The sequence below is a fragment of the Bactrocera dorsalis genome, chromosome 2 (assembly GCF_023373825.1).
Source record: "Bactrocera dorsalis isolate Fly_Bdor chromosome 2, ASM2337382v1, whole genome shotgun sequence".
Taxonomy (NCBI): domain Eukaryota; kingdom Metazoa; phylum Arthropoda; class Insecta; order Diptera; family Tephritidae; genus Bactrocera; species Bactrocera dorsalis.
In genome coordinates, this window is record NC_064304.1 from 20,425,327 (window position 1) to 20,497,415 (window position 72,089).

Genomic DNA, 72,089 nt, shown 5'->3' on the forward strand with positions numbered 1-72,089 from the left:
AAGTTCATCAACATCCAATATTTAAAATAAACTTAAAACAGTAGGTCTCCGGCAATTATTGAGGGTATTTTATTATCATATTTCAGTTGCAAATGTTTTGTCCGATACTGTTTATATGACATATGCTCTCTTTTCTAAGATTTAATTGTGGAGATAAGCGAAGTGAGATTTTGTTAATCAACTCGCATTGCATATAATATTATTATTTACTAGAAAACGCTCGAGTTTCACTGTTGCGATTGAATGTATATCAATATTAGAGAAGTATAGGTGAACAAAACTACAATACCTTATATCAATAGGTTTCAAGCGTATACAAATTCTGCATTTGCATTTATGAACAAAAAATTTATCCAATGCGATATTTGCCGTGGCCAACGCACAAAGGACCGTACATCTTTTGAAGAACTTTTCTTTCAAAATCTCGACTCATCAGATGTTGTCATCGTCCAGGCCCCTGCACCATTTAGCAGGAATGGAATAATGAGTGACTTATAGAGTTTTGATTTTGTTCGTCGAGAGTGGACTTTACTTCTCAATTGCCTACTTAGTCCGAAGTAGCACCTTTTGGCAAGAGATATCCTGCGTTGGATTTCGAGGCTGACGTTGTTGTTGGTGTTGATACTGGTTCCAAGATAGACAAAATTATCTAAAACTTTGAAATAATGACTATCAACAGTGACGTGGATGCCTAGTCGCGAGTGCAACGACTGTTTGTTTAATGAGATATTGGTCTTATCTATTCTGAAGAAAGCAGAACTAACGGCGCGGTTGTTAAGGCCAATGACATCAATGTCATCAGCATACACAAAAAGCTGTACACTCTTATAGAAGATTGTACTTTCTCGGTTTAGTTCTGCAGTTCAAATTGTAACTTACTTATAAATATATGTTAATCGGGAATACATAACAAATGTATATATATAAAACTATATATATAGAAATATGAACTCTGGTGTAAAACTTAAATCAATCAAATGTAGAATGAAAGAAACACCCGTTTACTAATGGAACTATTAATCACTTTACCAGAAGGCGTAACTTCTTTTAAATGGTTTTAGCTAAGATAGGAAGAACTTGAAATCCATCTCACCATACGGTCAATATTTTTAATCAATGGTTGTGTGGCAAGAATTGCATCAACTCTTCGGAGGCGGATTTAAACATGCTCGTTATATATAATATAGTATATGAGCTCATCACACTAAAAGGCGAAAACGACAGTATTTTTGATTATTTGGAATTAAAGTACAGCAAATTTTGTTAATTACACTGTACAATACCAGACCAGGTCATCCACAAATAATTAGTTTCTCCGCTTTTCGAAGTTAGCTTCCAAAATCGAATTGGCTTCGAATATCGAAATTGAAAATATTGAAAACTAATAAGTACTGATTACGGTGTGTACCATAAGTTCCTAAAGACTTAAAAAATCGATATCGATCACGTTTTCCTCCTATTCGAACAGGCTTATATGACTCCAAATCTCAAAAAAAAATTTTGGTGCACAACATCGCCGACTGTTGTACAGTGTTATTATAAATATAGTGATAAGGAGATTGTATACAAATATGTGTTGTATGTATGTTATATGCGTGTAAAGCATTCGAATTGCATATAAAAGACTAAATTGGCAAACGCTTCTTTTTTGCTATAAAATGTAGAACGACTTCGAACAAACTTTAGTAAACATTTGGAAATCTATTGGCAAAGTCGAAGCTTAATTTTTCTCTCAAAAAATAACAAAGTCAAAGAAAGTCTATAAAAATGAAATTCATGTACTTATTGATTATATTGTACATTAGCATAGCAGCTATAGATCCTCAACGGATAGATGTTCAAGACCCCAATTACCGTTACTATATTACAAGAGCAATACCAAACTGCCGGCGAAATCATCGCGGACAGTGCATTCGATATTATTACCGTGTGCAAGGATCATAGTCGAACAACCAGACACAACGAATTAAAATACACATAGGATTATGTCGCAATATTAAGTGTTATATCATTTGTGAAATAAAATTATAAAAAAAAATAAAAATAATTTAGTTTTTTAAAACTCAAGTGAATTCGCCTACTAAAATGTTGTTTGTCTCTCGAAAAACCAAAAGCAGAAAAACATTATAACAACCAAAAACATTAACTACGCAAGAAACCCCTTCAAAAATCAAAATGTTGATTTTTTTTGATATTTTAGTAATGCTTTCAATAATAATTTATTCAGTTTAAAAAGTTTTTCAAACATGAACTAAATTAGGTTCAAGTTGTATGGTAGCTAAAGACTATAGTGGTCTGATATCGACGGATCCGTCAAATGTGCAGCTTCTTAGTAAGAGAATGACGTGTGCAAAACATCGAAAGAATAGTTCGCCTATATAGAGACAGACGAATACGCTTAAATCAACTCAGTGGCCACGCAATATAAAAACTCTCCTTCCAGTCAGAAACACTTGAAATTTGGAAGAAGTTTTCTAAGAAAGATTACACGATAATTAGTAATTTAGCTACATACGGCACTGAAATTCTCATGAGAAGATTATGCTAATAAAAGTGTTATTTTCTAGGAACGAAAAGCTGAATTCGATCTCAGCTTCCGGTCAATATTTTTTAATCAAAGATAACGAATTTAATCTTGCTTATTCGAATTTCGAAATTGTGTTTATTGAAAATATGATTACATAGAAAAAAAAAATATTTTTTGCCCACGGGTTTTATTTACTACATTATGGATGTATAAGCAAATATATTTGGGAAGGGACGATTACAAACCGAAAATATTTAAAATTTATAATAGAATTAAAGCGTTTTCACTACTTTTGATTTTCTCGTCCATATAATGCCGGTTTCCGCCAAAAGCTAGGGAAGATCATGGGAAATAGTACCGCTTACGTCGCTCGGTCGCAAATTGCAGAAAACTGATGTGTTTCATAATTTTTGTTCCTGTAACATCTACTAGAAAATGTCTTCGAAAAGAAGTAAACTGAACGCTTACTGGTTTTACTTCGTTAGGCTTGTACTGAGCTGAAAAAATGGCACTGAGGAGAACAAGGTCTGGAACAGTTTTAAAGCAATAGTGGATGATTTCTGTGGAAATCATAGAGCTGACAGTTATGACGAGCTAATCACGGACATGATTATGAATTTCTTCATAATCGGATGAGCAATGTCTTTAAACATAAATGGGAGTTTATTCGGAAGAACAAGGAAAATGCTCCAAGCCAGTATAGAGCAGGGGACTATATTTCAGGGTTAAAAGTTTAACTGGAGATTTTTAAATATTGAAATGCCTGATGTAAAATGCCTGATGTAAGAATGAATCCCAAATGGATACCTTTTTGTATATTATTTATATGTACATATGTAAAATTTTTGTACATTAATGCGAATGCAAAATTTTTATCACGTTTTGGGCCGCTTAATTGACTACCAAGATCGTGTGATATCACAACGTTAGACTTTTTCTATGTGGATATGGCTAGTCAAAAGTCTATGCGAACAATTCCGCTTCGATTCAGGCTTTGGAGCAAAATATCCACATTTTCCAGTTACCAGTCGAAACGCTCGATCGAGACAGCAAAAATTGTACTCAATGGATGGATCATCTGAGACGTAACCGCGGCCAACATTTGGAAGAGATAATCTTCAAAACATAAATGCGGAAAAATGCTTTTTTGAATTATGATAAACATACCCCATTAAATTTTAAGTTTCTGTTTTTCTTCTTTAAAAAAGTATGAAACTTTAAAATAATTGAGAAGAATGTTCCGAGAATGGGGGTACTTTTGTATGTTCTGTGCTCTGTAGCACATTGCGAAGTTCGATGCACTTCTCTAATACTAGTATACATACATATATATAGTAAACTCTTCACATAACGCCTTCGTTGGCTCGATTATTTATTGCTGTTAATCAGATATTTTCATTTATTTTACGACAACAAATATTGTATTAAAGAACTATGCAATGCAAGTTGATTATAAAAATCTCACTTCGCTTTTCTCCACAATTAAATCGTCGGCAAGAGGTTGTATACGAAAGCATAAACCAAAACAAAAATGATGTCGACATACGTACAAATGTTCCCACGGTCATATTTATTTAAATGTTTATAAGCTTAACTGATAATGAATATAATCATAACAAAATTTAATCACGGAATAAAATCGTTTCGTTTCGAAGTTATTGCAGTTGCCATACTACGGTTTTGTTTTAATTAATTGTTTCGAAATAGTGTTTTAAGTAATTATCTCAGTGTGACAATATTGATTTAGTATCCAATAAGTTCAAAAAATTACTTTGAAGATTGAAGTCACATATAGAAGCTATATAGTAAAAGTCAGGGCATCGCTCTTCGTAGCCACGCGGGGTAGCAAAAAAGAACTCGGCATCAAATAATTTTCAAAGGGCTTTGAAAGTGATTTTTGTCTGCCAACCAGTTAATAACGAAGCCAAGTATGAGATTGCGCTCACACTATTACGACTTAATAATCTGGAAAACTAGGCTCGATCCCGAAACCACTTGAACAAGGAACAATAATTCATTGAGCCAAGATCTGAATATGTACAAATATTGATATATTCACTCAATCTCAAAATTTTCAAATGTATTTCGATTATTAAAATTTATAAAGATTAAATTTATATATTTTTGAATAAAATTTTATTTATTGTATCAAAATATTGGTAAATCTTTTCTATTTTAATAAAAATATTTGAAGATTATATCTATTTTTCTTTAAATTATTACACATAATTTTGTTTAGTACTTGTATTGTATATAGTATATTATATGGGTGAAAATAGGCCTCCGGGCCCAAAAAATATCGGTAACGTGCCTTTACTGCAACCTCTTTATTATTTTTAAGTCCTTTTATTTAAATCTCAGTGCTAAAAAATCAACTATTTCGATCAGATGATCTCAGCTGTTGACGACCATATGATTCTTTTGTTATTTGTACATTTCTACAATGATTTTGATCATCGCGGCCGGTGTGTTGATGAAGAAAACTTGGTAACTGGTAAAACTTTTACATTGATAAAACAAGTTTATGGCGATGATTGCCTATCCCGTAGCAGAGTGAATGAGTGGTTTCAACGTGTTCAAATTGGTCGTGAGGACATAAATGACGATCAACATGTGGACCAATCAAAATCGTGATCACCGAAACCATCGAAACTGTGCGTGAATTCATCAAAAATCAGCCGAAATCATCACTGAAATTCATGGAAATGGAATTGGACATCTCCAAACATCGATTTATCGCATTTTGTTTTTAAGAAAGGTGTGTGCACCGTTTGTTCCGCACAAATTGACTGACGACCAAAAATTGCTCAAAATCCAACATTCAATCGACGCTTGTGACCGACTATTTGACCAAAAATCACATTTTAACCATTAACCACTCCCCGTATTCACTTGATATGGCACCGTGCGACTTCTTCTTTTTGGGAGAAATGCATTTGCCCATCAAAGGAAAGCGTTATTCGGACCAAGAGGTCATTCAAAAGGCTTGCACTGCCATACTGGTGACCATACCAGACAACGAGTTAAGACACTCGTTCGACATGCTTTTGGACCGTAACAAAAACTGTATTGAAGCAGAAGTAGACTATTTTGAACAAAATAAATTGATTTTGCCGAAAAAAAAATTTGTTTGGTTTTTTATTAAGTCCTGTTTACTTTGGATAGCACCTTGTATATATAAAAATATATCAAGAAATAATATACTGTAATATAAAAGTTAAAGGAATTAAATATAGAATGAAATTAACATGCATTTACTAATGGAACTATTAATCACTTTACTAGAAAGCATAACTCATTTAAATGGTTTTGGGAAAGATGCGTAGAACTTGGAGTCGATCACACCATCCCATCAAAATTTTTAAGGCAGTGGTAAAGGGAATTATCAACAATCGCATCAGCTTTCGAGCTCGGATTTAGACTTGCTTGTTATATATAATATATGAGCTGTTCACACATAAGGCTAATTCGAAATTTTTCTAGGAACCAGTATTTTTGATTACTTGGAATTGGATTACACCAAATTTTTGTTATTACAAATATAGTGATAAGGAAATTGTATACAAATATGTATTGCATGTATGGTATATGCGTGTAAAGCATTCAATTTTCCTATAAAAAACTAATTTGACAAACGCTTCTATTTGGGTATAAAATGTAGAACGGCTTCGAACAAACTTTAGTAAACATTTGGAAATCTATTGGCAAAGTCGAGGCATAATTTTTCTCTCAAAAAATTACAAAGTCAAAAAATTCTATAAACAATGAGATTCGTGTATTTAATGATTATCGTGTATATTAGCATAGCAGCTATAAGTGCTCAATGGAATGAGGATCTAGAAAACAAAATAAAAGCAGCTATAAGTGCTCAATGGGATGAGAAACTAAGTGCTCTATATGATGAGGATCAAGAAAACAAAATACCAGCAGCTATAAGTGCTCGAAGTATAAATTGTGGAGACCGCGATACAATACCAATCTGCTTGCTAAAAGATCATCGCGGAAACTGCATACGTCGAGGATAGGATAGTAGTCCGAATCAAAAACAATGAATTATAATACTCATACGATTATCTCGCAATCTTAAATATAGTATCATTTGTGTAATAAAATTATAAAAAAAATAAAAAAATTGAAGTTTTTAAACTACTTTGGAAAATGTGGTATGGCCGAATTATAGGGCCTTATTTCGGTTGAAATGTGGCGGAAAAGTCTCTATCGTCAAAAACCAACATTATAACACGATGTTGAGCGATTTGTTCCCCAGATTTGGCGGCTGGTTAATGTCGAGAAATAGTGCAGTCAATATCTTGCGATTTAACGCCTCTATATAGATTTCTCTGGGCGTATAATAAATCTAAGGTTTACGCCAAACAATCAGCAAACGGTCGAGGAGCTCGCAAGCAACGCTGCACCGGGCCATCGAAAATTTACGTAAACGGGTGCAGATATGCAAACGTAACATTGGTGGCATTTGACCGATATTTTGTTAAAATCATAGATGCAATGAATTTATCTGCAATTAAAAAATAGAACCAATTTAGACTGAATTTGAGTGCTTCATTTCACTTTAACATGATGTCGTTCTTATTGATAGACCCTTTATATGAAATCATATATGAATATGTAGCTGCAACAAAAAAAACTAGATTTGTTTGAAAAATAAAATAATATACAATACTTGTCTAGTTAATGAGAGGACACCAACGTAAACAAAAATCATAACAAAGTTCGTATGTACCAGTGTTATCTCTGTAATGTAGAATCTCAAGTGAAGCAAATTTAGTTCAGACTTCAAAGCCTATGCGCGCAGTTAAAAAAAAAAGTCGCCGCTCATTTGGAAAAAACAAAAGACATGAAGCTTATATACTTATTAACCTTATGTATTTTTCTCGTAACGTCACCAGAAAGAATGGCACTAAATAACATTACCAAGATATCTAAGGCTGTTTTCATATCTAGACCAAATATCAAATGTCAAAGAGTTAATCATCGAGGCCAATGTATTGGAGGAAGCTGTAAATAAAACGAATACACAAAAAATGTATAGGAAAATTAAAACTTAATATAATGACATCATTATAATCGATAATGACTTTGTTGGAATTTTGATTTCGAACAAAAAGAATAGACATACATAAATATAAAACTGCAATGCTTATTAGATGTTCAGAAAAGTGTAAATGTAATATAATGGTACAATATACATATAAGTACAAGAGGTGAGCATTGTTATTATGTATGGTCTAGCTCGGCATCGTTTAATGGTCATGTATGACAAAAATGTATGTATTTGCCTTTAATTTTCGAAATTGAGTCTATTGAAAGCATAACTTCACAGGCTAACAAAAACAAATTTTGTTTTGCGCTTGGGTTTTATTTACTACTTTTGATTTTCTCGTCCATATAATGTCGGTTTCCGCGAGATGTTGCGCCAAAACAGCATTAAGAACACGGAAGAACAAATGTGTTTATTAATACAATACAACTAGTTCAGATAAAAGAAAGGACTAACAAGCAACTTGAATATGATTAAACGTATAATTACAAAACTACTAGGAGAATATTGGCTTATTTGAAGGATTGCTGTGCCTGAGGCGTTTGAGTCGTCTTGGTGGGCTATCTCTAGAAGTTAACATGGCTACTTCTTCGTTACAATGCTATAGCATTCTTGTAGTATGTGCTCCTGCAATTCTTCATAGTTCTGCGTTAACCGCTGGCAAAGCGCTTTGGCATTTAGTTTTGGTACTTTGTTTTGTAATTATTGGATGACTTTCTTATTATTTGCGTTAGTACATCCCCAGAGTTGTGCACCATAGCTCCATATCGGTCTGAGTATTTGTTTGTAGATAAGTAACCTTTTTTCGATGAATAACACTGATTTGTTACCAATTAACCAATTATATAATTCATTTGAGTCGCATGTCCAGCTCCTTCTGTTTGTTTTTTTTTCGTGAACTTTCCACCGTAGCTTAGAGTCAAGCGAGATTTCTAAGAATTTAGTAAAGTTAAAGTACGGTATTCGTGCACCGTCTATAAAAATTGGTAGGTGCTGTATCTTGTTGTATGTGTTGTCTACTGGCAGGTCACGCATGAATAAAAATATAAAAGAGAGGACTCAGCACACCACCTTGTGGAACTCCTGTTCTTATTTCCCTAAGAATAAAGAACTCGTCTCCTTGTTTAACGCGAAAGTAGCGACTTGATAAATACGATTTTATGTTCTAATGATGATGTTTGGGTAAAATCAGTTTCAGTTTCGAAAACAGTTCTTTGCGACAAGCTTTATCGAACGCTTTTCCAACATCCAAAAATACGGTAGAACAGAATTTTTTTCCTCAAACGCTTTTTCAATAATGTGTGTAATTCTAATGGTTCGCTCGAAATTCAGCGCATCAGTCTGGAATTATCTTTTTTCGTTATATGATTTTATTGAGACGTTTTATGAGAATTTTCTCAAAAAGCTTCGATATTATCGGTAGAAGTGATATGGGCCTGTAAGAAGATATATCATATCCAGGATTTCCTGGCTTTTGCATCAGGATAACTTCAGCAATTTCCCAATAAGTTGGGACGTATTTAAGATGAAAAGCCGCCATAATAATGTTGGTAATTTTTACTATTCTTATTAGGGGAAGCTATTTTTGGACCTCTGAAGTAATCAGGTCGTAACCGAGGTATTTTTTTGTTTTTCAGATTTTTGATTTCCTCACTTACCTTATTAAAGGTACAAGTATTCTCAATCTGTACGTTTATTGCACAAGGTCGCTGTTTTGTGTTTAAAGATGATGGTTTCACTGTAGGTTAAATTGATTGCAGAATGATCCGTGTTAAAGTCATAATCCTAATTTATTGACAAATAGTTCCGAGATATTTTACCGACAGTAAAAAAATCTATCAGGTTTGGAATCTTTTCGTTATCGGATGGCCGATATGATGGTAAGCTTGTCGAGAATGCAGAACTCCCGTGTAGTGCTTTATAGAGCTCTCTCTCCTTTATAATCCTTAATTTCGTTTTTATTCATATGTTTGGATATGTCTGGTATTAAAAAGATATTTTTCAAGCTTGCATAAGCGATTTTGTAAGGAGGTGTTGAATTCGTCTTGTTTGTTAAGCTTCTGTTAGATCTGTGATAAAATGCTGTTATTGGATATATTATCGTACCAGAGCATCCGCTCACGCGTTGCTGTGGTATACATTTTATACTTTTATTCATATAAGAAACTATTCAATACAGTGAAAATCTTATTTTATCCATCAATGGATGGACCATATCAGTCGCCATTTTTCAAAAAAAAAATTTTTCGTGTTCGCTGAGGTAGGAACTATAACAGCATCCTTACTGATTCAGAATTTCTTTTGAATTTTTTTTTGTCAGTCCACCAGGAGAGTCAGGATCAATGCCACCAGGATGCGCCATTTTTTTTACACCTGTCTCTACCCCCTCTAATTATTTTATTTTTAATATTTTTTTGTAAAATTTTTTTTCTGTATTCTTAAGATATCAATAAAAACACCATAAAAAATGGATACTAAAAACATTTTTGGTTTTTTTTAAATAAAATTCAAAAACCTGCCCAAAATTTAATTTCTAGAGTAGAATACCCCTTTAAGTTTAAGCTTCTGTGCTTTTTTTAAAAACTTAAGGAACCTCGAAATAACTGAGAAAAATCTCCCGACATTGGGGGTACTTTTGTATGTTCGGAGCTCCGTAGCGCTTTGCGAAGACCAATACACTTCCCAAGTACTGCATTTAATCGCAACTACTGAGATATTTGGGACTGGAATAAATTTTACACATAGCCAGTGAAACTCGAGTATTTTTTGCTATAGATCAAATATTGTCATTTATTTTGCAAGAACAAATAATATAGTTCTATACAATTCGAGTTGATTATAAAAATTTCACTTTGCTTATCTACAAAAATAAATCGTCGGCAAGAGAGCATAGGTCGTAAGTAAACATCTGCAAAAAACCCAAATCAAAAATGATGTCGGCATTCGTACCTACGATTATACATACTTGTTTATATTTCAATGTTTAAAAGCTTAACTGGTAATAAATGTAATCATAACGAAATTTAACCATGCGACTTAATCATATGTAACAATAATTCTTTGAGCTAGTGAAATCTCAGAAAAGCTAAAGACTTCAATCAACCAAGATTTGAATATTTACAAATATTGATATCGTTTTCACATTTGTTTCGAAGAAATACCTAATAAAAGGCAAGAGTAAGTGTATGGAATTAAAGAATCATACGGCAATAAAACTAAACTTACTTCGATATATATATATATAAATATATATAGTATAAATATATACAAATTGAGAATCTATAAGTAATATACTCGTATATAAAAGTAAGAACTCTGGTGTAAAAATGAAATCAATTAATTATAGAATGAAATAAACATGCTTTAACTAATGGAATTGTTAATCACTTTACTAGAAAGCTTAACTTCATTTAAGTGGTTTTGGGTAATATAACTTGAAATCGATCTCACCTTCTTATCAGCATTTTTAAGTCTACGGTAATGCGAATTTTAAACAATTATAGCAGCCTTTCGGAGTCGGATTTAATGAGCTTATTATTTATGGAACCAGTATTTTTGATGACTTTGAATTGGATCACACCAATTTTTTGTTATTATAAATATAGTGATAAGGAAATTGTATACAAATAGGTATTGTATGTATGGTATATGCGTGTAAAGCATCCAAATTGCACATAAAAGACTAAATTTGCAAACGCTTCTTTTTGATTATAAAATGTCGAACGACTTCGAACAAACTTTAGTAAAGATTTGGAAATCTATTGGCAAAGTTGAGGCACAATTTTTCTCTCAACAAATAACAAAGTCAAAAAAATTCTATAAAAATGAAATTCTTGTGCTATTTCTTGATTATCGTGTACATTAGCATAGTAACCACAGATCATCAACGTATAGATGTTCCAGACCCCAATTATCGTTCCTTTATTACAAAAACAATACCAATCTGCCTTACAAATCATCGCGGAGAGTGCGTTGAATATTATCACCGTGCAAGGAATAATCGAAGAACCACACTCAACCAATTAAAACACACATAGGATTATGTCGCAATATTAAGTGTTATATCATTTGTGTAACAAAATTATAAAAAAGAAAAAATAAAAATAAAAATAATTTGGCGTTTTTAAACTCAAGTGAATTCCTTTGTTAAAATTCCTGAAACTTTTTTAAAGACACCTCACAGAGATATTTTGTTATTTTCATTAAATGGGCTTATTAAAATTAAGGAAACAATGAGGTGATAGCTTTCTTGTTTTTTTTTTTTTCAACAATATACAACGGTGAAACATATTTGTATTTGAAAGCTTTGGTGCAGTTGAGTCAAAGTTTGTGTGTGTCTCTCGAAAAACCAAAAGCAAAAAAATATTTTCCATACCAGAATTTTATTTCTATCGTTCAGTTTGTATGGCAGAAATATGCTATAATGATCCGATTGGAAATTTTTTTGGGTTTTGTAATAATGCATTGAATAATAATTCATTTAGTTAAAATAGTTTTTCAAACAAAACTTAATTTCGATCGTTCGAGTTGTGAAGGAAGTGTGCAACAAATCGAAAGAAGAGTCATGGTTACATCAACTCAGCTGGTCACGCTGATCACTTATATAACATATCTATTTCATATGGTATCCTACCTTTCCCTCCGAGTGTTTCAAACTTGAGGGCAAACATAGTACAACCTGTTCATGGAATACAAAGTAGATTCGTGTCAGCTTGGGAGGAGGTTATTTTGACAACTTGTCGCGGCCATGTTTGTTTACGGATTTGTGTCAAATATTGTCAGTGGGTTCAGTAAGGTTTTCAGTTTCGTCATGTCACGTTTCATTTTGGTACATTGTTTGAACATTTTCGAAGATTACTACACAAGCTCACGTCCTTAGGTGCCTTTGATTTATTATTATCATTTAAAAATCATCTTCTCACATGAGGCTCATTTCTGGCATAATAGCTCCGTCAACAAACAAAATAGTCGCATTGAGGTGAGTCATATCCTTCTGTTGTCCAAGAAATGCAACTGCATTCCCAAAAATCTAACTTTTTTTGCGAAATGTGGTATGGCCGAATTATAGGGCCTTATTTTGGTTGAAATGTGGCGGAAATGTCTCTATCGTCAAAAACCAACATTATAACACGATGTTGAGCGATTTTTTCCCCAGATTTGGCGGCTGGTTAATGTCGAGAAATAGTTCAGTCAAAATCTTGCGATTTAACGCCTCTATATAAATTTCTCTGGGCGTATGTTAAATCTAAGGTTTACGCCAAACAATCAGCAACGGTCGAGGAGCTCGCAAGCAACGCTGCACCGGGCCATCGAAAATTTACGTAAACGGGTGCAGATATGCAAACGTAACATTGGTGGCATTTGACCGATATTTTGTAAAAATCGTAAATGTTATGAATTTATATGCAATTAAAAAGAAGAACCTATTTTCACCGAATTTAAGTGTTTTATTTCAGTTTAACATGACGTCGTTCTTGTTGATAGACCTTTTACATGAGATCAGATATGAATAACATATATAACTGCCACAAAAAAATAGATGTGTTTCAAAAAAATAATAATTAATGAGAGTACACCAACGTAAACAAAAATAATCACAAAGATCGTGTGTGCCAGTGTTATCTCTGTAATGTAGAACCTCAAGTGAAGCAAATTTAGTTCAGACTTGAAGGCCTCTGTGCACAGTTAAAATTTATTTTTCGCCGCTCATTTGGAAAAAAAACAACAGACATGAAGCTTATATACGTATTAATCTTATAGATTTATCTCATAATGGCAGCAGAAGGAAAGGTTCTAAATGCTCATAACACTACCTTGAGAAATTATGCTGTTTTTGTATCCACACCAAAATGTAAAAGTTATGATCATCGTGGACAATGTATTGGTGGAAGCTCGAAATAAAAGGATGTTTAAAAATGTATAGGAAAATTAAAATTAACACACATCTTTATAATCAATAATCACTTCGTTGGAATTTAGAACTACGAACAAAAATTATATATGTACATAAATATAAAATTACAATAGTTATTAGACGTTTTCAAATAAGGAAAAAATAAATGTAGTCCTTAATAAAATTGAGTGATGCTATAGTTATATTATTTAGATCTTTATTCAAACAATACATTCTAAACTTATCCTTTAATTATAAAATAATATCGTAGTCTACACGAAATTTTCATGGGCAAAACTGGAGGCGTTCTACATGATGCTGGACGAAAAATTGTCGATATTTCAAAGTGAGATAAATTTAATTTTTAATATAATTTGTGATAAAAATAACTTTTGGTTTAGACAAAGGATTACCTATATATTTATGAAATTACTGAAAAAGGAATGCAAGAGGTGAGCATGGTTATTATGGATATTCTAGCTCGACATCGTCTAATGGCCATAAGTGACAAATATTCTCCTTTAACTCAGAGATACTTTAAGTTTGGAAGAAGATTTCTAATAAGAGATTCCACGATGATTAGCAATTTAAATACATACGACACAGAAATTCTCATAAGAAGATTATGCTAGTTAAAGCGATATTTTCTAGGAACGAAAACTTGAAACTGCTCTCAGCTTCCGGTCAACATTTTTTAATTAAAGATGACGCACTTTCTCAACAAATTCTTTATACCTACTCAAAGACGAATTTAATCTTGCTTATTATGTACATACATATATATAATAGTATATGAATTTATCTTCGAATTTCGAAGTTGAGTCTATTGAAAGCATAATTACGCAGGAGTTCCATTTAATACATTATGGATGTTTAAGCAAATATATATGGGAAATTACGATTTCAAATCGAAAATATTTATAATATAATAATATTATAGCATTTTCATCACTTTTGATTTACTCGCCGCGGGAATTAAGAACCTCTACAGAAAACTGGTTTGTATTATGTAATGACAAGAAAGCTGTGAATGATGTATGTATGTATATAAAGACTTTTTGAAATATATTAATTATTATAAAAGTAAAATAAATAGGTAAAAATATAAAAAGTAAACAAGTAAAAATTAGTGTAGGAATTTATGTATTCCAAAGATAGCCGAAAATATTCATGGTATAGGGAAAGGGGAATCATTTCACTCCAAATGTAACGCGTGTGGGTCGCGGGCAGTAATGAAAAAATCAAAATCACTGGATCGATTTTAATAACTTTTTCGGTGAGTGACATAGGCAATATATTTTATACCGGCCGAGGCCGGACGAGTAGCGGGCCGCAAGTTTTTACGAGGGCTGTCCGATAAATAACCGACCTCAACGTGAAACTAGCGGCACATCTGAAAAAAAAAAGTTTCTACTTCAAATTGCGCATATTATAATAGCTACTCGCCAAAATTTCAGAAATTTATCTTGCGCAATTATCTGTTGACAGTCGTTTTTGTGAGTCTATTTCGGTGATTTCCCCAAAATGGAAAAAATTGAATATCGAGCTGTAATTAAATTTTTGTTTTTGAATGGCAATACGCCTTCACAAATCAAAGATGAGTTGGACTCTGTGTATGGTGACTCGCAACATCGTTTACCACCGTAAAATTTTGGACAGCTGAATTTAAACGTGGTCGCAGGAGCTTAGAAGATGATGAACGTCCTGGGCGTCCAAAAACTGTAACCACTAACGATAACATCGCCAAAGTTCATCAATTTGTACTAGACGACCGCCGAATTAAAGTTAGGGAAATAGCTGAGATTATGAAGATGTCAAAAGAAACTGTTTGTCACATATTAAATCAAGATTTGGGCATGAGAAAGCTGTCCGCGCGTTGGGTGCCGCGTTTGCTTACGCTAGACCACAAACGTGCGCGCATGAACATTTCCAGCGCTCTGTTGGCTCAGTTTGGAGGCAATAAGACCGAGTTTTGGCGCCGATTGATAACTGTAGACGAAACTTGGATTCATCATTATACGCCCGAAACAAAAAACCAAGCCCCAAAAAAAAACCTAAAGCTGTGTATTCGGCTGGGAAAGTGATGGCGAGTGTTTTTTGGGACAGCCACGAATTGCGGTTCGAACTGCTTGACCATCCACCTTATTCACCGGATCTAGCACCAAGCGACTTTTTTTTGTTTCCTCAACTTAAAACTGCGCTCGGCGGCCAGAGATTTTCGTCAAATGAGGAGGCAATCTCTTTCGTGAACTCTTATTTTGCAGACAAAGACGCCAAGTACTATTTGGAAGGGTTGCAGAGATGGAAGCATCGCTGGGAGAAGTGTGTGGAGTTACAAGGAGACTATGTAGAAAAATAAAAAAAAAAATTTTGAAAAAGTCGCGTGCATCATGGTTAGGTCGGTTATTTATCGGACAGCCCTCGTATATACAACGTTCACATTTTTTCTGTAGTGTATTCAGTATCAGCATTGCACACATGCGAAGCCGGAGCTGGTCGCCAGTACAAAATAAAAAACTGTCTTCAGTTTTGGATATAATAAATAATGCTAAGATTCCAATCCAATAATTCTGTAACTGAAAGTGCTTAATCTGAAGCGACGCTGCATTCACCTCCATCTGTGATCTGCTATATTGATACATTCTCCGCGGTTTATCTTCCAAGTTTCCACAACGAAGTTAGTAACTGGAGAAATAAGGAAACCGCGGGAAAAGCAACGATACTCCTCTCAGCCCTGTGCGAATTTAAATTTACAATTTGGAGCTTTTTGTGTGAGTCTTTAGAGAGAATCGATCGATCTGACAAATGCATCAAATATGATAGATACGCTGCTTGTAACGTTTCGAAATCGAAGACAAAACGTTGAGAAACATTTTCGATCTATTTATTCATGGCGGCAGAACAAAAAGTTGACGAAGAAAAACAAAAAATCCGCTTTTTTAGAGAAGTATTGGATGGATTTCAACTAAGTTTGCTGCTTTCAGAAAAAGTATGTGTTTTGAAAACCAAAGAAACGGAAATTCTTTTTGACTACTCGATAGTTAGATTCAAAGGCCTTTTGGATAATGATAACGTCTTGTGACGTTTGAAGTTCAAAGGTGTACTTGATCAGTGGCAGTGCCATTGGAGGCAAAAGCAAAAGTCGAAAGACAACAAGTGACCGGCTACTGAATTGGAATTGAAGAACTGTGGTGCAAACCGATACCCCAAAGTTCATAGTTTTCCACGTATGTTCTATACACTTCCTGTGACGAATGCGAGCTCTGAACGCTCTTTTTCGACACTTCGCCTTCTCTTAAATGGCTTGGAAATGTTATTTAGCACCATCCTTCTGCTGCCGTTACTAGATAAATATATAAGATTAAAAAGTATATAAGCTTCATGTCTGATGTTTTTTCCAAATCAGCGGAGAAAAATAAATTTTAACGGTGCACACAGGCTTTCAAGTCTGAACGAAATTTGCTTCACTTGAGGTTCTACATTATAGAGATAACACTGGTACACACGAACTTTGTCTGATAATTTTTGTTTATATTTGTGTCCTCCCATTAACTACGTATTATTATTATTATTATTTTATTTTTCAAACACATTTAGTTACATATTCATATATGATTAAGGGTCCTCCAACAAGAACGACGTAATGGTAAAGTAAAGTAAAACGCTTTAATTCGGTCTTAATAGGTTCTGTTTTTTAAATGCAGATTATTTGTGATTTGAAAAAAATGTCGACCAAATGGCCACCAATGTTCCGTTTGCAGATCTCCCCAGCGAAACTAATACAGAGGGGTTAAATCGCAAGATCTTGACTGGACCATTTCTCGACATTAAAGAAACGCCAAATCTGGGAAAAAAAATCGGTCAACATCGTGTTATAAGGTTATCTATTGACGACAATGACATATCCGCCTCATTTCCTTCGAAATAAGGGCTTATAATTCTGCCATACTACAATCCACAACAAACGGTAGATCCTTAGAGATGCCAGTACGTTTCCTGGACCACTTGTGGATATGACTCACCTCAAAGCGACAGTTTTGCTTGTTGACGATGCCATTATGCCAGAAATGGGCCTCATCTGAGAAGATGATTTTTAAATGAAAATAATAAACCAAAGCCAACAGAGAACGTGAGCTTGTGTAATAATCTTCGAAAATTTCCAAGCATTGTACCAAAATGAAACGTGACATAACAAAATGGAAAACCTATCTGAAAGCACTTACAATATTTGACACAAATCCGTAAACAAATATGGCCACCACAAGCTTTCAAAATCACCTCCTCCCAAACGGACACGAATCTAATTTGTATTCCATGAACAGGTTGTACTAAGTTTGCCCCCAAGTTTGAAACACTCGGAGGGAAAGGTAGGATACCATATGAAATAAATATGTTATATAAGTGATCAGCGTGACCAGCTGAGTTGATGTAACCATGACTCTTCTTTCGACTTGTTGCACACTTCCTTCACAACTTGAACGATCGAAATCAAGTTTTGTTTGAAAAACTTTTCTAACTAAATGAATTATTATTCAAAGCATTACAACAATACCCAAAAAATTTACAATCGGCTCATTATAGCATATTTCTGCCATACAGACTGAACGATAGAAATAAAATTCTGGTATGGAAAATATTTTTATACTCTCGCAGCAAAGTTGCTAAGGAGTTTTGTTCACATAACGGTTGTTTGTAAGTCCTAAAACTAAAAGAGTGAGTATAGGGTTATATATACCAAAGTGATCAGGGTGACGAGTAGAGTTGAAATCCGGGTGTCTGTCTGTCCGTCCGTCCGTCCGTGCAAGCTGTAACTTGAGTAAAAATTGAGATATCGGCCCACTGCCACGCCCACAAAATGGCGGAAACCGAAAACCTATAAAGTGTCATAACTAAGCCATAAATAAAGATATTAAAGTGAAATTTGGCACAAAGGATCGCATTAGGGAGGGGCATATTTGGACCTAATTTTTTTGGAAAGTGGGCGTGGCCCCGCCCCCTACTAAGTTTTTTGTACATATCTCGGAAACGACTATAGCTATGTCAACCAAACTCTACAGAGCTGTTTCCTTCAGGCATTTCCACATACAGTTCAAAAATGAAAAATGAGAAATCGGATAATAACCACGCCCACCTCCCATACAAAGGTTATGTTGAAAATCACTAAAAGTGCGTTAACCGACTAACGAAAAACGTCAGAAACACTAAATTTTACGGAAGAGATGGCAGAAGGAAGCTGTACCCAGGCTTTTTTTAAAAATTGAAAATGGGCGTGGCGTCGCCCACTTATGGACCAAAAACCATATCTCAGGAACTACTCTACCGATTTCAATGAAATTCGGTATATAATATTTTCTTAACACCCTGGTAACATGTACAAAATAGGGACGAAATCGGTTACCAACCACGTCTTCTTCCAATATAACGCTATTTTGAATTCCATCTGATGCCTTCTCTGTATAATATATACATTAGGAACCAATGATGATAGCGGAATAAAACTTTACATAAATACGGTATTTGAGCTGAGGTATCCCTTGTGGAAAAATTGTCGTGATAGGACTATAACTTTTCAAGGTCCCTGATATAGAACACGAAGAACTCAGTGCCTAACCTAACCTAACCTAATTTTTCACCGAAAATATCGGTAAATCTCTCAGAATTTAATTCTAATTAATTTTACAGCAAAATAAAAAAATATGTAAATGACGGATAATGAAATCTCGATTATCACTTTATCATGCGAGAGTATAAAATGTTCGGTGACACCTGAACTTAGCCCTTTCTTACTTGTTTTTCTTTCGGTTTTTCGAGAGACACACACAAAATTTGACTCGAATACACCAAAAGCTTTCAAATGCATACTTAATTTGTTTTACCGTTGTATATTGTTGAAAAAAAACCAAGGAAGCTATCACCTCGTTGTTTCCTTAATTTTAAAAAGCTCATTTAATGAAGACACTAAAACAGCTCTGTGAGGTTTCTTCAAAAAAATTTCAGAAATTTTACCAGGTGACTTCACTTGAGTTTAAAAATGCCAAATTATTTTTATTTTTGGTTTTTCTTTTTATAATTTTTTTACATAAATGATATAACACTTAATATTGCAACATAATCCTGTATTTGTGTATTTTAATTCGTTGTGTTTGGTTCTTCGGCTATTATCTTCGCACACGGATATAATATCCAACGCACTCTCCGCGATGATTTATAATGCAGTTAGGTCTTGTTTTGCAAATAGCACACCTAACTATTTTGTAGTATAAACCACATCGTCCACATTGAGCACTAATAGCTGCTATGCTAATGTACAATATAATCAATAAGTACATGAATTTCATTTTTATAGAATTTTTTTGACTTTGTTATTTTTTGAGAGAAAAATTAAGCTTCGACTTTGCCAATAGATTTCCAAATGTTTACTAAAATTTTTTAGACGTTATACATTTTATAGTAAATTTGTCAATTTAGTTGATTTACACGCATATACCATCCATGCAATACATATGTGTATACAATTTCCTTATCACTATATTTATAATAACAAAAAATTGGTGTGATATGAAGCTAAAATCGATTTCAAGTTCTGCCTAACTTAGCTAAACCCCCTTAAATGAAGTTACGCCTTCTAGTAAAGTGATTAATAGTTCCATTATTACACCAGAGTTCATATTTTTAAATATATTCTTATACTTATATATTTCTTATATACTCTCTATTTGCATATATTTAAACATATATATATGTATATATCGAAGTAAGTTTGGTTCGTTCGCCGTATGATTTTTTAATTCCATAAAGTTACCCTTGCCTTTTATTAGTTATTTCTTCGAAACAAATTTGGTCTAGCTTCCTCATCGATACACCGTCCGCGATGATCAAAATGTTGGCATCCCAACCGAGGTCTACTTGCTATCGCCATATTATCCGTATGCATGAGGTAATTTAATGATATTTGCAACTGTGGCGAAGCCCTAGATTTGTTTGTCTTATAATGCCTTTTTTTCTTCGATTCCTTTTTGTTTCTTTTCTCTTTTCCTAATAAATTCGGTGAAGCACTGCGAGCACATGTTATTAAGAAATTTCTATAAAGCAAATGAAAAAACTGACAGCTCAATTGTAAGAGAGGTAAAAAAATGTCCATTTAAAAAGGCTCCGCAGTTGATAAAGGATCTTGGGTTACCAATCTGCTTAAGAATGATCGCTCGTCGCCTGAATGACGCTGATTTATGCAGTTACCGACCAGCGAAGAAATCGCTATTAGCAAAAGTAACCAACTTAAACAATTGCATTTCGATTAAAATCATATAGAATAGCCGATAAGCAAGTGGAAAACCGTGCTTTTTAGTGATGAGTACAAGTTTAATTTAGATGGAGTGTGTTACGTGCAACGCTAGTCAAACATATTTGTTATGTTATGATCTGAGGAAACTTTTCTCCTTCTTGTTTGGGGCCGCTTCATCGTATTAATGATACCATGGATCGGTACGTTTACACAGACATTATGAAATCCATAATGTTGCCCCATGCTGAATGAGAAATGGCACTTAATTGGGTCTACCAACAGGACAATGACCAGAAGCTTCCGGCAAAGAGTAGTATTTTATTATCACATTTCAGTTGCAAATGTTTTGTCCAATACTTTTTATATGACACATGCCCTCTTGCCGACGATTTAATTGTGGAGATAAGCGAAGGGAGATTTTTATAATCAACTCGCATTGCATATAATTTTACTATTCACTCTTGTGAAACAAATGAAAATATCTAGTCAATTAATTCAATAAAATGTACAAAAACTTCACATATGTACATATAAATAATTTACAAAAAGATATCCATTTAGAATTTATTCTTACAAGAGACATTTTATAGTAGGCTTTCAATATTTAAAAATCTCCAGTTAAAATTTTCCTCATGTTTTTTGAATTTGCTTATTAACACTGAAATATAGTCCCCAATACTGTATAATGGCCTTGAAAATATTTTCCTTGTTCTTCCGAATAAACTCCCATGCAATCTTTAAATTTATGTTTAGAGACATTGCTAATTCGATGATGAAGTAATTGTCCGTGTTCAGCACGTCATAACTGTCAGGTTTTTCTATTATAACGTTTTAAATTTGAATTATCTATATTTCGACATTGGAAACATCAAATACCATTCGGAAAGTGAAGCTTCATGTCTGTGTTTTTTTTTGTCAAATAAGCGGAGAAAAACAAATTTTAACTGTGCACTGAGGTTTTGAATAAATTTGCTTATTTAAATATGCTCTGTTTTTTAATTGCAAATAATTTCTGATTTATACCAAATGTCCACCAAAATTCCGTTTGCATATCTCCACCCGCTTACGCCAATTTTCGAAGGATGCAACTGCGATTCCTGAACCACACTTTTTGCATTGTGAAGGGTGACGAGAGACAAACAAAATTTTAGCAGGTAAATTCACTTGAGTTTAAAAACCAAATAATATTTATTTTTTCTTTTTATAATTTTGTTACATAAATGATGAAACACTTAATATTGCGACATATTCCTATGTGCATTTGGGTTGGGGTTGATTATCCTTCCACGATATCCAATGCACTCTCCGCGATGATTTGTGAAGCAGTTTGATTTTATGTTTGCAACTATTAACCGTATAGGTTCTATAGCTGCTACGCTAATGCACAGGATAATCAATAAATAGCACATGAATTTCATTTTTATAGAATTTTTTTGACTTTGTTATTTATTAGAGAAAAATTGTGCCTCAACTTTGCAAATAGATTTTCAAATGTTTACTAAAGTTTGTTCAAAGTCGTTCTACATTTTATAGTCAAAAAGAAGCGTTTGTTAATTTAGTCTTTTATATGCAATTTAAATTCTTTACACACATATACCGTACATACAATACATATTTGTATACAATTTCCTTATCACTTTATTTATAATAACATAAATTTGGTGTGATCCAATTCCAAGAAATCAAAAATACTGCTTCCCAGAAAAATGTTGATATCGCCTTATGTGTGATGAGCTCATATATTATACATATGTATATAACAAGCAAAATTAAATCCGACTACGAAGAGTTGCTGCAATTGTTGAGAATTCGCATTACCATTGACTTACTCGTAGAAATGTTGATAGGAAGGTCAGATCGATTTCAAGTTATATTACCCAAAACCACTTAAATGAGTTACGGTTTCTAGTAAAATGATTAACAATTCCATTAGTTAACGCATGTTTATTTCATTCTATATTTAATTGATTTCATTTTTACACCAGAGTTCTTACTTTTATATACGAGTATATTATTATAGATTCTCAATTTGTATATATTTATACTATATATATTTATATATATATATATCGAAGTAAGCTTAGTTTTATTGCCGTATGATTCTTTAATTCCATACACTTACCCTTGCCTTTTATTAGGTATTTCTTCGAAACAAATGTGAAAACGATATCAATATTTGTAAATATTCAGATCTTGGTTGATTGAAGTCTTTAGCTTTTCTGAGATTTCACTAGCTCAAAGAATTATTGTTACATATGATTAAGTCGCATGGTTAAATTTTGTTATGATTACATTTATTACCAGTTAAGCTTTTAAACATTGAAATATAAACAAGTATAATCGTAGGTACGAATGTTGACATCATTTTTGATTTGGGTTTTTTGCAGATGTTTACTTACGACCTATGCTCTCTTGCCGACGATTTATTTTTGTAGATAAGCAAAGTGAAATTTTTATAATCAACTTGAATTGCATAGAACTATATTATTTGTTTTTGCAAAATAAATGACAATATTTGATCTATAGCAAAAAATACTCGAGTTTCACTGGCTATGTGTAAAATTTATTCCAGTCCAAAATATCTCAGTAGTTGCGATTAAATGCAGTACTTGGGAAGTGTATTGGTCTTCGCAAAGCGCTACGGAGCTCCGAACATACAAAAGTACCCCCAATGTCGGAAGATTTTTCTCAATTATTTCGAGGTTCCTTACGTTTTTAAAGAAAAAAGCACAGAAGCTTAAAATTTAATGGAAAATGTTTATCATCATTCGAAAGACCATTTTTTCGTATTTACTTTTTGAAGCTTATTGAATGTTGGCCGCGGCTACGTCTCATATGGTCCATCCATTGATGGATAAAATAAGATTTTCACTGTATTGAATAGTTTCTTATATGAATAAATGTATAAAATGTATACCACAGCAACGCGTGAGCGGATGCTCTGGTACGATAATATATCCAATAACAGCATTTTATCACAGATCTAACAGAAGCTTAACAAACAAGACGAATTCAACACCTCCTTACAAAATCGCTTATGCAAGCTTGAAAAATATCTTTTTAATACCAGACATATCCAAACATATGAATAAAAACGAAATTAAGGATTATAAAGGCGAGAGAGCTCTATAAAGCACTACACGGGAGTTCTGCATTCTCGACAAGCTTACCATCATATCGGCCATCAGATAACGAAAAGATTCCAAACCTGATAGATTTTTTTACTGTCGGTAAAATATCTCGGAACTATTTGTCAATAAATTAGGATTATGACTTTAACACGGATCATTCTGCAATCAATTTAACCTACAGTGAAACCATCATCTTTAAACACAAAACAGCGACCTTGTGCAATAAACGTACAGATTGAGAATACTTGTACCTTTAATGAGGTACATAAGTGAGGAAATCTATAATCTGAAAAACAAAAAAATCCCTCGGTTACGACCTGATTACTGCAGAGGTCCAAAAATAGCTTCCCCCAATAAGAATAGTAAAAATTACCAACATTATTATGGCGGCTTTTCATCTTAATTACGTGCCAACTTATTGGAAAATTGCTGAAGTTATCCTGATTCAAAAGCCAGGAAAACCTGGATATGATATATCTTCTTACAGGCCCATATCACTTCTACCGATAATATCGAAGCTTTTTGAGAAAATTCTCATTAAACGTCTCAATAAAATCATATAACGAAAAAAGATAATTCCAGACTGATGCGCTGAATTTCGAGCTAACCATTCTACGTTTGATCAAAACCATAGAATTACACACATTATTGAAAAAGCGTTTGAGGAAAAAAATTCTTTTCTACCGTATTTTTGGATGTTGCAAAAGCGTTCGATAAAGCTTGTCACAAAGAACTGTTTTTGAAACTGAAACTGATTTTACCCAAACAGCATCATGAGAACATAAAATCGTATTTATCGTCGCTACTTTCGCGTTAAACAAGGAGACGAGTACTTTATTCTTAGGGAAATAAGAGCAGGAGTTCCACAAGGTGGTGTGCTGGGTCCTCTCTTTTATATTTTTATTCACGCGTGACCTGCCAGTAGACAATACATACAACAAGATACAGCACCTACCAATTTTCATAGACGGTGCACGACTACCGTACTTTAACTTTACTAAATTCTTAGAAATCTCGCTTGACTCTAAGCTACGGTGGAAAGTTCACGAAAAAAAAAACAAACAGAAGGAGCTGGACATGCGACTCAAATGAATTATATAATTGGTTAATTGGTAACAAATCAGTGTTATTCATCGAAAAAAGGTTACTTATCTACAAACAAATACTCAGACCGATATGGAGCTATGGTGCACAACTCTGGGGATGTACTAACGCAAATAATAAGAAAGTCATCCAATAATTACAAAACAAAGTACCAAAACTAAATGCCAAAGCGCTTTGCCAGCGGTTAACGCAGAACTATGAAGAATTGCAGGAGCACATACTACAAGAATGCTATAGCATTGTAACGAAGAAGTAGCCATGTTAACTTCTATAGATAGCCCACCAAGACGACTCAAACGCCTCAGGCACAGCAATCCTTCAAATAAGCCAATATTCTCCTAGTAGTTTTGTAATTATACGTTTAATCATATTCAAGTTGCTTGTTAGTCCTTTCTTTTATCTGAACTAGTTGTATTGTATTAATAAACACATTTGTTCTTCCGTGTTCTTAATGCTGTTTTGGCGCAACATCTCGCGGGAACCGACATTATATGGACGAGAAAATCAAAAGTAGTAAATAAAACCCAAGCGCAAAACAAAATTTGTTTTTGTTAGTCTGTGTAATTATGCTTTCAATAGACTCAATTTCGAAAATTAAAGGCAAATACATACAGTCATTTTTGTCATACATGACCATTAAACGATGCCGAGCTAGATCATCCATTATAACAATGCTCACCTCTTGTACTTATGTATATGTATATTGTACCATTATTTTACATTTACACTTTTCTGAACATTTAATAATCATTGCAGTTTTATATTTATGTCTATTCTTTTCGTTCGAAATAAAAATTCCAACAAAGTCATTATCGATTATAATGATGCCATCATATTAAGTCTTAATTTTCCTATAAATTTTTTGTATTTGTTTTATTTAGAGCTTCCACCAATACATTGGCCACGATGGTTAACTCTTTGACATCTGATACTTGGTCTAGATATAAAAACAGCCTTAGATGTCTTGGTAATGTTATTTAGTACAATATTTTCTTTTGCCGTTACGAGACAAATACATAAGATTAATAAGTATATAAGCTTCATGTCTTTTGTTTTTTCCAAATGAGCGGCGACTTTTTTTTTAACTGCGCGCAGAGGCTTTGAAGTCTGAACAAAATTTGCTTCACTTGAGATTCTACATTACAGAGATAACACTGGTACACACGAACTTTGTGATGATTTTTGTTTACGTTGTTCAATAGACAAGTATTGTACATTATTTTATTTTTCAAACAAATCTAGTTTTTTTTTGTTGCAGCTACATATTCATATCTGATCTCATGTAAAAGGTCTATCAACAAGAACAACGTCATGTTAAAGTGAAATAAAACACTAAAATTCGGTGAAAATAGGTTCTTCTTTTTAATTGCATATAAATTCATAACATTTACGATTTTAACAAAATATCTGTCAAATGCCATCAATGTTACGTTTGCATATCTGCACCCGTTTACGTAAATTTTCGATGGCCCGGTGCAGCGTTGCTTGCGATCTCCTCGACCGTTGCTGATTGTTTGGCGTAAACCTTAGATTTAACATACGCCCAGAGAAATTTACATGGAGGCGGTAAATCGCAAGATTTTGACTGGACTATTTCTCGGCATCAACCAGCTGCCAAATCTGGGGAAAAACTCGGTCAACATCGTGTTATAACGTTATCTATTGACGATAATAATATTTCCGCCTCATTTCAAGATAAATAAGGCCCCATAATACCGTCATACCAAATTCCGCTACACACGGTAGATGCTTAGGGATGCCATTACGTTTCCTGGACCACATGTGGATATGACTCACCTCAAAGCGGCTATTTTGTTTGTTGACGGAGCTATTATGCCGGAAATGAGCCTCATCTGATAAAATGATTTTTAAATGAAAATAATAAATCAATGCCAGCAGAGAACGTGAGCTTACCTAATAATCTTCGAAAATTTCCAAGCATTGTACCAAAATAAAACGTGGCATGACGAAATGGAAAACTTTACTGAACACACTGACAATATTTGACACAAATCCGTACAAAAACATGGCCACGAAAAGTTGACAAAAGCACCTTATCTCAATTGGTAGACGCGTATATCTTTATAAAAAAAACTTTTCAGATCGGATGACTACAGCATATATCTGCCATCCAAACTGAACGATAAATATATAATTTCTGGTATGGAAATCATTTTGATTTGTGAAGGGTGTTCCAAAGTAGTTTAAAAACTTCAAATTTTTTTATTTTTTTTTTTATAATTTTATTACGCAAATGATACAATATTTAAGATTGCGAGATAATCGTATAAGTATTATAATTCATTGTTTTTGATTCGGACTACTATCCTATCCACGACGTATGCAGTTTCCGCGATGATCTTTTAGCAAGCAGATTGGTATTGTATCGCAAATAATTCTAAATATTAGATAGTAATGGTAATCGTAATCGCGGTCTCCACAATCTATACTTCGAGCTGATATTTCGTTTTCTTGATCCTCATCATATTGAGCACTTATATCTGCCAGAATTTCGTATTCTTGATCCTCATCACATTGAGCACTAATAGCTGCTATGCTAATGTACACGATAATCAATAAATACATGAATCTCATTGTTTATAAAATTTATTGTTTTTGGTAGTTTTTGAGAAAAAAATTGTGCCTCCACTTTGCCAATAGATTTCCAAATGTTTACTAAAGTTTGTTCGAAGCCGTTCTACATTTTTTAGTCAAAAAGAAGCGTTTGTCAATTTAGTCTTCTATATGTAATTTGAATGCTTTACACGCATATAACATACATACATACATACAATACATAATTGTATACAAGTCCCTTATCACTATATTTATAATAACATAAATTTGGTGTGATCTAATTCAAAGTCATCAAAAATACTGCTTCCCAGAAAAATGTTGATATCGCCTTATGTGTGAGGAGTTCATACTTGTAGTTATATTATGTATAACAAGCAAGATTAAATCCGACTACGAAGAGTTGCTGCAATTGTTGAGAATTCGCATTACCATTGACTTACTCGTAGAAATGTTGATAGGAAGGTGAGATCGCTTTCAAGTTCTGTCCATCTTTCCCAAAACCACTTAAATGAGTTACGCTTTCTAGTAAAGTGATTAACAATTCCATTAGTTAACGCATGTTTACGTATTTCATTCTATATTAAATTGATTTCTTTTTTACACCAGAGTTCTTATTTGTATATATATTATTTACATATTCTCAATTTGCATATATTTATACTATATGTAAGTATAACGAATTCAATTTCATTTCCATAAAGTTACCCTTGCCTTTTATTAGTTATTTCTTCGAAACAAATTTGGTCTAGCTTCCTCATCGATACACCGGCCGCGATGAACAAAATTGCTAAGACCACATTATCCGTATGCACGAGGTAATTTGTTTGAAAATTCCCATCCGTGGCTACCAGAGATACGCAAAAAATCAGTAAATATAATGATGCCACTTAATTTATCGTTTTTGTTGTTGTTGTGAGATTCAGAAAATAATAAATATAATATAACAATCGTGCTGATCGAATGCTCATTAAATTAAATATCTGCATAACTAAGCTTGTAAGCTTTGTAATTTATTTTTGAAAACGGGATTAAGTGAGTATATCAACATTTTTAATTTCGAGATTATGGTTCATGCAAGCATTTGGCTTGAAATTTCACTAACTAAAAGAATTATTGTTTCGTATTCAAAGTGGTTTCGGGTTCGAATCTAGCTTAATCTCATACTTGGCTTCGTTATTAACTGGGTGACAGACAAAAACCACCTTCAAAGCCCTTTGGAAACTATTTCATGCTGAGGTCTTTCCTGCTACCCCTCGTGGTCATGAAGAGCGATGCTTCAATATGCAAGTGAGTTTTGTCTTTTAAGTCAATATTATCGCACTGAGATCATTATTTTACTTAAACTACTATTTTCAACCAATTAATATTCAAAAACTGGAGTGTGCCAACCACAATAATTTCTAAGAGAAACGATTAAATCGCATGGTTAAATTTTGTTATGATTATATTCATTATCAGTTAAGCTTATAAACATTTAAATATATATAATCCATTTATACGTATGTCGACATCATTTTTGCTTTGGGTTTATTTGTATATGTTTACAGTAGCAGACAAAACTTTTTCAACTGGAGCGAAGTCCTAGATTTGTTTGTCTTATAATGCCTTTTTTTCTTCGAATTCCTTTTTGTTTCTTTTCTCTTTTGTTCGTTTCTTTTTCTAACAATATTGAGGATGAATTGGCCAGAACATTTACTGAGCATAATTTCTGCCCTGACTTTTTTGCGAAAATACGTTTTTATTTAAAATTTTTTACAAAAAAATAATGGGTCCTAATAAATTCGGTGAAGCACTGCGAGCACGAGTTATTAGTGATTATTATAACGGAACTTCTCAAAAATAAATTTCTATATAGCATGTCCATTTAAAAAGGCTCCGCAGTTGATAAAGGATCTTGGGTTACCAATCTGCTCAAGAATGATCGGTCGTCGCCTGAATGACGCTGATTTATGCAGTTACCGACCTGCGAAGAAACCGCTTATTAGGAAACGTAACCAACTAAAACGATTGCAGTCCGATAAAAAAGTAGAATGGCCAATAAGCAAGAGGAAAACCGTTCTTTTTAGTGATAAGTCCAAACTTAATTTAGTTGGGGTGTGTTAAGTTCGACGCCCACGAAACAAGAGTCTTAAAAACTCATATTGTCTAAAAACGCTCAAACATATTTGTTATGATGGTATGGAAATATTTATCTGCTTCTGGTTTAGGGCCGCTTCATCGTATTAATGATACCAAGGATCGGTACGTTTACCGAGGCATTATGGAATCATGCAGAATGGGGGAAATGGCACTTAAGGGGGTCTTCCAACGGGACAATGATCCGAAGCATACAAGGTCCTCAAATCATGATGAATGAAGTGGATGTAATGGAATGGCCTCCACAGTCCCCAGACCCCATAGAAAATTTAGTGGAAATTGTAAAAAAAAAAAATTATCGCAGTAATGTGGCAAATACTGATCAATTTTTTCAAAGACCTTGGAGGTATGGATATTAAAGCATACTGCAAACCAGATACTGAGAGTTACGAGTATGCTACAAAATGCTTAGTTTTTCTTTTATTTTTTTAAAAACAATATACCGTTTTCTTTGAGTTGCAATTGTTTCGTCTTACTGAATATAGATGTTATATCGTTTTTTATATACTTTAAACAGAGGAACTGAAAAATTTTAATAAATTTGCTGTGCCTAAGTTCATCAACATCCAATATTTAAAATAAACTTAAAACAGCAGGTCTCCGGCAATTATTGAAAGTATTTTACTATCATATTTCAGTTGCAAATGTTTTGTCCGATACTGTTGATATGACATATGCTCTCTTGTCGACGACTTACTTGTGGAGATAAGCGAAGTGAGATTTTGTTAATCAACTCGCATTGCATATAATTTTATTATTTACTAGAAAACGCTCGAGTTTCACTGTTGCGATTGAATGTATATCAGTATTAGGGAAGTGTATCGATTTTTGCAATGAGCTACGGAGCGCCGAACATGCAAAAGTACCCTGTCGGAACATTCTTCTTAGTTACTTCGAAGTTCCCCACTTTTTTAAAGAAGCGAGCTTGTCCGCATAGATTTTAGACTTTACATATACCCACAGGAAAAAGTCTAACGGTGTGACATCATACGATCTTGGTGGCCAAGCGACCGGCCCAAATCGTGATACGTACAACCGTTAGGTGAACAAAACTATAATACCTTATAGCAATAGGTTTCAAGGGTATACAAATTCTGCATTTGCATTTATGAACAAAAAATGTATCGAATGCCATATTCGCCGTGGCCAAAGCGCAAAGGGCCATAAATCTTTCGAAGAACTTTTCTTTCACAATCTCGCAACGTCGACTCATCAGATGTTGTCATCGTCCAGGCCCCTGCACCATTTAGCAGGACGGGAATAATGAGTGACTTATAGAGTTTTGATTTTGTTCGTCGAGAGTGGACTTTACTTCTCAATTGCCTACTTATTTCGAAGTAGCACCTTTTGTCAAGGTATATACTGCGTTGGATTTCGAGGCTGACGTTATAGTTGGTGTTGATACTGGTTCCAAGATAGACAAAATTATCTACAACTTCGAAACAATGACTATCAGTAGTTGTTTAATGAGATATTGGTCTTATCTATTCTGAAGAAAGCAGAACTAACGGCGCGGTTGCTAAGGCCAATGAGATCAATGTCATCAGCATACACCATCAGCTGTACACTCTTATAGAAGATTGTATCTTCTCGGTTTAGTTCTGCAGTTGAAATTGTAACTTACTTATAAATATATGCAAATCGGGAATACATAAGAAATATATATAAAACTATACATATAGAAATATGAACTCTGGTGTAAAACTTAAATCAGTCAAATATAGAATGAAAAAACCACACGTTTACTAATGGAACTATTATTCACTTTACCAGAAGGCGTAACTTCTTTTAAATGGATTTAGCTAAGATAGGCAGAACTTGAAATCGATCTCACCTTCCTATCAACATTTTTAAGTCAATGGTAATGTCAATTCTAAACAATTGCAGCAGCTCTTCGGAGTCGGATTTAATGCGCTCATTTTCTATGGAAGCATCATTTTTGATTACTTGGAATTGGATCACACCAAATGTTTGTTATTATAAATATAGTGATAAGGAGATTGTATACAAATATGCGTTGTATGTATGTTATATGCGGGTAAAGCATTCAAATTGCACATAAAAGACTAAAATGGCAAACGCTGCTTTTTTGCTATAAAATGTAGATCGGCTAAAAACTTTAGTAAACATTTGGAAATCTATTGGCAAAGTTGAGGCATAATTTTTCTCTTAAAAACTAGCAAAATCAAAAATTTCTATAAACAATGAAATTCATGTATTTATTGATTATCGTGTACATTAGCATAGCAGCTATAAGTGCTCAATGTGGACGATGTCGTTACAAATACATATACTACAAAATAGTTAGGTGTGCTATTTGCAAAACAAGACCAAACTGCATTGTAAATCATCGCGGACAGTGCGTTGGATATTATTACCGTGTGCGAGGATAATAGTCGAAGAATCAAAGACAACGAATAATAATACACATAGGATTATGCCGCAATATTAAGTGTTATATCATTTGTGTAACAAAATTATAAAAAAGAAAAAATAAAAATAGTTTGGTGTTTTTAAACTCAAGTGAATTCACCTGTTAAAATTTCTGAAATTTTTTAGAATAAACATCACAGATATATTTGTTGTTTTCATAAAATGAGTTTATTAAATTTAATTGGGTGACAGCTTGCTTGTTTTTTCAACAATATACAATGGTAAACGAAATTAAGTAAGGATTTGAAACTCTTCAGATGAAGTTGAGTCAAAGTTTGTGATTCTCTCTCAAAAAAACCAAAAGCAAAAAATATAATATAGTAAAAAAAATCGTTAACTACGCTAGAACAGCCCCCACAATTCAAAATATTTTCCAAACCAGAATTCTATATTTATCGTTCAGTTTGTATGGAAGAAATATGCTATAGTGATCCGATATAAAACTTTTTTGGATAGTGTAATAATGCTTTGAATAATATAATTCATTCAATAAAAAAAGTTTTCCAAACCAAAACTTAATTTGTTTAAAGTTAAATGACAGCTATAAGCTATAGTGGTCTGATATCAGCAGACCCAAGAAATGAGCAGTTTTTTGGGAGAAGAAGGACGTGTGCAAAAAATTGAGAGACTAGTTCGCATATATAGAGACAGACGGATATGGTTAAATCAACTCAGCTCGTCACGCTGATCACTTATTTATCATTTTTGTTTCATTTGGAATCCGATGTTTCCTTCAGGATGTTTCAAACTATAGGGAAAACTTAGTACAACCTGTTCATGAAATAAAAATAAAGAAAATAAAAATTAGATTAGATCTACCAATTGGGTTGACGTTACTTTGACAGCTTGTGGCGGCCATATTTGCTTACGAATTTGTGTCAAATATTGTCAGTTTGTTCAGTAAGGTTTGCCATTTCATCATGTCATGTTTCATTTTGGTACAATATTGTTTCTTTTTTATGATTTAGAAATCATCTCCTCAGATGACGCTCATTTCTGGCTTAATGGCTTCGTCAGCAAACAAATTTTGTCTCTATTGAGGAGAGTCATATCCACGTGTGGTCCTAAGCATCTACCGTGTGTAGCGGAATGTGGTATGCCGGTATTGTGGGGCCTTATTTATCTCGAAATGAGGCGGAAATATTATTATCGTCAATAGATAACGTTATAACACGATGTTCACCGATTTTTTCCCCAGATTTGGCGGCATGAAAATATCGAGAAATGGTTCTGTCAAAATATTGGGAATTTACGCCTCTGTGTTAATTTCTCTGGGCGTATGTTAAATCTAAGGTTTACGCCAAACAACCAGCAAAGGTTGAGGAGCTCGCAAGCAACGCTGCACCGGTGTTTTATTTCACTTTAACATGATGTCGTTCTTGTTGATAGACCCTTTATGAAATTATATATGAATATGTAGCTGCAACAAACAAACTAAATGTGTTTGAAAAATAAAATACTAATACAATACTTGTATAGTTAATGAGAGTACACCAACGTAAACAAAAATAATCACAAAGTTCGTGTGTACCAGTGTTATCACTGCATTGTGGAACCTCAAGTGAAGTAAATTTAGTTCAGATTTGAAAGCCTCTGTGCACAGTCAAAATTTGTTTTTCGCCGCTCATTTGAAAAAAAAACGACATGAAGCTTACATACATATTAATCTTATGTATTTGTCTCGTAACGTCAGCAGAAAGAATGATGCTAAATAACATTACCAAGACACATAAGGCGGTTTTTATATCTAGACCAAGTATCAGATGTCAAAGAGTTAATCATCGTGGCCAATGTATTGGTGGAAGCCCTAAATAAAACGAATACAGAAAATTTATCGGAAAATTAAGACTTGATATGATGACATCATTATAATCGATAATCACTTCGTTGGAATTTTGACTTCGAACAAACAAAATAGACAAAAATATGAAATCGTTATCGTTATTAGACGTTCAGAAAAGAATAAATTTATAATGGAATTGAGTGATTCTGCAGTTATATTATTTATGTTTAACTTAAGCTTTAACTTATAATGTAATATAATGATTTTGTGGGGCAAACACAGGAACTGAATATTGTACTGGACGAAGAATTATCGATAAAATTTTAAATATAATTTGTGATTAAAATAACTTTTCATTTAGAGAAAAGAAATATATAATATATACTCGAAAAAAAATGTTTTGCTCCAATAGCCTGCCGAAGCTTGTACAGTGTTATTTTAAATATAGTGATAACGAATATGTAAATAAGTGATAAGATCAACGAGTGAACCGTTGGGACGCCAACAAACTATAATCACTTAGAATATGGTAGACTTCTTAGTTACACTTTACTTGCAATGGGAAAATATGAGTGAATGCATGATTATCAATTATCATGGAAAGTGCATTGGAGCGCAATGGAGTAACCAGAACACAAATAATTTTAATTGAGTAAAACATAATAAGAAAATATTTTTAAATATTCTATATTAAACGAAGATTATTTTACGTTTTGTAAATATTTAATCAGTTCTGTCAACAATGATTATGCCACAATAAAATTTCTACAAAGTCTTAAAAGGGTCTCATCTATGCATACTTGTTTATTACAGCCATATATATTTCTTAAAATAGCTCCAATGAGCGAAAGTTGAGAATTGTTTAATTACCACTGCAATATGTAATCTCAATTGGAGTCAGTTCAGTGAAGACTTGAAGGCCTCTCTGCACAGTTAAAATTTATTTTTCTCCGTTCGTTTGGAAAAGAATCAACAAACATGAAACTCATATACTTATTAATCTTGTGTATTGGTCTCGTAGCGGCAGAAGAAAGTATGGTACTAAATAACAAGACCAAGACATTAAAGGCCGTTTTTGTATCTAGACCAAGTGCCAGGTGTCAAAGGATTAGTCATAGTGGTCAATGCATTGGTGGAAACCCGAAATAAAACGAACATAAATACACATGTGCGGGAAAAATTAAACTTTACATGATGACATACATACACCATGATAAATTTTGTTGGATTTGTTGACTACGAACAAAAATGATATAAATATGAAAATGAAATAAAAATTGCATTGGAAATTGCTTGCCAATTATATTTAAATAAGTAATTCGGTATTGTCAAAATGTAATTAAATCAAGACTTTAATAAAATCCTGCAATTCTGTAGTTATATTATTTGAATTTTGAATAATAACAATATTTGAATTTATTTTGAGATATTCGTGTTTAATTTATAATACATTTTTATTATCCACAGAAATGTAATTTCGTTCGTTCTCACAACGAATAGGCAATGACAGAAACTTAGAAGGCTTAGACTGCTGATCACTGAATAGGCTTGGAACGAGAATAACAATGAAATGGCTGAAAAATAATATTAAGATAAATATTTAATTATAGTAAATATAAATATATAAGTTGGGCGTGATTGTAATGAAAATTTTAGCTAGATATATAATGGCAAACATGATCGTATCAAAAATTCTTCTTAAAAGTCTTTAAAAGTTACATATATGGCTTGTCAAACGTGTCAAAAGAACATACTTTCCTAGCCACGGTCTGATATCCCGATTGCCGTAAAATTTTCGGATTTTTAAGCAAACGAAAAGGCCAAGGAACTGCCGGACGGCTAACAAGATCTCGCGAAATCAGTTGGACTTTTTGGAATACATTCACAAGTAAGGGGTGATCCATTTCGAGAAACACTTAAACATAAGAAAAAACACAGAAACTTCAAATTTAATGAGAAATGTTTATTATCATTCGAAAGAACATTTTTTGGCATTTATTTCTTGAAGATTATCTCTTTCAAAAGTTGGCCGCGTCTATGTCTCAGATGGGCCATTCGTTGAGTCTAATTTTCTATGACTCGTTCGAGCATTTCGACTGGTTTCAGGCGAACGAAATACTTGTACGCGTTGTCTTGCTCCAAGTTCTTCATCGAAGCGGGATTGTCTGCGTGGACTTTAGACTTTATCTATTCCCTCAGGAAATAATTTAGCGGTGTGATGTCACACAATTTGGTGGCCAATCAACCGGCCCATGACGTGAAATTATCTGCTCACCATCTTCTCAATAAATCCATTAATTGATGCGATGTGTGTGAAGTGGTCTTGTTCAAACCAAATCTCGCCGAGATCACGAGTTTTAATTTCAGGCAGTTGTCAGTGAATTAAAATAAAAAAATGAAATAAAAAAACCGAACAATTGAACAATTTAAACTCTTAGTGTGCAATATTCTTGAAAATCTTTAGTGGTCCACATTGCACTTTTATACAAATACTTGCCGACATACTTGACAACATGTGGTTTCAACAAGATGGCGCTACATGCCACACAGCTCGCGATTCTATGGCCATTTTGAGGGAAAACTTCGGACAACAATTCATCTCAAGAAATGGACCCGTAAGTTGGCCACCAAGATCATGCGATTTAACGCCTTTAGACTATTTTTTGTGGGGCTACGTCAAGTCTAAAGTCTACAGAAATAAGCCAGCAACTATTTCAGCTTTGGAAGACAACATTTCCGAAGAAATTCGGGCTATTCCGGCCGAAATGCTCGAAAAAGTTGCCCAAAATTGGACTTTCCGAATGGACCACCTAAGAAGCAGCCGCGGTCAACATTTAAATGAAATTATCTTCAAAAAGTAAATGTCATGAACCAATCTAACGTTTCAAATAAAGAACCGATGAGATTTTGCAAATTTTATACGTTTTTTTTTTTAAAAAAGTTATCAAGCTCTTAAAAAATCACCCTTTATTTACGCTTGGAGATTTCACTTTTTGCAAACACCCTTCGAATAATCACGCCGATTTGTACAAACACACGCGCCCATATTTATTTAACAATTTTACTTAACTTTCTTCTTTTCATATATTTTATCGAAATAATAGCAAATAACGAAGGGAATTCGATACGACTGAAATTCTGGCAATACATACATATTTAATGTGTTAAAGTGGGTAACCAGTATCCAGAGTGACGGCCATTTGATTTACCCCCTTTCCCGCAAATGTACTTACGATTTCCTCTAAGTACAGCAACGCTGCGGCTTTCCGGTGGATTTCAGGCCAAGCGCGTTCGGCTTTTTAATAAAATATTCATTGACTTTTAACAAAAGAACTATTAACCGACGACTACTTGTACATGTGTACATACCTTCTTTTGTGTGTCTGCAGTTAGTTTGTAGCCATTAAGATAGGTATGTACGAGTGTAGTTATAGACGAAGAAGTGAGCACTTCAGTAGCGTCCAGCAGGCGGTCGGTCAGGAGAACAATTGTTGTACGAAGGGATAAACGGTGCGAACCAGCAATTAGGAATCACAATGTTGAAAAATCACAAAACCCATATAAGTGAGTGGCATAGATATGTGTGTAGTTCCATTGAAAATACGTAGTAACGGTAGCTTGTTTATGTACATATTGTCACACTTGGTTGCACATGAGCGACTAAGAGCAACGGGGAAGCTGGGGCACTGTTGAAAACACCACCAACAAAAAACTATACATTTGCGCCGTTTCCACGAGTTTCAAGGTTGTACAAGGGCTGTCCGATAAATAACCGACCTCAACGTGAAGCTAGCGGCACATCTGAAAAAAAAGTTTCTACTTCAAATTGTGCATACTATAATAGCTACTCGCTAAAATTTCAGAAATTTATTTTGGGCAATTATCTGTTGACAGTCGTTTTTGTGAGTCTATTTCGGTGATTTCCCAAAAATGGAAAAAATTGAATATCGAGCTGTAATTAAATTTTTATTTTTGAAAGGCAATACGCCTTCACAAATCAAAGATGAGTTGGACTCTGTGTATGGTGACTCTGCACCATCGTTTACCACCGTAAAATTTTGGGCAGTTGAATTTAAACGTGGTCGCAGGAGCTTGGAAGATGATGAACGTCCTGGGCGTCCAAAAACTGTAACCACTAACGATAACATCGCTAAAGTTCATCAATTGGTACTAGACGACCGCCGGATTAAAGTTAGGGAAATAGCTGAGATTATGAAGATGTCAAAAGAAACTGTTTGTCACATATTAAACCAAGATTTGGGCATGAGAAAGCTGTCCGCGCCATAAACGTGCGCGCATGAACATTTCCAGCGCTCTGTTGGCTCAGTTTAGAGGCAATAAGACCGAGTTTTGGCGCCGATTGATAACTGTAGACGAAACTTGGATTCATCATTATACGCCCGAAACAAAAAACCAATCTAAACAGTGGATTGAAAAGGGGGAACCAGCCCCAAAAAAAGCCTAAAGCTGTGTATTCGGCTGGGAAAGTGATGGGGAGTGTTTTTTGGGACAGCCATGGAATTATTTTTATCGACTATCTTGAAAAAGGAAAAACTATAACAGGAGCATACTACGCATCATTATTGGACAAGCTAAAGGAAGAAATTTCGAAAAATCGGCCACATTTGCAAAAAAAAGAAAGTCTTGTTCCACCAAGACAACGCACCATCTCACACCTCAACAGTCGCCATGGCGAAAATCCACGAATTGCGGTTCGAACTACTTGACCATCCACCTTATTCACCGGATCTAGCACCAAGCGACTTTTTTTTGTTTCCTCAACTTAAAACTGCGCTCGGCGGCCAGAGATTTTCGTCAAATGAGGAGGCAATCTCTTTCGTGAACTCGTATTTTGCAGACAAAGACGCCAAGTACTATTTGGAAGGGTTGCAGAGATGGGAGCATCGCTGGGAGAAGTGTGTGGAGTTACAAGGAGACTATGTAGAAAAATAAAAAAAAAAAAATTGAAAAAGTCGCGTGCATCATGGTTAGGTCGGTTATTTATCGGACAGCCCTCGTATACGTTAGTGACATACATACATATAATGCGATATACCCTTAAGATATCGTCTGAAATTTATGTATTTTATTCCATTGCCAGATCCGTTCTCATAATGCAAATATGTGTAACTACGGAGAAATGAACCAACTCTTTGAGTCAGAAATATCCATTAAAATCAGTTATAAGGGCACTACTCCGTTTGATAACTGTGACATATATCTTCTCAAGGGTATACAATTAAAAAAAAAAAAATACCGCCACTCTTAACATAACAAGGTCCTCCTCTTAACCAGGCGCATTTCATTTGTTTCCAAAGGTGTGCTTTATGTATATGGAAGTTCACACATACACACACGTGTGCCACCGGTTTGCGAATCGCGCCATCAACCAAGCGAGTAAACGTTCAAACGAACAGTACACAACGAATCTACTCAAGTGTAGGATAAACGTGTAAATTGATGCGACATCGAAGACGAATGGAATGCAATTCATTTTCAAGTGGTTTTTAACGAAAACACCAACCGATGCACGAACAACGCCTGACTGGCTGCGGACAACACCGTGACACCACGCCGAGCGTGGCCATAACTAGGGAGCAGCGTGGAGGGAGGGCGTATGTGTGAATAATACCAATGCACCATACATGCATACCGATAATGGAATTGGTGGTGGCCGATACTGGCGTTCCGGATAATGGAATTGGTGGCAGGCGATGCTGAGATCCCGGTTGAGTATAGTTAAACGATTGCATACAATTTCACCTTTAAGTGGAGCAGGCATTTACCAGAGCATAGCACGGCGAAAGGCGAATTGGCCGGTGCATTTCATTAAAAATACCACTTTTATTCCGCTGCTCGAACGGTGGGTGATACCAGGTGATATTGGGTTAAATTGCTGACAAATGTGTGCAATGCTTGAGGACATATCCTCTGTGTTTTTGTATGTGTAGTTAGCACTTATATATGTGTGGTATGTACATAGTTGGTTGCATATATTAAAGGGAATGTAATTTAATATTTAGTTTTTTATATCCTGAAAAGAATATATTAAGTTTGCCACGAAGTTTGTAACACCGAAAAGGAAATCTCAGAGAGCCTATAGAGTATATACATATGTATATAAATGTTCGTATGTCGATTAGGTGCCATTGCAGTAACTCTGGTTCAGATATGGAACGACTTAGCGCATTTTACGTCGATATCTTAAACTAAAAGCCTACAAAAGACAGCTAGTGCAAGAACTGAAGCCGTTCGATCTTCCTAAGCGAATTCGCTTCGATCTATGGGCTCCTAAAAAGTTCCAAGAAGATCCGACATTTTCGAGCCAAATTTTATTTAGCGATGAGGCCAATTTATGGCTCAATGGGTAGGTAAGCAAGCAAAATTGCCGCATTTAGAACAGAGAATAGCTTGAAAAGATTCAAGAGCTGATATTTCATAAAAAAACAACAATTTGGTGTTGTTTGTGGGCCAGTGGAATCATCGGTCCATATTTCTTCAAAAATTATGCTCATGAGAAGGTAAACGTCAATGACGACCGTTATCGCGTCGACTTATTGATATTTGAAATTGAAGCTCGCGACATTTGCTTTCAGCAAGATAGCTCCACTCCCCACACATCGCATCAAATAATTGATATATTGAGAGAACACTTCGGTGAGCAGTTAATTTCAGCTTTTAGGTCGGTCGGCCACCAAAATCGTCACACATCACAAGATGGTGATATCGCAACGTTAGACTTTTTCCTGTGAGGATATGTGAAGTCTAAAGTCCATGCGGACAATCGTGCTTCGATTCAGATCTTTGATCTAAGCATCACGCGTGTCATTGGCCAGTTACCAGTCGAAATGTTCGAACAAGTCTTCTAAAATTGGATTCAACGGATGGACCACCTGAGACGTAGCTACGACCAATATTTGAAAGAGATAATCTTTAAAAAATAAATGCCAAAGAATGTTTTTTCGGATGATTATAAACATTCTCTATTAAATTCGTTGTTTCTGTGTTTTTTTTTTCCTTAAATGTAGGAACCAACAAATTATATTTGAATACTACAGCGAAGGTGTTTAAATTTTATGTGCTCACGCAAACTGATCCCAACGCACTGCAGATAGTTAGACATACAAACATTATTCAGCAGAATAGGATCTTAAGGTGTACCTTAAGCCAAAAAATAATTTTTTTTTTCGAAAATTCTGGACTGTCCAAACCAGGCAGGAGCAAAATACTTTCATGATAATGCATTTGCCCGCAGACTTCCCTTACTTTCAATTATTTTTTTCTTCCTCGATCCTGCCAAACAACCACAATCTGGTCACTCTTGACTCAGCTATAAATAGCCATGAGCAATTACACTATTTATCAGCTCAAAATACCGTCTTCAAACTACCATAATCGACAACTTTTGCGGTGTAACCTGTAAATGTGATTGTTCAGATGATTATTGTTGCTATTCCAACAACAAGCATGCCTATTATGTATATGCATTACATGGTTTGTGCATGTTTTAACCGGAAACTGCGTTGCTCTGCCAAATAATTCACTGTCCGCACTCAGTCAATTCCCCCCTCAGCAAACGCACAACTTTTGCATTGCATTTACGTAGAATTCTGTAAATTTGCAAATTATCAACATAAGTAATGATGTATTTGGATAAATGTCGATTGCGGCGCAGCAACTTATTATACAAACATAGAATACACGCACAAACGCTGCATATGTGAAGTATATGTATTTATGAGCATACAAATTGTAATGATTACTACTGATTAGCTGTGTCGAGTGCTAGGGTGTAGTGCTTCTTTGAGGTTTCTCCAAGTATAATTTTATTATCGCATAGCTTTTTGATATACTAAAAGCTTTGCGTGATTGATTGATCGATCCATTTGCGAAATATTGCGCATTACACCGAAATATGCTGATGTGTTAGTGTGTGCTTTCTAATATACGAGGAATGTGAGCTGGAGGGCTATGAAATTTGCATATTTAATATACTTATCTATACATAGTAAATATACGTATATACATGTATAATATTAGAGAAACGTTCAAGGTGCTTATCCATGCACGTGTTTCGCTTCAAGGTATCTTGATGAAATGTGCTTATGGTATATACATATACAATATAGTATAGTGTATGTATATAAAGTTGTTACAGATAACATGAATGGAATTAATTTTCTATTATTTTCTATAAATAATACCGTTATGGCTATAATTCATGTTTCTTTAATGAAGTTTATGTATCTCTTCTGTGATTTTGTATTATTGAACTGGAAAAGGTCAAAGCCGAAAGCGCTTTTATGGCGGTCAATATTTAAGCATATTTGTTGTACGGTTAATAAAGAAATGAGAAATTATGCATAAATAATGATTTTAAACACGTGATAAAAGTATATATGTATATATTATATAAAAGTATATGATTGTATATGTAGAATTAGGGGAACATCACGAAAGTGAAATTCCTCTGATTGTGTCTTCAAAATTGAATACGAGAGTTGCGTTCTATATTTCGTGATTGGATAACCAAAATAAATACTAATCATTGAAAATCGTTTTCTAACATATTCTCAATTAGGATCTATACACTTTTACACGCCAAAAGTGCTTCGCCATTAACCGCCATTTCTGGTGTCGAACAAAACGTTCACCTCTTATTATATGTATATTTTACGTACGGTAATAAAAAGAAATCATTCGGTGGTAAACCAGGACTAAACAGTGGATGACTCGTCAAATTGAGAATTGAGCGGTCAAAAATGCAGCTGTTTCTGTCAGTGTGTGAGAGCCAAAAAAACAAAAAAATAGTCATATGCTTGGATGCTTCGTGCGTGAAAAACTTTTGTTGGATTCAACTCATCTGGTAACAGCCATTCAATCGGATGCTGTTAACTTTTTTTTCGGGTTCATACGCATAAATCCTGTCGTGATGTCATATACGTCTTTCGAAGCGCCACTAACCTATTTTGTTAACATTTGTAAAAAACAATCCTTTTCAACAATTTTTTTACAAAAAAATAAATATTTTATTAGAATTTTTTATTGTTACAAACATACTACACTATTAACAAAGAAATTCTGAAATTTTTGGAAAAAAATATTTTAAACTCGTCCATTTCAACGCCATTTCCGCGCCTGCGTTGGTAGGCTAACTCCTTACAGGAGTTTCCTAAGGTGAAAAATACATGTTTTTGTTAAAACCGTAATTTAGAACTTTGACGAAGGAAAAAAACTGAAAATTGAATTTTTGGTAGAAATTTTTATAACAAAATTGAAAATTTCCGACATTTTTTTTTAAATTGTTGTAATCGAAAAAAATCCTTCGTCCAAGTGTTTAAAAATTGTATCTCAAAGACCTGAGTAAAATTTCATGAAGGTCGGTTGAGTACTTCTCGAGAAATCTTTCCAACCGATTTTAAAAACTTTATGATAAAGTTGTGAGTGGCCAGATTGCAACACTAGCATTGCTAAATGCCAAAATATAAAATTTAATCTACGTATTACAAGAATATCGAGAGTATATGTCGAGAACTCAACACATTTCGAAAATATGTTTCATTAACATTAAAAATATAATCTTTAAATATTAAAAAATATTTTACTCATAATATCTATTATCTATTCGCAAAAGAAACAGGACTGTTAAAAGAAAACAACAAAAAATTAATATTTTTCAAAAGTTATATTTTTTTATTCAAAGTAGTTTCCTTGTGCTTCGATACAGCGTTTAGCCCGGTCAAATAGCATTTCAAATGAGTGTTTAAGGTCATTTTTCGGAATGCTCTTGAGAATATCGGTCATCGCCCTTTGGATAGCTGAAATGTCCTGAAACCAGTGTCCTTTCATGGGCAAATGAAGTTTTCCAAATAGGTAAAAATCACAGGGTGCCAGATCAGGTGAGTAGGGTGAGTAATTAATGGTTAATATGGAGTTTTTTGTCAAAAATCAGTGACAAGCGTCGATCGATGACTTGGCGCATTATCGTGCAACAGGCGCCAGGACCCTGCCTCACGGTATTGTGGTCGAGCACGACGAATGCGTGACAAAAGACGCTTCATAACATCAAGATAAATACAGCATGTTTGGCTATGTGGGACGAACTCTCGGTGTAGAATACCCTCGGAATCGTAAAAACGAATCAGCATTGTCTTTATTTTTGACTTCTGAAGACGACTTTTTTTCGGTGATGGCTCTCGTACTAACGACCTTCTTGGAATCGCTTAAACTACTCATGCACATTACTACGGGATAGGCTGATTATCACAAACTTTTTTTCATCATTTCAAATATTTTAGTAAACGTTTTCCCAAGTTTAAAACAAAATTTAATATTTGCTCTTTGTTCAAAATGCATTTTACGACCGATGACCAAAAGCTGCTGTCACTTTTTGATCGATAACATCAATTATAGTTATCCAATTGTCTCAAAATTTTTACGTAATGTCAACAAGAGATCAAACTTTTTATTTCATGTACCCACCAATAGGTGGCGCTACAAAAAACAGTTATATTTAAAAAGTTGTATATGCAACAACAATACTTCTCTTCGATATAACTTGGGATTTCTTATCTTTCTTATTTATTTGCATAAAAAGTTTCAAACTGCTGACAGCACTTCAAACAAAATATTTAGAATGAAATATGTTCTAATCCTTTTTAAATTAGGTGTCAAAAATCTTTAATGTCATTTTTTTTTCAAACAGGTGGCAACCCTTCAAATATATAGACAAAAATATTTCCTAATCCTTTAAAATTTGATGTCAAATGTAATTTGTTCACTTTCTTTCGATTAAATGTTTTCAAGCAGGTGGCAACCCTTCAAAAATACTTAACAGTAATTTATCATTAATCCGTCTGGTTAATAATAATACCCAACGATTACCCTCCTCCCGCTCAACCGACACGAGGGGCGCAATCCGCAAACGAGCGGAATTAGCCGTGTCATAAAAGGCAAGAGAGTTTTAAGAGCTGCGATCTTAAGCTGCTCAGCTACAGAAACAATAATTTCAACAGCCAAAATTAAGAATTAAATTAAAGTTTATAATATTTAAATGTTACTTGTTAAGAGTTCTAGAAAATTTTAAAAGTAAGGGTCTAAACTGCCTGGTAAAGCGAGCGGGAACGTTAAAATTAATATCAGATAAGAGAGATGGACTACAGACTGACCCATTTATGAGTTTTACAAGAAATATTATACCAAACATCTTCCTACGACTAGCGAGTGTCGGGAGATTTATAAGTTTTAAACGGTTAGTGTAAGGGGGAAGATTTACACTGGAATTCCATTGCAAATTATTTAAAGCAAAAAGTAAAAATTGTTTTTGAAAGGACTCTAACTTATCCGAATGGACTTGGTAAGTATGGTTCCAAACCACAGATGCATACTCTAATATAGGCCTCACTAGAGATGTAAAAAGAATTTTTTTGGTAAGCAGATCTCTAAATTCTTTAGATCAACATTAAACAAATCTAAGAGCGCCTTTAGCTTTAAAAACCGTGGAAGATGTGTGAAGATTAAAATTAAGTTTGGGGTTCATAGTTACTCCCAGATCAACGAAACTGCTTACTTGCTCCAACCTAAAGTTTTGTATTGCGTATGAAGTAGGGTCTACAGATCTACGTGAAAAGCACATCGTTTTACATTTTTTAAGGTTCAATGGCATATCATTTCTATCACACCAAGAAACTAGGTTGTTTAAGTCTGTTTGCAGCTGACATCTTTCGCTGTTTGAAGTATACGTTTTAAAAAGTTTTACATCGTCAGCATATAATAAAACTTTTGAAAACTTAACAACAGATGATATGTCATTAATAAATAACAAGAACAGAATTGGACCAAGATGGCTACCTTGTTGAACGCCTGAAGGAACATTGATTATGTCAGAAATAGTATCGTTAAATATGACTTGTTGAATTCTATTACTAAGATAAGAAGCAACCCATTTTATAAATATTGGTTGAAAACCAAGAAGATCAAGTTTATTCAAAAGAATTCAATGGGATACTTTATCAAAAGCTTTGCTAAAATCTGTGTATATAACATCAGTATTCTTATTTTCCCTAAAGCCCGTTGATACATGTGATACAAATTCAAGCAAATTGGTTATTGTAGATTTGCCTTTACGAAAACCGTGCTGAGAACAAGAAATTAGTGGAGAGATCCGGAAGGTTATGTCGTCAGTTATAATTGATTCAAAAAGTTTAGGTATTGCAGACAACTTTGCTATTCCCCTATAGTTTTTCAATAGATGACCTAAATCCACTCTTATGTAAAGAAATTATAATGACTTTTTTCCATATGGATGGATGGATGATTAAGTTACATATGTATTTTCAAAAATAAAAATTTTTTTTTACTAATTTAACAAAATACAAGCTAGCAACTTTTTTTAAAGTTAATGTAAAGTACTTAGATTATCGTCTAAGAGAATTTTCAGATAAGTAACAATATTCTTCAAAATCCGACAACTTCTCGAAAATTTAAAACTAATTGAATCCTCAGTTTTTCAGACAACGCCAAGGATACCCCACTCAGCCACATTAGACAAAAGTGTAAACGTCTAAAATCACAAATTTTCTCTACTAACAAGTTTTCAAGACCTTAGGATCCTTAAGATTTACATATATACAGACGTAATACAAATATGTAGCTTTCCCGTTTCTCATGCCCAACTTACTAGAAATAAAGCAAGCACTGCCTCTTTTTCAAAAAATAATAAAAAGACTACGAAGATCACATACAATTCTATTTATAAAGAATATATACGAGTATCTAATTTTCTTCTGATTCCATGAATTTCGGAGAAAAATTTCTAGTTGTAAACTAATATATACTCAGACTTGTTTGATGTGTCTCAGTGGCATATATACAGTATCATATACATGCTATGCTTCCACGAATTCAACGTAGCCATTTTGTTTGAGACTAAGCTCAAAATATTTCCACCGTAACTATACCAACAACCGAAATTACTCAACAACAATTGCACACACGCACACAATATAACGGTGGGAATTTGTGCAGAACAAATATGCGCTTTGAAGCATTGCATTGTAGCTTAGAAAATGCGTTATACATATCTAAGTATATAATTACAGGCATAAATATTCACATTTGTGAAATGCAACCTGGAAGGCAAAATGGAAGCATATTATTAACATTCGGCATAAAATTATTCAACTGCGGGTATGAATTTAATGGGAAACCAACATTAATGCAGCCCAACTAGTTGTGGCTAACGGGCGCCGTGCACATATAACTGAAATAATTACTAATATAAAGTTTAAATTAATTTGATTTGCGGTATTTTATTTTTATTATAAAATAAATATGAGAAATGTGGATTTAAAGTGAAGCTAAGGCAGTTAAAATATAACATTAATAAATATTATTGAGATTTATTAGCTTTAGAGATTTGTTTCGCAAATATATGCGCCAACAGAAATTTCGTTGAAAATTTGAAATAACCAGCGCGCAGAAATGTATGCTACATTGATTTCGGAGTTTGAAATATAGGCACGTAAAGGTTGATCCATTTCGTAATGCTCTACTTTTTAAAGAAAAAACACAGAAACATCAAATTTAATGAAAAATGTTTATTATCATTGGAAAGAACATTTTTTGGCATTTAATTTTTGAAGATTATCTCTTTCAAATGTAGGCCGCCTCAGATGTCTCAGATGGTCTATACGTTGAGTCCACTTTTCGCTGACTCGTTTGAGCATTTCGACTGGTAATTGGCGAATGACATGAGTGATGTTTTGATCCAAAGCCTGAATCGAAGCGCGATTGTCCGCATAGACTTTAGACCTTACATATCCCCACAGGAAAGTCTAACAGTGTGATATTACACGATCTTGATGGCTTATCGATTGACCCAAAACGTGAAGTTATCTGCTCATCTAAGTGTTCTCTCAGAAAATCCATTGATTCAGGTTATGTGTGGAAAGTTGAGGTTAAGTTGTTAAAACTGCTTTAATATTCCACTACAGAAGATGCGACTGTATTCCTCCTTCTACGTTCGATAGTCATCGACAAAATTTTAAAATGTAATTAAAAATCCGTTAGCAATTCATTTGTATTCCTACAAATGTTTTGTATTTGAAATTAAAAAAAGACAATAGTAATGGAAAATAACACGACCAGCGAACCTGAGGCGGGAAGCTGCTTTCGTGCCACATGAACCGTTACCTACACACATATGTGGAGGCATAAATATTCGATGGCAATCTTCAAATGACGCACATTGCAACCGCAAACTACCAACAATAACAACAGCAAGCCGTAATTCTGGTAAGTACTCAACCCCACTCCCTAGAGCCTTCACACACACACACACTGGCACACTTCGCAGCTACACACTCCGGTCGTTAATGACTGCAAATCGACAATTGCGACTGCGACGGAAGTGAACATTTTGAATACTTTGATGGCTGCCAACTGATGAATAATGCCTTCTTGCCAGTGACGAGAGTTTTCCGAGATACCACTACCTAGTTGAAGTGCATATATGATATTACTAGTTGTTGATGCCAAAGACGTTGGCGGCCGTAAATCAGGTCTAACCAAGTGCGTTAGAAGCGGTGCTAGTGTTGGTGCATATGCTGCAGCGATGTGTGTGTGTGCTTGTGAGCTGAAAAAGGCGTTGGCATTCCGCTTTGGTTGCTATCAATGCCATACAAGTTGCTGCTGTGGCTTACAACAACAATGCGTTGTTGTAATTGATAACGCCAACAACTGTGCAAACATGGACCATTCGCCAAAGAACAATGACTAGTGCAAAGGGACCAGCAAGTAGGAATGTTGTTGTTTGCGCGTCGGCAACAACACGCTTACCATTGCTTGCTCCGCAGCAATATGGTGCTGTATTCGATGAATAATTCCTTGGAATTGAAATTCTCCATTTACTCATTTCATTATTTTCCCGAACGAGCATACCGAGCGCTACACAGAATTTTAAGGTATTTTTGTGTAGAAAATGTTAAACGGAAATTTAAAAAAATATAGTCTAACTAAAAATTGCCCTTTACTTTAATTAGGAAAATTAAAAAAATTAGATTTGGATCTTTTGAGCAGAAAGTTTTTATTCTGGTAAATTTTTAACTTTCGATGAGTTTTATAACCTCTAAACTTTCTTAGACATGTTGAGATCAATGAAAGTATTGATTTCCGTTTGGTGCATTCAATGGAATGCCTCTACCGATAAACTAAAAAGTTTCAATTACATATTAACACATGAATAAAATAAAGGAATCGACGATTAACAGTTAGAGATCTTACCGGCAACGTTGGAATATCGGAAAAATCAGTGAAAACCGTTTTGAAAGATCATTTGGACATAAGAAAATAAACGGCACAATTGGTTCCAAAATCAATCAGTTTTTTTCGAAAAACAGCGTTGAGTTAACGTCTGTGAAACCATACCTTCCGATTACCAGGGTGTCATGAAACATATTATTATTACTGATGATGAGTCGTGGATCTATGCTTACGACTCGGAATCCGAGAAAAGCACGTCAAAGCAGGTCAATAAGCAAGTTTATGTTGATAGTTTCTTCGATTAACGAAGTGTGGTCCACTCCAAATTCCTTCCGACAGACCAAACTGTCAGCATGGAATACTGACAAATGACCAGCTTCTTAGTAAGAAAATGACGGGTACAAAATTAAGATCAATATCTCAATAACTGGGGAGCTAAATTGACTCAGCACGTCGTTAAATATTTGCTTTACATCTGAGCGGGATGTAAATATATTCCTAAAAGGGGAGCATTTCAAGTAAAGTTACTTTCAAAATTATATCTGTTTTAGACTTCTTCAATTATTTTGTATCGGTTAACAAAAGTCGCTAGAAATTTTGAGTACTAGGCTGGGATACCCTCTAAAAGAGGGGAAATGATCTATTTGGATTTGGACTAAAATGTCAACACCTTCCTTTCAACCCTCTAAAACCTAGACAGTATTCGTTTATGTGCTTTAGATTCTACTAAATTTTCAAATAAAGGCATTGAATATCATAAAGTACTAAAGATCCCTTAAAAATGTCTAAGTTGTATTTAAAAGAAAAGCAATATTTAAAGCCTTTCTAAATAAAGTTATGAAAAGGTATAGCAGATAAAAAAAGCACAAACTTCGATTTAGAGCTTTATAAATCGATTGCTCGTCAAGTACCCACAGTATAAATATTCTCATTTCAATAAATTAATCATGAATACGTAAATGGTAACCTATATCAACTGGTGCTCCGTATTTTACTTCAGTATCCATTACCCACAAAACTATATAATCACTTAGTCGTCTGTATCGCTCCAATGACCGACTGTAGCGTGCGCGCACTTTGAATTATTTCATGCCGCATCTTTTTAGTGTCATTTGCCATTATTGCGCGTGTATAGATGAAATTCCCCCCAGTATAGGAATGTCAAGACGTTGTTAATGGAGCACCAAAGTTGTTCTTGTCGTTTTCGCTCATCATCTTTGTTTTTACTGTTGTTAAATACATCGGCATCTTGCTCCAACGCAACGTTATATTTATCTGTAGTACTTTGCTGTTATGACGATTGTCAATTTTTGTTGTAAAATAATCATAAGAAACTAGAGAAATGGCTATAACATACTGCTATACGTTCATATAATATTAAACCGATTCACAACTCATTTCATTGCATAAGGTCGTGGACTGATGCTTTATGTACTTTGTATCAGATTATGAAATCACTTTTCATTTATGTATTTATTATTTTGAGTTTCAGATAACACCATAGATGAAGATTCTTGCAAATATACAGAGAGAAGTAATTACTCAAAATTGGTTTTTCACTAGAAATTTTGACTAGGTTTCTACAACTCGTTTTATTTATAAATCCGATTTGTTTCCTGTTCTTAAATTCAATTACTTTCCAATATTTAAGTAATCACATAACTCTGTATCCCTCGTTTTCTATGCTGGGCGATGTTACGTATTGCTCACATTAAACCAAACCGCCGTCTTGTACTTGTACAGCTCCTTCCCGCAGCATTCATGCCAAGTTTTCGCATGACATCCTTAACGTAAGCTGTATCGTATCTCTGCTGTCACTCCTATCTTTAGCGTTCCTTTACGTTGTCTTCGGCATATTTTGTTTTGTTTTCCTATTTGCTTTAATTAAAAAAGTTCGCCGATATGAACAATTGATTCGATATCGGAAAGACATTTCCACACGTAATAATTTATTGCCGTTATAATGAGAAGGAGGCTAGATGTAATTACAATACATTCAGGCAAGGAATTGTCAGTATTGGAAGCACAAAAAGTTGAAGCGCAAAGCGAAGGAATGTCAGTATTGCTCTTGGTAGATAAAGGAAAGAAAAAGGCGATTCACTTTAATCACTTAAAACATAGCGAAATTGCGTACTATATAACTTAAAGTTAAAAATAAATCGTTTGAGTTCGTTTCACTTAAAAATATATATCTCACCACGGCAGGTGTTGTTAAGGTTACGCATAATTTTCTGACATGAAGCTCATCATGGTCTACATATAAATAAAATCAAAAGAAACACGTGTAAATAAAAAAAAATCTCGAACAAAACTTATTAAAAAAGTATTCATAAAATACTCAGAAACCCCAACAATGTTTTAAAAAAATTTGAATTTCAAACTTTGTCTTAAGCGTTCTACGCTTTTTTTCAGCTTTTTATTTACATTTTTAATTATATTTGTAAAAATTCAATTGTTTTGAAATCTAATACCCAAACAAAGAAAATTAATTACGATATAGCAAAGCGCCCCTTAGTCAGCATTAGCCTCTAATATTCGACCTTTACTCACTCCTCTTTAAAATTTGCAGCGCCAAGCATATGTTCGATCGTGCATCGCTAATTCGCCAAAATAAATAGTATTAAGTTTCATAAAATGCTTCTTAATTGAATTCCCCCCAATTTTATTTATATTTCTTATAACTCATAAGCCAATTTAGTAGATAACGGTAGCAACGACAACCCAACCACCGCTACTGAGAAAATCAAACCACTAATCAAAGCTATATACACACATATAACAACGCAGCCTTGAGCGTTCAAGAGAAAAGCGAAGCTGAAAATAAATAGGCAAGTTTAAGACGCTTCTCAGCCGCTCTCAAGAGAAAAGTCAATATTTTTTAAAATTAAATAAACCGAACTGGTACGCTTGATTGGATTGATAATAATGAATGCGACGGCGGCGGCAGCACGTAGCCGCCAGATAAGACGCAAACAGCGCATAGTGACAGTGGGCGAACTTGAAATAGTTTTCGATATTTTTTCATATTTTCAACTCATAAATTTAACCGAATTTAACCAAATAACATTTTCCCGCCTGTCAAAGACAAAGCCCAGGTAGTCCTATGGTATAACCAAACATTTCTTTTTGTTCAAGTTCTAATTAACTGTTATATACAAGAACGAAAGTCCAATATAAAAGTAGATATCGAAAAAGGAGTCTTCAGCTTAAATGTGTCTATTATTTAGCTAACTTACTAGTTTCAGTAAATTTTTAACGAAGCGGAGAAAATCGCATTGGTACTCACTTGTTTCGATTTTAAATCACTTTAAATCTTAGTGGTTGCTCTTACATGTACAATTGTTTGACCAGAGAACAAACCCCAATCATAGCGAATATAAAAATGAATAATCGATGATAGCTAACACACTATTCCATAAACTAACCAGAAAATTATTGACTATAATTGAAAGTTCGAACTTATACATTGTTTCTCCTTCTTCTGTATTTGGGGAGCGGACTAAATAAGAGTGTTAAAGCATTCGAAGTCGAAGAAAAAACCAAATGCGAAAATGTTGGTTGTAAAAACGATCAAACTCTAGTTCAGTATACCTGAGACCACGGCAGTAGAATAAACATATGGACTGAATGTGTTTAGCTTCTTTTATACGAATGCTGCCAATATCTTGCCATAAAACTATTAGTTAGCTTTTCTGATGTAAAAAGTATATATGGAAACACAATTTCATAAATTTTCTTAAGGTTTATATTCAGTTAGTGGTTCATGATCTACTATACTATACAAATAAACTTTAAAGCTTTTCAATAATTTCAGGAAATCTATGGTATTTTTAGTTATTTGAACACCTTTTTTTAACGAGAGGCTTTTGGGTTTCAAGAAACATTTTAAGGTATGAAACTATTTTAGCAATTTTGAAAACAAAATCCATTATGGTAATGTTAGCGTTTCTATGAATTTTTGGTAAATTATGACACTATTTGGGGGAGCTTAATTTAATATTATAATGAATATTCATTCGTAAGCTTATTTATATCAAGAAGCTTCAATACCATACATTAAAACCTATATGAGTTTTCCTAATAGCAAGAAATTTGTGAAAATATAATTAAGATAAACTTAATTCGGAGAGAAGGGCAAAAAATAGTAAGTACGAAGGGTGAAATTATTCAAAAAAGAAGATTCATCAAATTTTGTGTGCGATGCCAAAATGTTCGGAATGTTGGTAAAGACCTTCGGTGATATTTGTTTGTCTCGAGCAAGTGTTTTTGATTTGTAAAAATTATTCAAAGAGGATCGAGAACGCCATTAACCTCAACTGATGATCAACACGTCAATAAAATAACAAATTAACAGTCAGAAATCTTACTGGCATCGTTGGAATATCGGAAGGATTAGTGAAAACCATTTTGAAAGATCATTTGGTCCTAAGAAAAATTAAAGTTTAAATCAAAACCACAAATTTTTTTCGAAAAACAGTGTCGCGTTGACGTCTGTGAAACAATGCTGCCTCCCTGCCAGGATGCCATGAAACGTATTATTACTGATGATGAGTCTTGGATCTATGCTTACGAAAAGTAAACGGACGATCAATCAACCGAATATCGTGGCAAAGGGAATCCGAAAAAAGCACGTAAAAGCAGGTCAAATATCAAGGTTATACTGATGGTTTTCTTCGATTATTGAGGTGTGTTGCACTCCTAGTTCCTTCCAACTGACCACACTGTCAACATGGAATACTATGTAAGAGTTATGCTTCGTTTGCGCGAATGTATTCGTAAAAAGGTGCGGAATTTTTCGCCAAATTTGAACAAATATCGTCTCACAACCACTGTATTCGCATTGAAAGTTATTCCGGAAATTCCCTTTAACAAGTGTTTTGAGGATTGAACAAAACGTTGGCACAAGTATATTGGGGCCATGGGGGATTACTTTGAGGGGAACTACATAGATTATGAAGAATAAATTAAGAATTATAAAATTAAGAACAAAGCCTTACTAATTTTTGGCCATAGCAGTATATTCGGAAGCACGGACTTTTTGTTATTTCGAAAAATTTGCCTTATATCGAGCAGCTGATGATTCGAGAAAATTTTAAGGTTAAAATATGTTTGTTCAGTTACTGAAAGACTGAATTCTGGTATTTCGAATATTTTTACCACGTTCGGATCAAGAACTCATCGCGTAATATCTATCTATATCAATCTAAACTAAAAGAAAAGTTAAAAGAATCATTGAAATTCGGAAACTCAAGCACTTTAAACATTTAGTAAGAATACAACTCTGCTAATTTTGAAATTAACATGCAGTAATAAAATTTCTTTTTCGTTCCACAAAGGAAACTAAAATTCAAATGTCACTTCTTCGCTAATATGGGTCACTGTCAATTAATCTTGACTCTGCAGCGGCATTGCTCTAAAGCATTTTTCCATTAAAAATTAAAAAGGACAATTTCTTTAGATGCTCCTTCTTTTTTCTTTTTCTAGTTGTTGTTATATTGTCATTGCGGCTGTACGCTGCTCGGAATGCGTTGTCTATCTTGAATTGCGCTCGTCAACTACAGCCTATGTTTGTTGTTGTTGCCACTTGTGTGTGTTCAACGAGTGGCACTTGTCTTGTCGCCTCTAAGCCCTACACATGTTGTTGTTCTTGTTATTGCTGGCATTGGCGCTAGCTGTAATTGAAAATAATGCAAGAAATTGTGCCGAGTGTCCTTAAAGCGACGTCATCAGCGACATTGGCAGCTGCTGCACACGCTATTGGCATTTTCACAGCCAAAGCGGCAGAGGCAGCCAGCAGCGACAATATTCAACACTTCCACTTAGTGTTAGTATGTCCCGCGCTGCCCCGCGCAGTAAACAGCAGGCCAACGCACTTCAATTACCCTTAGTAAGTGTGGGCTTTGGACCCTCTGGCGTTTGTACAATTTGTATTTTATTTCTCTAATTTCGTTGCTGGTGTTGTTGTTGTTGCTGCTGTCTGCTTTGTTTGTGTGTATGTGCTTCAGCTGTCTTGCACTTTTTCACGCTGCAATGACATTTCGATTTATTTTCAAATACAATCAGCTTTTGATTTTCAATAAGCAGCAGCAGTGATGGCTTGCCTGTCTAAAAACAGAAGCACACACAACAACGACAACAACAACAACGACACATAACTGGTGTGTGGCGTAAAAAGGGCAACGCGAACCATTCGCCATTTGCTCGTGAGCGCGCGCACAAAAAGCCTAAACTTTTGAAAAGCAAAGTGCGCGCGAAAAGAAAGACTTGGCTTGAAAGCGTGCGAACTTCAGAGGAAATTAAGGAAACGCTAAATTATATTAAAAAAAGAAAAGGAAGCAGAAAGAGTGATAATAAGGTTAGCGCAATAACGTTGTTAGCTAGTATTCAAACGCTTCTGGTGCAGCGCTTGAAAAATTGTGGGCGTCGCTGGTGGGTGGTAAGTGCGCGGAGCGTGGATGTATGCGCCAAGTTCATTGCTGAGTAATAGAAAAGTAATTTGGATCAATGTAATGAATTGTGGTGCTGTGTCAGTAAAGGATTCTTTTGCTGAAATTAAAGCGCACCAGTGACGCTGGCAATTCCTATTGATTGAATGTCAGCGATCCTAGTGCACTTGCCATGTATACGCAGCTGCGAAATTTAGAACACTCGCAACACTTTTGTATGCCCGTTTGTTTGCCGTAATTAGATGTTTCTGCTTTATTTCTTTGCTATTAACTTGCAATGCAACATATGCCTTTACGCTGTCGATTTAGATGCAAGGAAGATTACTTTTTTAACTGCAGTTCTTAACGCTTCTTGCACAGTACTCTCAGTCAGTTAATAGTAAATTTGAAATTTATTTCTATAGTCACTGTTCTTCTATGGAATATCTGACAATAATATCCGTCTTCTAAGGCCCCAATTATAGCAGCTCTGAATTAAAGTAGACTTAGAGCAGCGAAGGCTTGAGAGGAACTGCGACTCTCACTCCTGTCAACGTTTTTCCAATCCTCGCAACAGTTGTTTAAGTCAGTTTCTGGAATAGTCTTCAATGCGCGAAGCGACTCACTCTTAATATCTTCAATTGATTCAAAATGGTTTCCCCGGAGCGGTGGCTTGAGTTTGCTGAATAGCCAGAGGTCACACGGAGCTTAATCAGGCGAATACGCTGGTAAAGAGAGATTCAAGACTCATCGCCAGTAATAATACCTTTCATGATATCCTGGTAGTCAGAAAGCAATGTTTCACACATGTTAACGCGACGCTGTTTTTCGAAAAAAAAAAATTAGTAATTTTTGATTTTCTGAACTTTTAAAATGGTTTTTACTTATCCTTCCGTTATTCCAACGATGACAGTAAGATCTCTGACGGTTAATTGTCGATTCTCAAGCAACAATTCTTTTATTTTTAGACAGTGTTGATCATCAGTTTATGTTAAAGCCGTCCTGAACGTTGTGCGCCGTCAACGCGTTCTCGACCCTCTTTGAACATTTTGTACTAATGATGCCAATGACAGCCATACCAATCTCAAAAAAAAGAATTTTTCGCACGTAATTTAAATTAAAAGGTCTTACTATTTTATATTCACAGTAGAGCAGCGTATATGGTGACGATAAAAATATGTATGTATTGAGCGAAAGTGGATCGCTTTGACAATAACGAATATTGAAAGAGAAGGAACATAGAGCCTTGCGAACAGTATATCAGCATATGGGATGATGATTATTCCCAAAATAATTATTATATTACCAGCAAGGGCAAAAATGAAGACAGAACAAATAAAACCGGTATTCAGTGTTTTATATATAATGTATTCAAGATATATACATATACCACACACTTTAGAGCCCTAAAAACGTTATGTAATTGGAAGTATAATGAAAAATTGTTTTCTCTGTTCATACTGCCGTAGTGTTGAGGTGTTCGGGTCTGTCAAAAAACTTACATTCGTTTTCCTCGAATCAGTCAGAGATGATACTGGTAGTTTACCACTAAAATCATCTGTGGCTCTGCAGTCAGATTATATTTGTTCTTCTATTTCTTTGTTCTATTTTCACCCAAATATTTCATTAATTTTTTAATTTCGGTGTGAAAATGATTCGTTTCATAATTTACTGGCAAGTCTTATATTATATATTGGGTAGTCTAAAAAGTATTTTGGTATATCTAATCAAACTTCAACTTATTTTTTTATATTTACGAGTATACTGCTTAATAAATAAACAAGTATTTACCATTTTGGTCGACCACTGCCATTTTTCCGCTAGAGGCATTATTCCTATTAAGACTTTCAGCAGTGTAAATCGAAATTTCGAAATTTCCAGAATCATCGTTGAGTTACACGAACTGACACAGCATCGTCTCCGTAAACTTCACAAATTTCACTGGTGGCTTGCGTGGCATTATTCCTTTTTTTTAAACAAAAATTTCAAAATATAGCGAATTTCTTCATTATTTTCACTCATGTTTGAACAGGTGGAACCAAAAACCTTTTTCGACCACCATAATTTAAAATCCCGCTTTTATTTTGTTTCAAAAAGTACGATTCCGAAGGCAGTAACAACCAATATTTTTTATCAAAATGTCAATCCGAGACTTGTTTTGTGTACTCAAATGTATATAAGTATAACAAGGCCTAAGGGGAAGAAAGTATTTATACTCCTTCATTTCCTTCAAAATGAATTATCAAAGTTGTAAGAATACTCTGCTTGATTCCATTGAGGACGATGATGAGTAGTATACAGCCAATTCATAAAAAAAATTACTATTTTTTATTAATTATATTGCATAGTATTTTCCATAGTAATGAGTATGATACCTAACGGTACTCATACATGGTAGTATATGATGGACATGTGTTACACTTCACCAGAGTGTAGTACTTAACAAATTAAATAAAAATTGCCGCACTTTGACTTCACAAAACATTTAATTCCATAAATGGCTACAAACACGCGTTCATTTAAAGCGATTTAATGCGGTTTGCTGAGCTGCGATAAGTTATAAAAATATTTATTTGCGCAGCAGACCTCAGTGAGTAATTGCCAACTTGTCATTTTCACTTGTGCTCTACGCATTAATATTACAAAGGACGAGCATGCACATAATTATACCGTCACATACATAACTGTATGAATGCGAATGTGTTCAAATAGCAATAATTTCACTGTAAAACATATACATATAAATACATATGTATACACATATAACATTGTAGTGCATATATATACATACTTGTAAATCACAAGGCAAAAGTATGGTGCTGCGGCGGACGAGCGCGTGTGAACGCTTGTTAAAGGCAAGTTGGTCGGAATAAGCGATAGCATTGTTAATATGCGGGAATCCATCAAAATCGTAAAATGGCAGGCGTTGCGGAACAAAAAAATCGCAAAAAACCAGCAGCAATAAGCGCTGCAGAGAAATATGCTGAAAAATTATGCTTTTTGCGAGGTCTTTTGTTGTTGGTACATTTTAAAATTGCAGACATGAAACTGTAATATATATTTGTTAACAATATAGTACTGTTACATGCATACACATATTTATATTAGGATGAGCCAAAAATTTGTAATAACGAAGAAATGATTAATACCACGAAAAAAGACTACAAAACTTGCCACGATTTGTAGAAAGTACAGCAGCTACTATTAGGACGACATGATTTCAACTGCATGTGGCGACCATACTTGTTAAAGGATTTGTGTCAAATTTTGTTAGTGTGTTCTGTACCAACAACAACGTCAGCAACGAAATCTAACGCAGAATAACTCTTGCCAATAGGTGCAACTTCGGACTGAGTAAGCAATTGAGAAGTAAAGTCCACTCTCGACGAACAAAGACCAAACTCTTCAAGTCACTCATCATCCCCGTCAGCGATATGGTGCAGAGGAATGATCGGTGACAACATCTGATGAGCTGGTGTTACGAGTTTCCGAGAGAATGGTTCTGCGAAAGATTTATGAACCTTTGTGCATTGACAATAGCGAATATCGCAGTCGAAAGAACGCTGAGCAGTACGAGATATACGACGACATTAACATAGCTCAGCGAATTAAGAGACAGCAGCTATGCTGGCTAAGTCATGTCTTCCGGCATCCACCTCTGAGAGTATTCTGACAGTATTCGACCCGCCGTGGGAACCAGAGGAAGAGGAAGATCTCGACTTTGTTGGATAGACCACATGATAAAGGAGCTGGCTACCCCTTTTCTCTGTATACAGATTGTTTTACACCATGAATTCTATAGACAATTTTTTTTTTGGATTACCCTAATATATGTATATAAATATGTATAGTGCATACAGTTATGCATTTAACTGTACACACATGCTCATATGTGACCACTCACCCATTCCTCGCCAAATAAAAGTGAGGAAATGGGAAACGCCTGTGTATTTGCCTCTACTAAGTATACGCATGCGTGCTCTATTTAGCATTTTTTTCTTATTTTCTGCGAATGTGTCGAAGTACCGTATTTCGTTGAAATTGTAAAATATGAGCAATAAGTAACTTGCCAACGGTTGAAGCAATTTTCTGTGCCACTGCCCCGAAACACACTTTCACTTTGCGCTATCCACCACACACCCGCCCTACCGCCGCTGCCACGCTTTTGCACGCTCTTTGGTCTATATTTGGTAAAATATTATGATGTATTGATAGCAGGCAGGGCATTAATAATAGGCTTAAGTTGAAAGTTGCTGCTGGCAAAGATTTATTATGGTTGTTGGTTTTTTGCATTGCATGCGTGCGGGTTTTAAAGTGCCCCCCGGCGCTAAGTAAACACAGCCATAAATGGCAAACCCATTTTCACACATGTTTACATGAACACCTGCTCATGATGAGATTTTTGCTTTTTGTTGTGGCGTGAGGGTCGGGCGGTTGCAAGTGGGGTAGTCATTGTAGTATAAAGAGCGTGGAGTAAAGTCTGTGACTGACGGTATAAATATTGCATGCAGACATGTATGTTGTTGTTTTTGTGAATATTCATATAATATGTACATTTCCACTTATGGAACATCGACTTTTGGGTTGTTAAAGTAACTGAAATCACTTCGAAGATTTTTTGTGTCCTTTTTTAGTCAGATAAATATATTCGCAGTTGGATTGATTAATAAAAAGAATGGCAAGAGCAAAATATTTTCGATTTTATTTAAGAAAATAGTTAACGAATTCTATAATAATGGTACTTTTAATAAAAATATTTCAAAGTTTCAAAAAAATCAATATATGTATAAGGCTATCGATTTCGTGGTTGCCTACTTTTTTAAAGAGAAAACACACAAACCTCAAATTTAATGGAGAATGTTTGTTATCATTCGAAAGAACAGTCTTTGGTATTTATTAAAGATTATCTCAGATGGTCCGTCCTTTGAATCCAATTTGCGATGACTCGTTCGAGCATTTCGATTGGTAACTGGCAGATGAATCGAGAAGCTTTGCTCCAAAGCCTAAATCGAAGCAGGATTGTCCGCATTGACTTTAGACTTTACATTTCCCCGCAAGGAAAAGTCTAACATCGACCGACCCAAATCTCTCACCGAAGTGCTCTCTCAATAAATGATTGAATGATGCGATGATGTGGGAAGTCGCCAAGATCGCGAGCTTCAATTTAAGACATTAAATAGTATGGCCTCATCGCTGAACGAAATTTGATTCGAAAATGTCGGATCTTCTTGGAACTTTTCAATAGCCCACAGAGCGAAGCGATGTTGAGATCTCGACGTAAAATGCGCCAAGTCGTTCCATACGTCAGTCTGAGTTATTGCAAACGACGACGACTCACCTCTTCACAGTGTTCATGTACACTCTGAACTACGGCTGCTATATTTTCGTCAGTGCTTGCTGGACGTGATCTTTCGGTCGAATATTATACAATAATGAATGCTGGATCTCAACATGGGTGATGGTGTTGCAGATAGTATGCTCTGTAGACAGTTTACGTTTACCTTAAGTTGAGCGAAGCGCGCCAAACACATTCTGTACAGAACATAAATTTTTGTATCACAAATGATTTTTATTAATTTAAATTTTTATTAATTTCAAAAATTTTTCTACTCGAAAATGTTGTGCCAGTATATGAGCTAATCTCAAATTAGTACAGTTATTTACTTTGGCATCAAAACTAAATCAATTTTATTGCTCATTTTATTCATTTAAAATTTGCAAACAAATCAAGTTCAAGACCCAAGCATCACTTTTCCCGCTCTTCACCTATCCCCTGAAGCCAATTTAATATCCGAATCAAGTAAGAAGAGCTTCATTACGCATTTTGCTCATGTGTGCGCACATATATTGTGTAACAGGATATTTGTGTTGCACACAATATTAAAACAGCAATATTATTCCTCGACAGGATATCGGTAAATACACACGTACATGCTTCTAACTGCTTATGTATCTTCATACTAGTATGTGTGTATGATGGTGTTATTGAAACCAGCTCAGTACTTTCTGACTCTAAATTATGGCTCAATACATAAAGACGCACCTATTTAAAAGCGCGTATACACGCAGACACACACAGTGTAGGAAGTACATATTTACATATATATGTACTTACATATGTAATATATTACATGTGCATAAATTTATCTGAAAATAGGTGAGGGTTGGCTTAATGAAAATTTGGTGAGTGATGTTGAGTACCTTTTTCCTTAATTGCTTTGCTTTCTCGATGTTTGTCTCAAGGTGATTGATGATTGTTTTCAATTACGAAATTGAATTTGTTTATATTCACTGATGCGTACAAGTAAAATCACAAGCGAATAAGCATGAATACTATATGAAAGCATTCAATTATGTTCATTTACTTGTTACTTCCATCTGAGCATCTACACAAATGCTTTTTGATCTTTCATGAATGGGCTCGTTTTTGTAAGTATGTGTGAACACATGTATGTGTGTGCTTATTGTGTTAATTGCTGTGTTTTATGTCCCTTACCAATTTTTTGTGCAGTGGTAATTTGGTAGCATTGGTATTTGATATATATTGAAAGGAAGAAATTTCTCACATTTATTACAAATTTTAGGAATACAGAAACTTATGTATGCAGGATTTTCATTTATTAGGTTCAACAATTTAATGGCTGAAATTGAAGTTCGTGACCTCGGCGTAATTTGGTTTCAACACACATCGCATCAATCAATTGATTTATTGAAGGAACTCTTTGATGAGGAGTAATATCACATTTGGGGTCGGTCGATTGGCGACCATGATCGTGTGATATCACACCATTAGACCGTTTTCTATGGGGATATGTAAAGTCTAAGGTCTATGCGGACAATCGTTCAATCGATTCAGGTCTTAGATATAAGCATCACGCTTGTCATTCGCCAGTTACCAGTCGAAATGCTCGAACGAGTCATCGAAAATTGAGCTCAACGGATGGACCATCTGAGATGTAGCCGCGGCCAACATTTGAAAGAGATAGCCTTCAAAAAATATATGCCAAAAAATATTCTTTCGAATGATGATAAACATTCAACATTAAGTTTTAAGTGTGTGTTTCTTCTTTAAAAAAGTAGGAAGCCTGTAAATGAATCTATCTCTCCAACGAATCCAACAACGTCGTTATTGCCAGTAATATAATCACATCATATAACAAAAACATAAGAAGGAGGCAAAAATTTTAAAAATAAATGTAGATATAATAGAGACTATACAAAACCCTGGATTTCATCTGGATTAAGCTAAGCTGATTGTGGTTTAGACAACACCAACCAATAAAAAATGACTACTTAATTATTTAAAGTTAACTTGCAAATTTACTGAAACTTTCGATATAACGTCAATCACAAGCACTAGGTTTCTCATATTTGGTATTAGACGATTTGAAAAAATATCGTCGATTTTCAAATATTTTGGTTAAGAGCTGCCCCACTTTAAAAACACTACCTACTTATTTGTAAGATTGTTCAAATATTTAATGTAATGTTTGTTTTCTCTTTTGTAAAGTTTTGAGTTCAGATCATGTTTAAAATAATTTTTAGATAACCTTTTTCTCAAAGACTGTATATAGTAGTCTAAACAAAATTTCTCTGCCATCTTAGGGGATCAGCCATCTAACCTAACCTAATCTTAACCTTAACCTTACTATAAGTTGAGTTTAAACCAATATTTATATTATTATATTGACCAGAATTTTATTTATTCTAGTATTAACTCTGTACTCGTATAGAAAAACTAGAATTTTCGAAAAATTATTATGTCTCTCAAGCACTGAGGAAGTATGTCAATCACTTTTAACAACTCTTCGACAGACAGAAGCGCCTGTCTCTTGATACTGGATTGCTTGCATATATAGTGTATTTTAAATCGTTATTCGAGGCTTAGTTACCGGAACGGACCTCAGTTTTTTTCCGAATAAGGACTATCAACTTTGCAACAATCTTTGAAATTATTCGGGGAATGATTTTAGCCTATACAACAACAACAGCGCTAGAGAGAAAAATCGATGGAAGTAATGTCTTATGAAAAGCTGACCTGGTTGTAGTAATATTTTGCTCAGGGAAACATTCGAAGATTCGAATTAGTTACCGATGTGTTGACCCAAACCAGACAATAAACTCCATTTTGAAAACGGTTGTGTTTTTAGTTTAGGGGTAATTTTAGGTAACTTTTGAAGTGTAGAAAAAAAGACATTTCATATTTTTAGTATCCATTTTTTCTTAGTTACTTATCAACATTATATTACAAGAATACAAAAAAATAATCAAAAATCAGCTTATAAAGCGTGTGGTGACATAAAATTTGTACGAGATCATATCCACAATTTCAACTTTGATATGTATACCAATCTGAAACAAAACAAATAAAATTTGTTAATCTAGATTAATTTCGTCAAATTTGATACTACGAAAAGGTTGGAATTTTTTTTAACAAAATACAGACTGCCTATAAAAAATATTTTTTTCAAATTTTTTTGAATGTTCGATTTTTTTAAAAATAGAAAATATTTAAATTTGTGGATATGGTTAATTAAACTGCGGAATCGTGGGTATCGTTTTGAAAAAGACAGTACCGAGAAAAGCACTTTTAAATATACATGATACCTATATCTCCGAAATAATGCACATAACTCAGCAAATAGTTTGAGTTTTGAAATGAGAAGTATATATTAAAAATTACATATTTCTTGTATAGTTAAACTTTGAAAATATAAAAAAAAGTATTATTTCTAAACTAGAACTCCCTTTTAAAGAGGATTTGGTAAATTCAATCCATTTTAAACATTACTAAACTTTATAATACTTGATATAGTTGTCTAAACATTACACCAATGCCGAAACTGCCGATTTTATTAGCAAATAACACACTTGTATCAATACAACTACTAAACTATTTGCAACAAACAGTCAAATTTTTAGCCACACATTTAATTTAAAGCCATTAAAACATAACTAACCATAAAAAAATACATTTTATAACTGTAGTATCACACAAAATATATGCAAGTTCATAAAAATTACCGGCAAAAAAACCGGCTACATAAATAAATTATGCGTTTTCAATTTATGAAGCATTCATTGGAATTATATATCAATTGCAGACAATTGAACGCAGCTGTGTCACGCGCAAGCTTACTCAAACACACTTATTCGCTAAAACTAAAAAAAACAAAAGCAAAAAACTATTACGATATTATAAAATAAAATAGAGTATCTGCTCATGCATTAAATGCTGATTGTGGTAATACATGGCGTATACGTAATCGAAATTGTGCATTTGCGGCTGCGGCGGAGCACAGCTGCGGCAGACAAGCAAGCGTTCGCTTATACATGTATATACATACATATGTATGCGGGTGAGAATGCAATAATAGACTAGGAGTTTAACTAACAGTACCAACTGACTGGCTGAGTGATTGGCAAGCTACTTGAGGTGGCAAAGAAGCAACACTTTGTCAGCGCTGCTGTTGGACGCTTTGGCTGATTTGAATTATTAAGCGCTTTTTCAATAAACAGCTGTGCCATCAGCATCAAAGAAAAACCTATAAAAAACTGTAAGTAAGTATGAATTACAACAACATTAGCGAAGCACATGCCTGGTTTGTTGCAACCATGAGAACGATTTAAGTCATTTTAGTGGCACAAAAAGTAGATGCGGAAACAAAGCTTTTTATTTACATTGTTTTTTTTTCTTTCCTTTAAACTTTTTGCTTCTCGTTGCTGAAACATTGTCATTCATATGTCATGCTTGTGCTGGTTGTCGCTGCATTAATAAAAAACTAAACGTCAAGCAAACGAAAAAAGTGCAAATAAATGATGTCAAATTAAGCAGAAAGTGCGAGAGAGAAACGACACACGCCAAGAAGATACATTTTTATGATAATTTGATTATCTTGCAGGCTTATAAAGATCCATCAGCGACCGCGGCTGCGACGGACACCGCTGATTATCTAAGCGCCGCAGATTAGGTTGCGGCAATGCGTAGGCCGCTGTGATTTTTCACAACTTTATTTTTCATCCTTGCCACATGAATGTGGTGTACGTGTGCGCGCGTGCGTTTCTTGCGCGGCCAGACAAAGTTTCCCACTTTGTTAATTTAACAAGTTTTTTTTTTTGTTACTTTAGCCACAGCGGAAACAATAACAAAATGCAGCGCGCTACGTTTACCAAAAAAAGGCAAAAGCCATGCATAAAAGTACACAAGAAAAGCGGAAAGCGTGTCGGCAAATGCCTGTATGCGGCTTTGAATGGATGCCACGTTTTTTAGAAACAAAGAAACAAGTTCTTAACTTTACTCAACCTTTGCGGGGTGTTTAAATAGGGACATTCCCGAAACCGGCTTACTCGAAAAGTTCTCTTTCATTGAGGTATTTTATTTTATGAAATGGTACAACATTTTTCGATCAAGACGGATAATACATGAGATCAAAGTCCGCTCTTCGAAAAAATAATAATTTTTATTTCAAAAATGCTGGCTCAACTTTGACATCTCATAACACTAATCACATCAGCTTGACCGAAGACTATGAGGGAATGAGAGAAAAACTGAATTATGGCCATACTTTTACTGTTCAATAAGCGCTATTTCGAAATTCGAAGACAAATATTTAAATTTTGCAGTCCAACTTCGAACAACCGAGAAATTCACTTTTCAAAAAATGTGTTGGAACCAGAAAAAAGTCGAAATTCGAAGGAACATTTCAAAATTTTATAGCCTAACTTCGAAAAACCGATAAATGAACTTTTCACTTGGGATCTAATCTCTCTTAGAAAATGTGTTGGAGCCAGAAAAAAGTCAAAATTCGAAGGCAAATATTTAAATTTTGCAACCTAACTTCGAAAACCCGAGAAAAAAGTCGAAATTCGAAATTCGCAGTAAAATTTTTAAATTTTTTAGTCTAACTTCGAAAAACCGAGAAATTAACTTTTCACTTGGGATCCAATCTCTCTTTAAAAATGTGTTGGAACCAGAAAAGAGTCAAAATTCGAAATTCGAAGTAAAATTTTTAAATTTTGTAGTCTAACTTCGAAAAACCGAGAAATTAACGTTTCACTTGTGATCTAATCTCAATCAAAAAATGGTTTGGTCACAGGAAACAGTTGGCTTTGTTGTATAATATTATATAAGCAAACAATGCTAAATTATACTCCAAGTTATCAGGAGATTCCAAAATAAGTGAGGTCTTTTACACTAGTGAGAGTTGTAAAAAAATGAAAAACTAATGAAAGAGGACGCATTGAATTAAAAAAAATGTAATTTTTTAACTTCCTTCAACACCCACTAAAAATTACACGCCGCAGAGTAAAGATTGTTGCCATTTTTTTTGAAATTTTTTGCTTTAGCTTCACTTTATATATATTTTTTATACATTTATTTCGTTACCTTGTGGCCATTTAAAACACACACTGCTGCACGAATAAAAAACCTGCATGTGCTTATATACACACATATGTATGTACATAAATAGAGCACTCAGGCAGCCAGCTGACTGTCTCAATGCCTGAGCGTTCCATTTTTCGTCTACCAAACGCGCTTTGACGACTCGCCGAGGCTTTTTGTTGATGGTAAGTTGCTTGAAGCGTATACCAACTTTATACGCTTTTTAAAACGCTACAATACTGAGCATTTTTTTGTTTGAAAACTTTTCCTTATTTCCCAGCGCCACCACTTCCTCGGCCTTATTTTTTACTTGCTTTGTGTATTTTACGTTTTTAACTTTTTCCGCGCATTTGTCTCTACTGCAATAAAGCATTTTATTTTCCGCCTGCAAAATGAGAAGCTCACATATATACACACATACATATGCATGTACTGCTCCCTCACACCTACTCTACTTGTATGTAGGCATATGTGTGTGTGAGTCCAAAAAATTGCTTCAGGGCGCGCAAGGAGATATATTTCGCTTTTATTTTTACGCGCCTGCAACTGCTGGCGCTTCTTTGTTTCATATGTTGTCGCGTCTAGCCCCATCCTCCTGCTCCATCCTCCTTCTTTTGCTTTTGGCCGAAGGTGAGCACTTTTTTCGCGCAGCAAATTGAGGAAAGTGTTGATGTTCAAGGTCTTTAGGCAGCGCTCAGGTGCAATATGCTTTTTATCGATGTGAATCTCGCATGAATATAAGGCGATATAAAAAGTATAATTTTATAATTTGAAATGTACTATGTACAAATATGTATATACAACATACATACAGCACATGTGATTGCATGGAAGATAAAATGTTTAACTTTGAGATTTTTAGCTGGATCATGGTTAATACTACAACGATTTGCTATAGAAGCAGAAAATAGGTAAATGTACTATGCATTGAAATTTCAGTATGGGACATTCAGTAAAAATTTGGTACGGTTTAGGCTGTATGTTACTTCATGTTGAGTATTTTTTCCCAATAAACGCAAGCAGATCATCCTTAGAAGAAAAAAGAAGGTTCAAAAACATATTTCTGAACCTTTGAAGAAGTATTCGAGTAACTTTTAACCGCTTTCCGGCGGTTATAAAATAAAACGCCTAAATGGTTCCATTGAACTGCCTGCGCTGGAGTTCTACGACAGTCGGATCTACGTAAGCGAAGTGAATCTGACTTTTAACTGACTAAAGACTAACAACTCGGTAGCATTGCTCAAAATTATTTGAGAAATTATTTGTTTCTCTACAACAATAACAGTACTAAAGTTTCAAGACCACAGAAATGAGTTAGAGTCGTGGATGATAGGTTAGGTTAGGTACCACAAATAACTCAATTCAGACTGCTAGAGGCGCTTGTCCGTTATGATCCCGAGAGCTATGATTTATTAATTAAGTATGAATCAAAAATGTTGGATATCGACAATACGGATAGAGCCTGCCACAAATTTATTGATACACACTAATAACAATTTTAGTCACTGTTAGCGAGCTCAAGGCCTGTACTTCGGAGAAAAAGTAATTCTGCTACCTTAATGGCTCCCACTTTTGCTTGAAAGACACTACAATAGCCCGACAAGATGAGACAAGAGTTGATTGAGAGATACTTATAGAAGACTTCGCCTCCAACCCACTTTGAGCTCTGATCAATCCATAAAAAGCTCACTGCGCCTCTTCTCCAGCGACTCCGCCCACCCACATATGGATCTATCATCCACACCAACAACGAATTAAATGAAAAAACAGCTGAGTCAGGAATAAAGTTGAGCCCTCAATCAACATATTGACTTTTAAACCTGAGATAACATGTAGTATGAAATTTAATATATCGAAACATCCATCTCAGTAGTCCATTTGGTAACCCAGTTTTCCAAGATCGTACTCTATAATTACCCATAAGATCTTGGAAAACATATGAACTTTTCATCGACGCCTCATTTGAGCGCTAAAATTCAAAGAGGTAGAAGAAAACCCTACTCTTATTCTTCACGTGTAGACACCACTTACGCGGTTATAGCCGAGTTTATAACAGCGCGCCAGTCGTTCTTGCAGAGTTTCGTCTTATCTCCTAATATACATCGAACAAAGGCCTAGAACAATAGAATTGAACATTATCTAGTTAGTTCTTAAGAATATCAATAAAGGCACGCATTTCGGCAAGATTGTTTAATTCTTGGAGATCGACGAAATTATCTACGACTTCGACGCGTGTGTGACGACTATTCATTTGGTGATAGGATATATTTCCTCTTGCCATCGTTCACTACCAGACCCATTTGCATCACATAATACGCTCGATAGAACCTTTTATGTGATGTTGAAGAGGTTCATCCTGGCGCAGATTGTAGTTTTTCCCTTTTGTGGATTAGGTAGAGCACACTTAAATTCCAATTGTCGGGCTTGCTTTCGTCCGATCATATAATAAAAGAAGCTGACACATGCTCCTTATCAGTTCTTCGCCGCCATATTTGAATAGCTCGGCCGGCAATCCATCAACCACCTCCGCTTTGTTGTTCTTCAGACGGGTAATTGCTATTCGAGCTTCTTCCTGGTTGGGCAAAGAAACATCTGCCCCAACGACATCAATTGGGGAATTGGGTTCACCATCTCCTGGTGTTATGCTTTCGCTGCCATTCAGCAGGCTGAAGAACTATTCCACCCATAATTTCAGTATGCTCTAGACATCAGTCACTAGATAACCTTTGGGGGTTCTATAAAGATATGCTCCGGTTCTGAAACCTTCTGTTAGTCGTAGCATTTTTTCGTAGAAATTTCAATCATTACCCCTGTCCGCCAGCTTGTCAAGCTCTTCCTACTCACGCATTTCGGCCTCTCTCTTTTTCTGACTGCAAATGCGTCCCTCTTCAACTCTCAATATCTATCCCGTCCCGCACGTGTTGCAGTCGACGTAGCCTAACGTTGTGAGGTGGGCAGTCTATTTTCTCTCCGCTGCCACACGGTACTCCTCATCCTACCAGCTGTTCATTTGCCTTTTCCGAAAACCAATGGTTTCGTTTGTACGTAAGGAGCAGTTCCCTTATACCGAGTTGCTGATGAATGCTCTCAGAGAGCAGGAGTAAGTCGAGTAGAAAATTGTTCGGCTGTCTGTTGTGAATACATATACCGTACTACATATATGTCTGGATCAAGGACTTTCACTCTTTTCGAGTAAGCAATTTTAGGCCACATATAACTGTGGTGATTCATGATGGATGTCATAACCAAAGTTTCTAAAAATTTGTTTTATGACTCGAAAAAAGTTATTTCAAAGTTACCCTCTGCGCACATTTATATATTATATTATGTTAAACAGGTACAACAACTTTTGTACAACGCATTACAAAAGTTCATTGCAATTTGCATATAAAAATATATTAAATCAGTTGAACGAATTTTTCATATGCTAAAAATGTGTGGTAAACTTTTACTCTATTTCGTGTTTTCTTTTTCTTTCCATGGAGACTTCACAGATTTTTATGACTTGTTAAACTGGCCCCGACCCTGAAGAGCATTAATATTGTGTTTCCACGCCACCTTCGGCAGCATTTGAACACATTTGCAAAGAATTCGCAAACAAAGAAGAATTACTTTTTCCACCGAATACCTTTGGCCGACCATTAAAAAGGCTTCAAGCAATTTGAATGGAAATACATTCGCTTTTCTTTTTTTTACAGTTTTTTGTTGCCGCTTTGTGTATATGAATATATGTGTGTTAAAAACACTCAATCTCAAGTTTATTTTCCTTGCAATACTTAAGTACTTTTGTGCCGTGCCTCCTTTGTGCTTTGACGCGCCAGTCCACTTTAAGTGCAAATAAATTTCCTTTCGGTGCTAATCGAAAATTCAAAAGTTTCTTTTACAAACTTTGAATAGTGTAGAAAAGCGGCAAAAAAAAGGGGGGGCACAAGACCCATAGCAACAACGTAAACGGCTAACCCTCACAAAAGTATACTACACACAAGTGCGTAGCATACATCGCGGCGCTTGTATAATTTCACAACACTTGTGCCCTTTTAAAATAGCCATAAAAGCTTTTGTCGAAAAGAGGGTGAAACAGCAAAGCAACTGGAACTCTATTAATGAAATAAATAAAAACTCTGTATATGTACAATAATGAAAAAATAAATAAATTTAAAGCTTAAAAAGACACGTTTTAGTATGACTTTCAAATGTATTGGTAATATCGAGCACATGTGTAAAATATATTTGTTTTTAATACTTCTGTGAATATCCCAGAAAAAAATTTCTGAATTCGTGCCTATTCTTACCAAGTTTTCAGTTTTATTTCTCTACAAATATTAGCCGAAATCATTTAAAAAAGTAGAAAAGCTTACTTCACTAGTTTACTTTGCACTTAAGGCTTTAGCAAATAGTGCCCAAAGGACATAAGTAAAAAATTTGTATATTATATATTTCGTGTTACACTGTTTCGTTTCTTACTACTTTCTAAAGTAAATCGTGGCTAAAATCAGAGTCAGCACATGTCAACATAAATTATGCCAATTGATATTGTGAGAAGGTATGTACTTTGTACAGTGTCTCGGTTTCAATTAACAGCTTTCTCTTATGCTTCTTTTGATTGGTTATATAACCTGAGAAGTTTTGAGAGAGTGGGTAGAGTCGGAAACTGAGATCAATCAAGCTATTGAAAATCGCTTGCAATATCACTTATTATATTGTTCCACAATTTTCGAAACAACCAGCTTTCGGCACCAACTGAAATCACTGTGCCTCAAATCTAACTGTAACCATTTCATACAACTCTCCTATTTTTCCTTGTGTTCGCTGATCGAACTGATTATTCTACGTCTAGAAGCCACTAACCAGCTGCGCATTGATTATTGTTGTTTTTTATTCTACCTTCAAAATAGTGTTAGCTAGATAATGGATGTGAGGTAAGTACGGAAAAGTGACTGACGCCATAAGGCAACGCCGACACCCTGCCCTGGTGAAGTGTATTCAAGTGAGCACCGAAGTGTGAAAGCAATGTTTCCGCAATTTATTTATTTTGCTAGCAAATTGCTTCAACTCAATCAAGTTGTCTATGGCAGCAACAATGCGCGAGCGTTGG

General features: G+C 34.6%; 2 long non-coding RNA genes across 2 annotated transcripts; both read left to right on the plus strand.

Moving 5' to 3' along the window:
- Nucleotides 1–11,042: 11,042 nt before the first annotated feature.
- On the plus strand, nt 11,043–15,860 carry LOC125776186 (uncharacterized). The gene is made up of 2 exons (XR_007421486.1): nt 11,043–13,825; nt 13,881–15,860. It is a non-coding gene; the product is annotated as an uncharacterized LOC125776186 (long non-coding RNA).
- A 15,327-nt stretch (nt 15,861–31,187) lies between these two features.
- LOC109579807 (uncharacterized) lies at nt 31,188–35,088 on the plus strand. The gene is made up of 2 exons (XR_002183984.3): nt 31,188–33,047; nt 33,111–35,088. It is a non-coding gene; the product is annotated as an uncharacterized LOC109579807 (long non-coding RNA).
- Nucleotides 35,089–72,089: the final 37,001 nt, after the last annotated feature.